At 42.6% G+C, this 72,089-nt stretch overlaps 1 protein-coding gene across 1 annotated transcript; it reads left to right on the top strand.

Moving 5' to 3' along the window:
* The first annotated feature begins 50,352 nt into the window (after positions 1 to 50,352).
* LOC121995445 (UPF0481 protein At3g47200-like) lies at positions 50,353 to 54,829 on the top strand. Its single transcript, XM_042549183.1, has 3 exons — positions 50,353 to 51,714; positions 54,139 to 54,389; positions 54,437 to 54,829. The coding sequence occupies exons 1-3, from the start codon at positions 50,364 to 50,366 to the stop codon at positions 54,827 to 54,829; spliced, it is 1,995 nt and encodes a 664-aa protein (XP_042405117.1). The 5' UTR covers positions 50,353 to 50,363.
* Positions 54,830 to 72,089: the final 17,260 nt, after the last annotated feature.

Raw genomic sequence — 72,089 nt, 5'->3', positions numbered from 1 at the left:
TTAAGGTATATTAGAACAGACGCATGATATCATGATGGAAAAAATTTAAAATTATTAAAATTTGAGCTAATTAAATTTATATAGGAAAATAAATAAATTAATAATAATTGATAATTAATAATAAAATAAATTTATATAATTTTATGAAATTTTTATAAATTTTATAGCAGTCCTTTTATACTTTATGGGAATAAATGGGATAATGGAAAGCCTATTTGGAAATACCCTATTTAACATGGGAGTTATTGAAATAAACATAGGTTTTCATTGATCACCTGCGAGGCTGCGACACACTCGCTGCGACGCAGACCGGCACACCCGCGATAGAGGCCTACAGCTTGAGCGACTGACCGTGCCACCCTCTGCCCGGTGCAACCTCTGCTGGTGCCACTCCTTCGCTAATGCGACCGACCGACGTTGGCATCACATCCATGTCCTTTCCCGATCGCTAGTGCATCCTCTACCGGTGCCACTCCTCTGCCCACGCAATAGGCCAACGCGGCGTAAAGACGTTCCTCTCCTCTTCGTGTCTCTTCCTACCCATGCGCACGCAGTGTTTCCGTTGCGTTTAGGATCAGCGCCACCCAATCATCGGCACTACTCTTTCGTCATCCGAGCAAGACAATGCCGACACTGCACCGTTCCCTCACTGACCACCTGCTGTCCATCACAAGCAGCCGACGTTGACCGCCATCCAACGCCATGGCCACGGCTGCCGAAGAAGAAGGCAAAGGGTAATGATTTATTATTGCTTGATTAGTTTTGATTAATATTGCGAATTAGCTTCAGGTTAATTATTAAGAGATTAATTAATATTATCTTGTTGAGTAAATGAGATAAATTATAATTTATGTAGTTATGGGTTGAATAATTGATATCAATCAGTTAAATGAGATTTCTTATTAAGCTACTAATTTGTTTAAGAATTTATGAATTAATTAAGAGTTAATTGGTTTATTAAGTTGTTGATTTGTAATTAAGTTAGATAAATTAATTAATTATACGATTGTTTTGGATTATGTAACCCAACGGGATGTATCTAAAGTTAATTGATTAATTAAGATGTTATTATATAATTAATAGAATTAACTAATTAATTAAACAATTAATCTATGGTTAATTGAATCATTATTGATTAGAAGTTGATTAATTAGGATTAATTAATTAAATAATTAATAGATTGGTTAATTATTAATTAAGAGTATGAGATGATTAATCAAGGTTATTTGATTAATTTAAATGATAAGCTAGATAGTTAATTAGGTTAGTTTAAATGGCTGATTAATGGATGGATTAGATGTTTAATAATTAATTAGATAATTAATTGATTAATTAAGGTTACTTGATTAAATTATAATTCAATTGATGGAAGGATTAATAGATTAATATAGGAATTAAACAATAGGTTGATAATTAGGATTATTGTTTTACTTAAATTGGCTTCGTTTCTAATACTTGAGGATTTAAGCTCTAGGCAGACTCTTTGACTAGAAGGCAGTCAACACGTTATACGGTTGAGGTGGGTAGTTTTTGCTTATCTTGTTTAGATCTTTGATCTTAGTGTATGATTATATCTATTTATATATTGATTATGTAGTATTTATTTGCTTATCTTGATTCTATTCATATTGTTGCTTGAGCAATTGATACTTACGTTACTTGACCTTAGAGATGATCCATTTTACATCTATGCAATCTCATTATTCTTCATGCTTAATTTTTTTTATATGTGTATAATATTACCATACCATAGTATAGGATGTTGAATATCCTGCTAGACCCTTGGTTGATAATTTTAGCTTGTGCTTATTGTTAGTCAAATCATATTATAGTATTGTTATTTAGGTTCATGTCAATACGTACACTATTGAGGTTAGACCGAGGTATGATTATAGAGTGTTATATTAGATATGATTATTCATTTTCTACTTATTATTACTTTGTTATATCATGACGATCATTGTCTCCCATTCATGGGTGAGAGAATCATTAGTAACCGTTGTTATATCTTATCGACCATTGTCTCCCATTTGTGGTTAAAAGAGTCATCGACCATCATGATACATACTACCCTGGGACTATCCATGATAGAGCGTTTCTCTTACAATCTGTAGCTAAATAGCTACATCTCCTATTTGCCCACTAGACCGGATAATGGTAGCATGAGTTTGCCTACAGATAGTAACATTTATATATTTTAACTGCCCACTAGACTAGATAGTGGTAGCGTGATTCAGCTCGCAGTTAATAGTTAAGGAGCTAGATAGCTAGCTAATCCTATCTACCCACTAAACCAGATAGTGGCAACATGAGTTTGTCTGCTGACAGCGACCTTGACTGCTCACTATACTAGATAGTGGTAGCATGAGTTTACGCGCAGTCAAGACTTGATATATGTTTCTTATATGTTTGTTATGTATTGAGTTTGTGTAAGTGGTTTTTGGATGTACTGTATATACTCCTGATTTATTGGCTATATATGGTAGAGCAGGTCAGTGAAGGATTATGTTGTTAGGTTATGGTTTGTTTAGTAGATGATTTTATGTCAGTACTCTTACTTTTGTAGTAAGTATTATTGCCTGAGATCGCAACCTTTACTCTCCTTACACTATATTGTCATTCACTATCTTTTATACCCACTAAGTTATTGTACTCACCACCCTTTGCTTTTTCTTTGACTTTAAGGTTAGCAGATAGAGGATGTGTTATGTCTCTTAGAGGTCCTGACTGTCAGTCATACTCGAGTTTGGATTTCTGTCTGAGTTGTTTTATTTTTCTATTTCGCTACCATTATTTATTATTTCCTTTCCTTCGTTGAATTGATAAGGTTTTGTTATAACAGTATAATTGTTATCTTGTGTAGAATAGTATATTCACGTGTTCAACATACACACACACACATTGGTATTTAAAAGTTAGCATGTTTTTATTTTGCATCTATGTTTTTGATGAAAAGGTAAATATGTATCATCAAAATGCACAAACATATAAAAGTAATCCTGGAACCCCTTATCAGATCTGGAAGGGGAACCATGGTCATGTACATATGCTCACTCATATGCCATCTATCTATGTCTCCTCTACACATGCTGGCTACAAGCTCATCCTCAGTACCAGATACTGAAGCTGAGGTATCATCCAGCACTGCATGCTATCTCTGTCCATTCTACTCATGTGTCTGCATCAACATCGATGTCCACACTATATCCTGTGTCTCTTATAAGCAGGTGTCCCGCATCTCTTCCATGCCTCTCACATAGTCACATCTCCCATGTGTTTGTGAGTCTCCAATGTAAAATACGATAACAAATAATAATGGAATAATAGGGTTTAAAAGGCAAATAGCCTTAACAAATTTTTTTTAGAATTTTTAGAAATTTTTCTGGAATTAATCAAAGCTCATACGGTGAATTTAGAGGGGATGCACTTATGGGCTCGAGAAAAGCCTGTTTGGAATACCTGGAGGTGGGAGTTGATTGAGGAATGGATCTAGGGTTTAATTTCAAAATCCCTAAGTTATAAAAGAAAATCTTCCCGTGCCCTAACTCCCCACACAGCGTCGAACTCCCTCTTCCCGTACCCTAACTCCCCACACAGCGTCGAACTCCCTCTTCCCGAGCCTTCACCGCGCGAGCACCAGCTAGCCTCCCTCGTCCCCGAGCCCTCACATTCGCCGACCTCTTCTCCCTCGAACCACTGCCGCCTGCTCTCCTCACGCGAGCATCACAGCAGCTGCCGAGTGCCACAGCCCGATGCCACCGGCCGCCACTTGTAGTGCCACTCCAACCAGTGAGACGCCGGTGCAACTAGCAATCGTCGCCGTTGGCCAGGAGAGAGATCTATTATCACTGAGTCTCTCCCTCTCACGCGTTCACGCTGCATCGCCCCGACCAATCGCCGCTGCCCTTCCCTCTCGAGATGCCCTAATCGCGTCGTCCCCGTCAAGCCATCGAGCATCGATTCTGCCGGTCATTGTGGGAGCAGCCGTCGACCCTTCTTCGGTCACGAGCAGGAAACCAGTGTTTTCCCCAAGAATCTTTGCCACCCTTTCTTCTTTCGATCCAGTTGCTGACCCTCCACCGCCATCGCCTAACCTAAATCTACCAACGTCGTTCCTCTGTTCCAGCCACCACAGTAGGTCGTTTCCATTGTTGTCGTTTGCTTCTACCGGTAGCTCATCTCACCAGTCGCCACCATCCTCATCAGTTGTGCCTAGCCAAGCCAATCATGGTCACTTCGTCAGTGTCGTGAGCCATATCAGTCGTTACTGATCAGCGACCAGCTGTTGGAAGAGGAGCCGAAGGGTAATTAATCCTTTAACCTAAGCTTTGTTGTCCTGTGTTAGCATTGATTAGGAGTTGGAATGCAGTTGTAATATGTTGATTGGGTTGACTGTTATTAGGGTGTCGAGAGGATAGTTTCCTTGCAAAGGGATTTCTAAAAGTTTACTTGAAACCCCATTCAATTACTGCTTTGGGGGAAGTTCATGATTAGTAACCTTAATCTAGAAAGTTTATGGTATGCTATGGTTAATTGAGGATTTAATTTAATCTAACCACTTTAATGAGTTAAACTAGGGTTGGGTTAGATCTGAGTTGATCAATAAAGGAGATTAATCAAGGTGAATTGATGAATTTGGGTTGGCTACTTATTTTAAGATGTGATTTAACTATTTGTAACATGTAATTAGCTAAATAACCCATATGGACGCAGGATGTTGATTTTGAGATGTGCATTTTAACACGGGATTTTGTTCAGCATGAGCTATATAAAGGCGGGTACTTCTTACTTGACTCTTTAGTTCTTTGAACTTGGTGCATGAATTATTTTGGATAAGAAACTATTTTTACCTTGACTCCACTCTTATTTTTCCTGCAGTTAATACTTCCACGCGATCTTTGAGACATTCATTTCCATATCTATATAGTCTTTCGTTATTGTCCATGATAGGTAGCATATACTAGATACCATGGTTGTATGCTTTGACTGTTGTTTATTTATGTACCGTATTGAGCATGCTGGCTTCATGTAGCATATCTTTCTGCTTATATTTGTATGATGATTGTTACATTTGGTACATCATATCATTGCATGCATGTCAACGACAAATTCTCCCTTATGGTCAAGAGAGTCGTTGGGTCGCACACTCGGCCACTTGAGAGAGTGGTAGCTGGAGCAGTAGCCGCTTGTCTTGTCTTGCTTCCTCTCAATCACTCATAGGTAGTGATAGCTGGAGTTGTGACCAGTAGGGACCCCGTCGCAGACGTAGCTAGTTAGCTATTGTGCAACTGTCCCCTCGACCACTCGAGAGAGTGGTAGTTGGAGTGGTGTACAGTGTTAGGATCCTTCGTACGGAGGCTAGAGAGGGGGGGTGTGAATAGCCGACCCCAAATCGTCGTTTCTTTCTACAAAACGTGTTAGCGCAGCGGAAAATACAAAGAAACGAAAGAGAAGAAAACCAAACCTTAACACAAGGATGTAACGAGGTTCGGAGATTAGGGCTCCTACTCCTCGGCGTGTCCGTGAGGTGGACGAGTCCAGTCAATCCGTCGGTGGATGAGCCCCCGGAGAACCGGCTAATACAATATACTCCTTGTGGGTGGAGAAACCTCGCCACAAACGTTTGCAACAGCAAACAAAGAGTACAAGAACAGTAAGAAAAGCAATACAATATGAATACAATAGCACTCTACCAATTGCTTGCTTTCTTGTCGACGACTGGAGGTGAAGCAGCAACTTCACAACCCAAAAGCAGCAGCTGGTCGATGACTTGAAGCTCACGCGAAGCTTCGGAGGCGAGCTCAATCAAAGCTCAGTCGAAGCTGAAACTACAGCAGCAGAACAGAAGTTCTAAGGAGGAAAGAGAAGAGTGTTTTGCACAAAAGATGCCCTCGTCTCCTTATACCTGCGAAGAAGAAACAGCGAAGAAACTAGCCGTTGTGTCGCAACGGCTAGAACCCTGATCGGTCTGTGGACCGATCAGGCAACATCCTGATCGGTCTGCAGACCGATCAGGGAAGAAGCCTTCGCTTCTGTTCTGTCCCTGATCGGTCCGTAGACCGATCAGGCTTCTCTTCTCTGCTAGTTTGCCACTGATCTCCTTCTGATCGGTCTCCAGACCGATCAGATAACCATCAGTAGCATACTGATCAGTCACTGATCGGTCACCAGACCGATCAAATGAGGCATGTATCATTGGATCGGTCTGCAGCCCGATCCAAACTTCTCAGCCCTAAACCTAAGGCTTCCACACCAACATCCGGTCAACCTTGACCTGTTGGTACATCATGCCTAGCATCCGGTCACTCCCTTGACCTGCTAGCACTCCCCGCTAAGTGTCCGGTCAATCCCTTTGACCCACTTAGACTTTTCCACACCAGATGTCCGATCATCCCTGATCCATCTGGATTCTCCACTTCGTGCCAAGTATCCGATCACTCCCTTGACCTACTTGGACTTTCCAACACCAGAAGTCCGATCATCCCTGATCCATCTGGATTTTCCCTTGCCTGGCTTCACTCACCAGGACTTTCACCTGGCTTCACTCACCAGGATTTCCACACTGCCTAACATCCCAGTTAGGACTTTCTCACTGCCTGACTTCACTCACCAGGACTTTCCACTTGCCTAACATCCCAGTTAGGACTTTCCCTCGTGCCAAGCTCCCTGCTTGGACTTCTCCGTGCCAAGTCTCCATACTTGGACTTTTCCCGTGCCAAGTCTCCATACTTGGACTTTTCGCGTGCCAAGCTCCCTGCTTGGACTTTTCCAGTGCCAAGTCTCCATACTTGGACTTTTTCAGTGCCAAGCTCCCTGCTTGGACTTTTCCGTTGCCAAGTCTCCATACTTGGACTTTTTCCCGAATCAGGTCAACTAGGTCAACCTTGACCTACGGTTGCACCAATAATCTCCCAAACATCTATTCTTGTCCCATATCAAGAATACAACTCTTTTCTCGTCAAACATCGTCAAACATCAAAACACAACTCGAGTCAGGTCAACTCGAGTCAGGTCAACCAAGTCAACCTTGACCTAAGGTTGCACCAACATACAGTCTGTCACTGACCCGACCTCTTGACCAAACATGGGTTATGGTGCAGAGAGGTGGGCGGGAGTGACCATCCGTGCATACGCTGTTGGTTTTATACTTGTTGTGGTTGCTGCTGCTTACATATGTTGTTATTGCTTACTTACCGATATTGTTCCCTTATGCTGATATGCTTACTTATATTAAGATGTACTCTCATTGTTGGTGTTTAGACATTGGTTTATTTATTGGAAATGTGTATATACCTTACATATTACCTCTGTAGTTATGAGCAGTACTGTAGCATATTAGTATTACTCCTAACCTTCTATTACTATCCTAGGATATGATTTCAGGTATGAGCATTTATCTATGAGTTTATTTTAGTATATGCTATTCCTCTTTTAAGACTGTATACTTTATTTTAGTATATGCTATTCCTCTTATAAGACTGTATATTGTTGGCTCACTCTTTATTTAAATGTTATGTTCATGCACTATCTTTCTTATACCCGCTAAGTCCCAGCACTCACCACCCCACAAGTTGGTTTTTCTTTCGCTAGGTAGTAGGTAGGTGAGTCATGGATGCTTGGAGAGATGCTGCCTGCCAGTCCTACATTATATCCGAGGAATGATTTTGGTTTTATTTCTCTTTACTTGCATTTCGTATTCGTTGGATTTGGTGCTGTGAGAACTAACTATATTTCGATACTTGTTTTGTGGACTTTGTATCTGCGAAGTTTTGTGGATTTTGCATTTGTGGGTTTTCTTTCCGTTATTTCGCTGTGTTTTCAGTGCAGCCGTGTGAGCTGTTAGTGATACAAATTGTGTGGGTATTGTTATTTTGTTCCAGCTGAGTAGGTCGTATTATATAAACTGCGTGGTTATGTATGTTCCAACAGTGTGGGTTGATGAATATGTTATTATGTTGTTTGTGTATATATTTATTGCTTCATATTCTCACCAGTACAGGGGAGATGCTGCCGGATTTTTGTCTAGTAGGGACTCCTCTGGGGGCGTGACATGACTCCAAGCCGTCTCGATCCATCTCCTCTTGTGTCATCGGCCAAGGCCCCATGAAGTCACTTTGAGCAATTGACCAGTTATCAATGGATTTGGCGAGCCTTTACCGCGAGCCGTTTGCTGTTGGCTAGATAGGTCTTTATGGTAGACATATGCACTCTCTTGGCTTTTTGGCAAAGTCCTAGCTATAAATGGATTTGGTGTTATCCTTATCGCGAGCCATTTACTGTGGACTAAATATGACTTTATGGTGGACCTATTCATCCTTTTGGGAGTTTTAGCAAATCCCCAGCCATAAACGGTTTTGACATATCTTTACCACTAACCATTTGCTGTAGAATAGATACATCTTTCTAAGGTGGATCTATGCACCTGCGCATCATTAATGTTTAATTTACTTGATCTGAGTTCGCTATCATATTTCTCATATTGTTACTAGGGGTACCATCTAGTTTGGTGGATAATTATACCCTCAGGGAGTGACAATATTAATTTTGTACATGACTATTCATGATACGCCTATTTATACCTTATTTATGAGAAGTCGTATTCTCTAGATGTGTTTAAAATTTTCAAAGCTGAAGTTGTAAATCAACTAGGTAAGAAAATTAAGGTTTTTGGATTTGACTAGGATAGTGAATACTATAGTTGATATGACAGATCATAATCTTTTGTGAATTACTTTACTGAATGTGAAATTATATCTCAGTATATCATTCCTAACACTCCCATTTAGAATCATATACCTGAGCGGCAAAATCGAACCTAAAAGATATGATAAAAATATAATGTTTTTTTCTATCAGAGTTTTTATGGATTAGGAATCCAGTTTACTCAAATTCATTTTAGTCTTCAGCCCTGGCACACTATCCTTATTAATAACTTCAACCTATCCATTAGCTTGAGGATAGACCACTAAGGTAAATACTTGCTCAATTTTCAGCTCTCCACACCAATCTTGAAGTTTATTTCCTTGGAATTGATGATCATCATCACTAATGAGGTGTTGAGATACTAGAAAAAGTTGATAATAGATCCATGGGTGATTTTTATCCGTGGCATTGCTTTAATCTATTTTAAAAAGTAATTCACAACTAATATCAAAAATTTCTTTTGAAGAGGATGAAAATACTAATTCACTCTCCTTAACAATAGGTCTAGAGATTTTTTTGATTCATCATGCTAGTGCTCTATATTTAGATACAACTACATTTATTTTAGTAAAAAGTGTTTTAGATGCTCGTGGTTCTAAGTTAATGTTAGATAAAAAAGATTTTGATCATAATTTTTCTTATGACGGGTCAGGGCATGGCGATACTTGTGATATTTTTACTTGGGTTGGGACGTATTTTATTTGATAATTTTTTGGATGTTAAATACCATTAATTAGATGGTTTACTTTTTATTGGCATTGAGGCAGTCGGCATGGGTTCGGTTTCATTATATTGACGACGCTGATTATGATAAAATCAAATTTGGATACGTGTGGCCAAGCACTCATGGGATTCCTATAGTTGTGCACTCCTAGTTGCCTCTATATTAATTGTTCTGTCCAAAGTTAACATACAGTCAGAGGGCTCGTCTCGGTGTTGGCCCCCTCTGATGCTTAAATGAGATTCTTGAGAGAGGAAATGTATAAAATTAGTAGAATAGAGAAGATGATCTTGCGCAATTAGCATACCTTGTCTTTTAATTACCGCACTTCTTTTATAGTGCTTACCACGTAATGGCGTCCACTATAACATTAATATTCTCCTTCTACAATGACCGTCGATCACCATTATTATCCTCTCGTTTACTTGGCAACACTTCATTATTACTGAATATTAACGCTCATCATTATTGGTCGTTCTTATTACATATGATCTTCTTCCAAAATTTTTCTCCTACACCCTGCTAATGTTGTACATCATTCGATTTCGAGCCGAATTCTTGAGTCCTTGTCAATTCATCTTAAGATCAATACAGAGGAAATAAATCATGGATGATTATTAACCTTTAAAATAAGACTAATATATAAGAGAGATATTTACTTCGATTTATCAATATTCAAACTCCAGATCTTGTAATGATAATATTTCATATAGTAACTACTGGATCATTCTGAAGGGACATATTTTTCCATCTCCAACACCTATAGAAAGTGAAGGAACTTTTTATAATCCATTCTTACAGTGAACTTTGGACACACACAAATAAAACTATAAATAAAGCAAGTAAATCAAAAAGTAGCAAAGACAAAAGACAGACTATGAACATTTGTTAATTAATAGTCTTTTTATTACTCCTCCAACTCTGTTTATTGGTTAGCAAATAGTCTTGTGTAAATATGGTCTACTGTCCCGCTCATTTCAATTTTAATGACGATTCTAATCCATTAAATCATCATGTAATAAAATAATCATTTAAACGTAAAAAAAGTATTTATTATTTTAGTCTATTAAAACTTAGTTGATTATTCTTGTAGAAGTTTCAAGAGATGAAGCATAATAATATTTTTTTTTTAAAACTCATATTAATTTTTTCTAAACAGAGACTATGAGAAGCAATTTATTTCCGTTTTTATATTACCTAAGTTGACGGGACAGTAAGTCAGGTCTTAATTTATTAAAAAATCAAAACTATATTACTACATAATCAACTCACATCGCTTGTATTATCATCAACTTCCATCACTTTTATATGCTTAACGTCTTTTTTTTTCTCATCAGAATTTAAATTTCACTCAGATGATTATTTATGATACTTAGATCATCCGTCAAGATCCATTTGTATTGGATTGAATTGTTCATTTCTAGAAATAATCACATTATAAAAATTAAATATCTAGATTAAAAAAAAAACTTACTGTTGCGGTGATAAGGACAACCCCATCCCGCGGAGGATAGCTGTCACGATAGAGGCCAAAGTCAAGGTAATCAAGGCTCAGATGACATCAGCCGGTCGGGAGAGCACGCTCGACCGAGAGGGTCCCGATTCGACCCCACCTCCGACGTAGGTAATATGTCGAACAACCGACACCCAACAGGGGAGGGAGTCGACAATGTGCAGAAACTGGTCCGAGCGGAGCAGGACTCAACGACAGCAGAGGGGAACTCCGGCCGAGCGGCCACCCCGCTTGACCAAGCACCGGGATCAGCTATTAATAGACAGGAGTTTGGTCGAGCAGCTACCCCACTTGGCCAGCCGGTCAAACTCGCCATTGGCACACTGGCTCTTCAACTGAGCGGACGTGACGTAGGGAACAGCGAGGTGACCGGCCGAACGGGCTAGGTGATCGGCCGAGCGGCAAGCCCGCTCGGCCTAGCAGCACATACTCGCGTATCTAGAGACATCCTTTTAGGAGTTAGTACTGCCGCTGACAGGTGGCATGGTCAGACAGAAGATCGTATAGCAGAAGCTTGCACTGTCATGTCAGAGATATGCTCGACTTGTTAGGGTACTGTGTCAGAGACACTTTACCAATAAGTCTTTTTAGGGAAACTTCGAGACGTGTGCCCACCTAGGGAAATGTGCACACGCGCTACATGAGCTCTATATAAAGGGAGGTCCAAGTATCGGCGAAGGTATGCGATATTCACTGTTGCTGATACTATTCTCATTTTTGCTCCACTTGCTTTCATCTTCATCACCAGGGGAGCCCTTCCCTGGCTCGGCACTAACGTAGTTTGTGTTGTAGGTCATAGCGGAATCCACAGCTAGTCGGCAGGAGCGCCACATCCCCAGCATTCCGTCTCTTCAACTTTCAGACAGGATCATTTTTTGCGTCGTCTGTGGGAACGTAGCTTGCATCCGAGCCGAGAAGATGGAAGACACTGGACGACTCACCACTGTGACGTGTAGGATCGAAAAGAATTTAGATATTTCCACAATAGCATGATATTGTCCACTTTGGGCCTAGACCCTCATGGCTTTGCTCTTGAGTTCTCTCCAAAAGGTCTCATGCCAATGGAGATATCTTTTCTCTTATAAATTCATGATCTTTTCCATGTGTTTTCAATATGGGACTATATTTGTAACCTTGCAACCCCAACAATCCCCCCTCAAACAAAGGACCATAGGCTTCTCATATCCGATCATCGACCCACCAGGTCTTCCTGCCCCTTAGTCCACCCGACCTATTAGGACTTCCTTGCCTAACCACAACTAAGACTTCCTGCCTGGTGTCTAATCCTCTTGATCTGAACATAGGAGCCCTCACTTTCTTTATTCGAGGTCAATATTGTACCCACATGGCTCAATCAGACCATAGCTCTTGTGCACAGTCGGCGGTTAAACCTTCTGGCAATCCGGGCTCTGATACCAATTGTAGGATCGAAAAGAATTTAGATATCTCCACAATAGTATGATATTGTCCACTTTGGGCCTAAGCCCTCATGGTTTTGCTCTTGGGTTCTCCCCAAAAGGCCTCATGCCAATGGAGATATCTTTTCTCTTATAAACTCATGATCTTTTCCATGTGTTTTCAATATGGGACTATGTTTGCAATCTTGCAATCCCAACATGACGCTCACCCAAGAAGAGCTCGACATGCTCATACAAGCCTAAGCAGCAAAAATGATCGAGCAGCAACAACAATAAGTGTTAGCCAATCAGGAAGCACCGTAGCCTGCGACATCGGTAGCTGGAGGGTGAGCGGGGCATGAAGACTGAGCGGCACAACTCTTCGTATGGGGACAGAATAGAAGGTCGACTAGCACGTCAGGGGAAGCACCACCTGTGCCAATCCCCTTCCATCGCACCTTATTCCAAACCCCATCGGAAATCGCCCAGGTGAACCACGAACGAGGATCATCTTCAGATGATGCGCCCGTTTGGGATGCAAGGAAAGGCAAGGCTCCCCGAGGTGACGCGTCGCCCGAATGGATCAACTTATAGTTCGCCTTAGAGATCTTGAGTGATCCTCTGCCGAGCCACTATACTTCGCTGGCGATCGGAGAGTACAACAGGTCGACTGATCCAGATGATCATCTAGATAAGTTCGACAACACGACCACCCTTCTCCAATATACAGATGGAGTGAAGTGCCGAGTCCTCCTCACCACCCTCGCCGGATCAACACAAAGGTGGTTCATAAGACTATCGGACGGACATATACGCAGCTTCAAAGACTTTCGAGCTGCTTTCTTGCATCAATTCGCCAGTAGCTGACGCTATCAGAAGACAAACGTCAGCCTTTTCCCATGAAGCAAGGATCAAAGGAAACACTCCAAGTCTACATCCAACGCTTCAATAAGGTGGCCATGGACATTCCATCAGTCTCATCCGAGACGATGATGAACGCCTTCACTCAGGGGCTCATCGAAGGAAAATTCTTCTGATTAGTCATCAGGAAGCCGCCTAAGGACTTCAACCACCTACTCAAGAAGGCCAACGAGTACATAAATGTGGAAGAGACCCAGATGGCAAGGAAGAAGGAAGCACCGGCCGATCCCACACTGGCACCTGAACGGCGTCCAACGAGTAGCCACCAGCCACAAAAGGGGCCAAGGGCAGAGGGAGCACGACCACATCAAGAGGTCAGGACATATGTCGTACAACATGTGTCCCCTGGTCGGCAGAATACGTCCAAAGGCAAGGTATGGACGTTAATGTTTTATTCTTTTCATCAATCGGCGACGCATAACAAGTGCGATTTCCGCGGCCTAACGCCGATCGCAATTTGACCGGATCCCAAAGGATACCGTCGCCGATCCCCTTCGCCTGAGCAAAGATATAGATATCACTCAAATGCGCAACGGGGGGGGGGGGGGGGGGCGAAAGAAGGACGCCCGAGCGGCGTCATCAGCATTAGCAGAGTGATAATATTGATCCCTCCTGAGTCGCCGTCGAGCGGGGTAGATCATCCGCTTGGGAAGCAGAAAACAAAGGCAATACCTCTCAAGGAGAAATAGGCATGATTGCTGGTGGGTCGATTGACGGTGATTCAAACAGAGCCAGGAAGTCGCACACTCAGCGGCTCGAGATCCACGTTGTTGGATGTAGCAGGGAAAAGGCCAAAGGGCCGGAGATCAATTTCAGTCCTAGAGACTTAGAGGGAGTGGAAATTCCTCATGATGACGCTTTGATCATCCGAGCGGTGATCACCAACTATACTATCCACCGGACTTTAGTTGACATGGGGAGTTCGGTAAATATTATCTTCAAGAAAACGTTCGATCAGCTACAGATTGATCGAGGTGAGCTGCTCCCCATGGCAACCACGCTCTATCGATTCATAAACAACGAAGTTTTGTTGATCGGCCAAGCGAGATTGGCTATCTCGCTGGGAGAAGAGTCGTTGAGGAAGACCAGGACCACCAACTTTATAGTGGTGAACGCACTGTCGGCCTATAACGTCATCCTAGGTCGACCGGTCCTCAATGAGTTCCGAATGGTAGTGTCAACTTACTGCTAGAAGATCAAATTCCCGGTCGACGACTAGGTGGGGGAAGTTAGGGGCGACCAGCTGATTGCTCAGCGATGTTACATCAAGATGGTCAAGTCCGAGGCTAAAACCATTCGGAAGAACCCGCGGCTGGAGGTAAATGCTATCACTGAAAAGTCTCTCACCCTAGTATATGAAGAAAAGGAGGAGGTCCAGATCCACCCCAGCCAAACGGAAGCAACCACCTTCATTGCGGCCGACCTGGAGGTGAAGAAGAAGGTAGAGTTGATCGCCTGCCTTAAGCAAAATCATGATGTGTTCGCCTGGTTGACACATGAGGTGCCCGATGTCTCCCCAGGTGTGGCTTAGCATAAGCTCCATGTTCGACCGGACGCTCGTCCAGTGAAGCAAAGGAAGAGAGATTTTAGCGCTGAGCAAAATCTGATCATTCGAACAGAGATAGAAAAACTGCTGGAGGTCGGCCATATACGTGAAGTTCAGTTCCCGAGTTGGCTCGCCAACGTCATGCTGGTCTCTCCAAGCCGGGCAACAAATGGCGGGTCTGCATTGACTTCCGTGATTTAAACAAGGTGTGTACAAAAGACTTCTATCCAATACCTCGGATCGACCAGATGGTGGACTCTACGGCGGGGTGTGAGCTAATCTGCATGTTTAACGCCTACCAAGGGTATCACTAAGTGCTACTCGCCCGAGAAGACCAGGAGAAGGTCAGCTTCATTACGACCAACGGAACGTACTGCTACAACGTCATGTCATTCGGACTCAAGAACACTGGAGCCACCTACCAGAGGCTGATGAACAAGGTGTTTCGACGACAGATCGATCGTAATATAGAGGTATACGTCAACAACATATTAATTAAATCCCTCCGAGTGGCTGACCTATGCACAGATATTGAAGAAACTTGCCGAAAGCTACGACCTTATGGGATAAAACTGAACCCCAGCAAGTGCCTGTTCGGCGTGAAGAGTGATCGCTTTCTAGGCTACATCGTCATCGAGCGGGGTATCGAGGCCAACCCAAACAAAGTATAGGCACTACAAGATATTCCCTCTCCTCGTAATTTGAAGGAAGCTCAACGGCTAACCGATCAGATCACGACGTTGTCCAGATTCATATCCAAGTCGTTCGACCGGAGCTTGTCATTCTTTAAGATACTGCGTCGAGCTACCAAATTCCAATGGAACGCGGAGTGTGATCGGGTATTAGAAGAGCTCAAGGAATATCTAAATTCCCTGCCTGTATTGGCCAAGCTGATTGTTGACGAGCCACTTTAGATTTATCTTTCATCCAATAATCATGCAGTTGGATCGACCCTAGTCAGGTAGAACGGCCAAGAGCAGCAACCTGTGTACTTTTTGAGCCATATATTAAAAGATGTTGAATCCCGCTACACCGGTCTTGAAAAGTTGTCTTATACATTAGTGCTCGCAGCACGGAGACTTCACCCGTACTTCCTTACTCATTCAATAATTGTGATGACCAACAACGCCTTGGGAAGAGTCCTCCTCAATCCCGAGCCATCCAGACGGCTGATTAAGTGGACAACTGAGCTTAGTGAGTTCGACATTCAATATTAACCCTGAATGGCAATCAAAGCGCGGGCCTTGGCGGATTTCATCGTAGAAGTCCAGAGTATCGAGCCAGAGGCGACATGGAAGATATATGTGGACAGCTTGTCCACTCGGCAAGGCAACGGAATCGGCATATTGCTCATCTCACCACGGGAAAACTAGATGCAGCTGGCTGTTCGGTTGGATTACAGAGCCACTAACAACGACGTAGAGTATGAGACACTAATAGCCGGCCTGCAAGCAGCCCGGTATGTGGGAGCCGCTAAAGTCCTCATCCACTCAGACTCCCATCTTGCCACTTAGCAACTATCTGGGATGTTCGAGATAAGCAACGCCCGACTCTGGCTCTATGCAGAAGCCTTCAAGAAGCTGAAGACCAATTTTCAAGAAGTCATTATTCAAAAGATACCCCGATCAGAGAACCAAGCGGCGGATGAGCTAGCGAAGTTGGCCAGTTTGTTGACGCCGATCGTTATAGGGCAACCGATTGAACAGGTCTTGCTTGTGGCACATATCGACCGAATGGAAGGAAAAACCTTCCCTAACAACTGGAGAACGACCCTAATAGAGTTCTTACGGTCGGGAGTTGCACCTGCTGATCCATAAGAAACTCGCTTGCTGAAGAAGAGGGTCGGACGGTTCACCCTAGTGGGGGATCAACTTTACAAGAGTACCAGGCCCCTCCTCAAGTGCGTCGGATCGAAAGATGCAGAATATATTCTGCGGGAAGTACACTAAGGCTCATGCAGAGGTCATCCGAGCGGTCGGTCGTTGGCCCGAAAGATACTTTTAGCTAGATATTTCTGGTCGACCCTCTAAGAAGATGCCTCTCGGACGATCGCCACCTGCCTGTCTACTCAAAAGTACCACAACCTCGTGCATCAGTCGATCAAAAAAATGAAGGCGCCCGTAGTGTCCTGCCCGTTCGACCAATGGGACATGGATATTTTGGGGCCCTTCCATATGGCAACCGATCAACGGAGATTTCTGCTAGTCGCGGTGGACTACTTCTCGAAATGGGAGGAAGTTGAGCCGTTTGAGAGAATAAGTAGATGGTCCTAAAGTTCATCTAGCAGAACATTGTATGTCGGTTCGGCATCCTGCACCGGCTCGTATCAGATAAGGGGAGACAATTCGCTGGTCAGAGGCTCAGAGAATGGTGCGAAGGCTATGACATACAGTAAGCCTTCACCTCTGTGGCCTACCCTCAGAGCAACGGGCAAGCAGAGATCGCCAATTGGGAAATCCTTCGAGTACTACGCGCTCGGCTTGGCCACGTTGAAGGCAGTTGAGTCGACGAGCTCCCAAGCATGCTATAGGCTCTCCGCATGACCCCAAAGGAAGGGACCGGTATGACTCCTTTCCACCTGATATATGGAGGTGAAGCAGTTGTCCCCGTAGAAGTTGGAGTAGAGTCTGATCGGGTGAAATACTATGATGGAGACAACGCTGATCGGAGGCTCATAGAGCTCGATTTGGTGGACGAGGCACGGGATAAAGCAGCCGTTCGGCTAACCGCATACTGGCAATAGATGAAATAGAATTATAACCGAAGGGTGATCCAGAGATCCTTCTAGGTCAGCGACCTCGTCTAGAAGAAGGTGAAGCCGGTTGGCGATGTTACCAAACTTGAAGCCCCATGGGCGGGACCCTTCAAGGTTGTACAAAAACTCCGTTCGAGTGCCTATTACTTGGAGGATGAGGATAGGAGGTAGCTCGAACAGTCATGGAGCGCCAATCACCTGTAGTCGTATGAAGCGCCAATCTCTTTGAGTGCAGGATAAGAATAAAAATAAGGGTTTCTAACCATTGAGCCAAATGGAACATCAAATCGTCGAGCGGCGATGTTAAACCCTTGTCTCCATCAACGGTCGAGCGGTGACCTTAAACTCTTGTCTCCATCAACGGTCGAGCTGTGACCTTAAACCCTTGTCTCCACCGATGGTCGAGCGGCAACCTTAAATACTTGTCTCCATCATTGGTCGAGCGGCGACCTTAAATGCGGGTCTACCTCAACGGTCGAGCAACGACCTTAAACGCGAGTCTACCTCAACGGTCGAGCAGCGACCTAAAACTCGGGACTATACTAAATCGTCGAGCAATGACGTTAAACCCTTGTCTCCATTAACAGTCGAGCGACGACCTTAAACCCTTATTCTCCATCAACAGTTGAGCGGCGACCTTAAACCCTTGTCTCCACCAACGGTTGAGCGGTGACCCTAAAGGCTTGTCTCCATCAGCGGTCGAGCGACGACCTTAAATGCGGATCTGCCTCAACAGTTGAGCAGCAACCTTAAACGCAGGTCTACCTTAACAGTCGAGCGGTGACCTGAAACTCGGGACTAAACTAAATCGTCAAGCGATGATGTTAAATGCGTATCTACACCAACAATTGAGCAGCGATCTTAAACGTGTGTCTACACCAACGGTCTGTAGGACCGTGATCGTTCGATAGAGGGGGGGGTGAATATCGATTCGAAAAGTTGAGTTAAAATACGCAGCAGAAAAGTAAATGAATACAGTTGTTTTTACTTCGTTCGGAGCCTGTGACGACTCCTACTCGAAAGCCCGTGGTCCTTGACCACTTTCGTTGGGCAATCACTATCAATTCGAATATAGTTACAAAATAAGTACAGGAAATGCTAGTGAAAAAATACCGACAAGGAAATTAACTAAAACCCGAAGGAGCACTTTGTTGGAACTTGTTGGCGTCGCAAGAACGTAGAGCAGCAGGACCAGCAGTAGAGGAGTTCTCAGATGTCTTTCTGAAGCTCCTGCCTGGGGCTTCTTTTATATGTTGCTCCGGGCGCCTGGATTCCTTCCGGGCGCCTGGAATGTGACGTAGTTGCTCAAACCGAGATGCTCCACGTGGCGACGACTTGGCTGGATATAATTTGCCTTCCGGGCGCCCGGATCCCCTCCGGGTGCCCGGACCACCTTGTTCCAGAAAACTCCCTTTTCCTGCAAAACAAAGTTAGTCCGAGGCAATATATATCCTGCAAAATAGATTGTTAGCACATTTTATAATAGTATGAATTAGCACAAATAGTATGACTTAGATTCCATCTTTCCGAGACTAGAATCTAGTCACGATCTCGACTTAGATATCCGAAATGGATCTAAGCCGGATCGACGCCTAATGTTCCCTTCCTGGGAACGCGTCCTCGCAGTCACTCCCCTCCAGTGACTTACCTCACTTACCTGTCAGACGTCCGGTCAGCCCGTCGACCCGTCTGGACTTCTCGCCAAGCGTCCGATCAGCCCGTCGACCCGGTTAGACTTCTCGCCAAGCGTCCGGTCAGTCCGTCGACCCGCTTGGACTTCTCGCCAGCTATCCGGTCAGCCCGTCGACCTAGCTGGACTTCTCTTGCACACTCGATCAAAGTGTCAGACAACAACAAAACTAACTTAACCTATTTGTCATTCATCAAAACCTAGGTTAGACCGTCAGTGCTACCCGCACCAACACGGTCGAGCGGTGACTTTAAACTCCTGTCTCCATCAACGATCGAGCGATGACCTTAAATGTGTGTTTTTATCAACGGTCAAGTGGCGACCTTAAACCCTCTCCTCGACGGAACGGGTAAGTATTATCCAAGTCTTTGAAGTATGTGGCCTGTTCGGAGATATGCTTCGAAATACTTCGATCGGAAGCTTGCAGAATCATAATGGAGCTCTGAATATAAACGAGGCCGAGCAACTAGATAGGCTAATCATGGATGATCAGAGTAACGAGGACACGAGTTCTTGCAGTGCTCAAAAGAGTTGGAATAAAACTTGTCCAAGCGAACGAGTGAAAAATTAAAAAGATCTTGCCGAATGGGAGATAGTGCATTAATACTTGTGATGATTACAAAAAAGAAGGAAGTACAAGTTCACACAAGAGCTCTCGACCTCACTCCAGATAATCCAGGACGTCATCAGGTAGTGACGTGGTGAGCTTGTCCCGGCTAATGATGTCGCTGGTTAGAGCAGCCGGTAGATGACCTCCCTCCCGAAGCTAGTCGATCATCTCGTCAATCGCTAGATAGAATAGCTAAAGTGCCCAATTAGCGACCATGTCATTGAAGGCATCCGAACGGATGTAGGCTTGCTTCATGGCATCAAACCTATTCACCTCGACATCTTGGTAAATCCTCAAGGCTGATTGGGAACCCTCTGTTTCGTCCTTGGCGGCGACCAACTCTTTATCTTTAGCGGTGAGTTGACCTCGAAGAGCAGTCTCCTTAGTTGATCGGTTGTTCCGCTCGATCACCAGAAAATCTTCAGTCTCCTTGAGTTTCTAGGCGAGAGCCCAGGCCTCCTTATTCTTCAAATCGAGGTCTTCGATGGCTCGGTTCTTCCTCGTGTTGTCCGACTCGATCTTGTTATTGAAGGTGGTGACTTGCTTGTTGAGCCGAGCAAGCATGACGTCCTGGTCTGCGGTTTTTACCCGATCGACCTCAAGAAGCTTATTGCTAGATCGACCCTTAGTTTGGCCACTTCTAGCAGATCGACGGAGGATTGGCCACTCGAAGCTTTCAGCTTCTTGACCTCTTCTCCCAAAAAAGTAAGCCTTTGGCACATGGTCAGACACTCTACTCAATACCGCGGACAAGCAAGAAAAGGTTAGTGTCGATCAGAGGTAAAGTAGGAAAGTACACTAAAGGGAACACTTACCCCAATGGACATCTAAGTATGGCTGTTCGTGAGCGCGCTTGGAGGCATCATCGCTGCACGGGCTTTGACATCCTCCTAGAACTTGGCGAGTGGCCTCTGGATGATGATCTGATGCTCGGGGGGCTCGAGACTCGATGCACGGCTTGCTATATTCTTCAGTAGGCAAATGGAGGATCGCCATGATATGATGCTGGCCACTCGGGGTCGATTGAGCTGAGGTCGCTCGACCGGATGGGTGAGACACGGATGTCGGACTTCTTAACCTTCGAGGGCTTCAATGGTGGCATGAAGGCTACTGGCGGTGCAGCGATGGTCCCCTGCGGCAGACCAGATAGGGAGGGAGTCCTATCTGACGACTCAGGAGCGATGGACTCTTGGACCAGAGCAGGGGTCAACGTCTTGACTTGCTCGGTGGACCACACCCCCGAGGTGGCAGAATATGGTGAAGGCTCTGCTCGACACCTCTTACTACTGATCAGTGGCTCGGCCGAGGAGACTGAGCCAGAAGCCCCTTCGACTTCAATGACCAGGAGCCTCTTGAACGGAGGCTAGGAGCCACCGGCCGCTCCACCACTTACTAGGATGGGTGTCGCTCCACTCACGTCTTGGGGCTCCTCTTATGAGCCAATAGGCTGCAAGCCATGGCTCGTTAGTTCCTCCATAGCAGCCACATTGATCGCGACATCTGCGAGCTTTGCCTAGCCAGCCAGAAGCACGCGTAGCATGACTTCGACTGCAAGAGGGAAAGAGAAATTAGTTAGACTCAAAGGAAAAGGTGAAGCAGTTTCGTACCTAGGCTGGTCGACAACTGTGTGCAGATCAGACTCAGGCCGAAGATGTAGAGGGCACCCTCCAACAGCAATTTGTAGATGTTGTAGTTCTGACCGGCTAGCATGGAGGTTGAGTTCAGATAGTCCGATCATCTTTTATACTGCTTCAAGAGAGGCTGAGGCACCACTTCAAACTACCAGCTGGTCGGAAAGTCTGGCCGCTTGGGAAGGCGCATGAAAAAGTACTCTTTCTAGTGCTTATTGGAGGTCGACATCTTAGAAAAGAAAACTAAACTGACTTGAGACTAGAAGAGAAAAGTCCCCGGATCGAACAATTTAGGGTAATAAAAATAATGAAAGATCCGGGGGTAAGAGGAATGTCGTGCAGACGGAATAGGACAATGACTCCGCACAACATCCGAAAGGAGATCGACACTAGTTGAGGAAGGGATATATGGAAATATTTACAAACAGCGGGAATGAACAGGTGGATCAGAAACCGCAGACCGGCGGTAAATTGATCTCTGAAGAAACAAATGCAGCCGGTCGGAGAGTTTGGTCGATCAAATGGAGAAGGCAAAACGTGTAGTGTTTGAAACCACTTATTTAATTGAGAGAAGTTATTGGATTAAATTATAATTTAATTAAAATATAGATTTATTTAATTAAGGAGATTTATTAGATTAATTAAAATTTAATTAGATTTCAAATTTATTCACTTGATTTAATTAAGAATTTATTTACATAAATTGATTTAATTAATTAAGTTCACTTACAATTAGAAAATTTGGATTAGTTAATTATATTAAGAAAATAGAAAAATACAAATATATAAAAACTTAGTATTTATATAATTTATGTGTATAAAAATGAAATATAAATATTATATATATTATATACATAATACAAATTATAGAGTATAAATTTAATGTAACGTGTATATAATAGTTAAGAAACTATAATTCATGAATTATAAAGGGATAAAACTTAGTAGATAGGAATTATAGGACTTAGCATTTATAAAGGGATAAAACTTAGTAGATAGGAATTATAGGACTTAGCATTTATAAAGGGATAAAATTATACAAATTTATATGTCTATAAATTTTTATAGATTATTCATGTAATTAATATAAAAAATATAAATAATATATTATATGATATAAAATGTATAATATAAATTATAAAGCATAAATAAAATTTAGTAAGGAAAATATAGGTTATGGAACCTGTAAAATTTTATAAAAATAATATATTATATAATATAAAATGTTTAATATAGATTATAAAGTATAAATAAAATTAAATAAGGAAGGTATAAGATATAGAACGTGCAAAATTATATATATATATATATATATATATATATATATATATATAGAAAGTTGTTATCCTGCGTGACGTTACAGTGCGCAACTGTACGCGTCGCGCAGGATATCAACTGTTTTTTATTTTTTTTATTTTTTTAATTTATGAATTAAAAAATAATTAAAATATTTTTTTAAGATTTTATTTCTAGGGTTCAGGCTTTGGGTTATAGTGTTAAAGCTATTTTCTTTTTTAGATTTTATCTCTAGGGTTCAGACTTCCTAATTAGGTTATAGTGTTTGGTTTTAAAAAAAAATTAAAATAAAATTAATTTAAGTAGTTATTGAGTATTGTAATATGTTGAGGAGATATATTAATGTATTAGAAATTTATATAAGGAAATGTTAATTTTTTTAATTGATTTTTTTAATTTAAAATATTAAAAAAATAAAAAAAATGAGTGATCTCCTGCGCACGTACAGTCGCACACTGTGCGAGCGCACAGGAGATCACACCTATATATATATACATATATATATATATATATATATATATATATATATATATATATACTAAGTAAAATATATATGGAATTATATAACCATGCATATATGTTTCTATTTAGACTTAGTATTAAGTTTTATAAAAATAATATATAGGACTTAGCATTTATAAAATTGGTAGGAATTATAAATTAAGACCAAGTCCTAAGTTCCCTCTTTTATTTAAACCCTCACCTAGAATTCCACATTGTCTTCTTGTTTCCACCGACCCTAAACCCTCACCTCACCCAACTCCATCGGTTTTAGAGCTCCAAAAGAAGACAACTAAAGAAGGGGTTAGCAGCTAAGATTTAAAGGCATGTTCTAACCATGTTATTGTTTTATTTAGTGATCCGGCAGTAAGAATGGGGGACCCACTTCCTGAAGGGTCCCAGCCCGAGGACAGATGGAGGGCTGACTAAGCGGGTAAGGGCCGCGTCGAGCAGTTGAGCGGGTCCAAGCGGAGCCAGATATAACCCAGCCATCGGCTTGGGTTTCCGACGCCAAGGCGGGTGTCTGCCCGGCTGGAACCGAAGGGCCGAGCGGGTGTCTGCCCGGCTGGAACCGAAGGGCCGAGCGGGTGGTCCGTTCGGCCAGGATAAGGGCGAGGATACAAAGGTTAGCCGAACGGCCTATTCGTTCGGCTCGGGATATGGGATGTCAGCAAAGGCATGTCTATTGATTATGCCGTACACAAGATTTCATGATAGAGGATCTTGCCGTCACATCATGGAGAGGTTGATACAGTAGCGGTATGGCCTTATGGATGCCCTTCTGACAGACCCATACCTGGGCATGGTCGAAAGCAGGTGATTGCTTTGATTGGCGTGCCCAGGCTCCTTCGAGAGGTCTATATAAGGTCTCCATTTCTTCACCGGAGGTACACGAGTCTTCTGTTTCTAAGCCACCTCTTTGTTATTCCTCGCCTGACCTGAGCGTTGGAGGGCCGTCGCCGGGACACCCCTCCCGGCTCCGTTTTGTTGCAGGTTCGCCGGAGCACTCGAGGATCTAGCAGGGAGCGACACATCCCCAGCGTTCGTTGACCCCTGGTTCGGACAGGATCAATTTGGCGCCGTCTGTGGGAACGCACCTGCATCTGAGCAGAGGCAATGGACGAGGCTGGAAGAATACATACTGTGGCACTCTCACAAGAAGAGTTGGATGCTCTGGTCGAGATAAGGGCCGCCAAACTTGTGGAGCAAAAACAGAAAGCATCTGCCGAGCAGCCGGAGCAGCAAGCAACATCAGCATCTGGTGGCCGAACGGAAGCACCACCTGCCACCGCCGCATTTCATCGGGCTCTGTTCCGCACCCCTGAAGCCTTACCAACTCACAGAGATAGAGGATCTTCTTCAGACGAAATGCCTAAGCGAGATGACAGAAAGGGGAAAGCCCCCCGAGCGGACGCGTCGCCCGAGCGGATCAATCGCCAATTTTCAAAGGCCATTCTACGAGACCCTCTGCCCAAGCACTACACGCCCCCGACGATCGGTGAGTATAATGGGACAACCGACCCGGATGATCACCTGGGTAAGTTTGATAACACGGCAACCCTCCATCAATACACAGATGGAGTAAAGTGCCGAGTTTTTCTCACCACTCTCTCGGGATCGGCTCAACGGTGGTTCCGGAGGCTGCCGGACGGATCCATCACAAGCTTCAAGGACTTCCGAACGGCCTTCCTCCACCACTTCGCCAGCAGTCAAAAACAAGCGTAAGTCTGTTCGCCATCAAGCAAGAGGCCCGGGAATCGCTTCGAGCTTACATCCAGCGATTCAACCAAGTGGCGATGGACATTCCAACGGCCACTTCGGAAACTATGATGAATGCCTTCACACAAGGCCTAGTGGATGGAGATTTCTTCCGATCGCTCATCCGAAAGCCGCCCCGGGATTATGATCACATGCTACATCGGGCTAACGAGTACATAAACGTGGAAGAAGCACAGGCGGCCAGGAAAAAAGAAACTCCCGCCGAGCGGCCTACTCCAGCCGAGCGGAAACAGCACGCCGCTCATCAGCCGCCTAGAGGACCAAGGGCTGAAGCAATCCGATCTTCCCATGTCCGGTCCCATGTGCAGGAGGTAGCCGCCGCCCGGCCCAAACCGAAGAAGAGGTGGACCCCGATGTTCTGCTCCTTCCACCGGACGGATACGCACAACACCAGGGATTGTCGAAGTCTTCCCTTCGTGGCTCATCCTGTGCCACGGAGTGCTGGACAGCGATCTCCCTCAGTCGATCGGCGACAGAGAATTCAGGAAGCCGATCGGACGCGAGTTGATAGGCCACGGCAACAGACTCCCGATCGGCATCGCTCTCCCAGGCGAGAGAATCGCCGAGCGTCCAGAGAACGGTCCCGACCATCCGCTCGGGAAGAGGAAAATAAAAGCAACACTTCCTGAGGCGAGATAAATGTCATCGCTGGCAGGCCGACCGGGGGAGACTCCAATCGAGCTAGAAAGGCGAGCATTCGGCAGCTCCAAATCCATGCCGTCGGTTGCAGCAGAGAGCGAGCAAGCAGACCTGAAATCAGTTTCGGGCCCGGGGACTTGGAAGGAGTTGAAGTGCCTCACGACGACGCTCTGCTCATCAATGCGGTAATAGCCAACTACACTATTCACCGCGTATTTGTTGACACAGGGAGCTCAGTCAACATCATATTCAAGAGGGCGTTCGATCAGCTGCAAATTGATCGAGCCGAGCTGCTACCTATGACGACTCCGCTCTACGAGTTCACGGGTAACGAAGTTCAGCCGGTCGGCCAGATCCGGCTGGCTACCTCGCTGGGAGAAGAGCCGCTCAGGAGGACGAGAACAACAAACTTCGTGGTGGTTGACTCTCCCTCGTCCTACAACGTCATTTTGGGGCGACCGGCACTCAGCGAATTCCGGGCAGTCGTCTCAACTTTTCATCAAAAGATCAAATTTCCCGTGGAGGACCATGTGGGAGAGGTACGAGGAGATCAGCTAGCAGCTCGGCGATGTTACATCGAGATGGTCCGAGCAGAGGCCAATTCTGCTCGGAAAACGCCCCGGATCGAGGTAAACGCCATCACCGAAAAGCCACCCTCTTTAATTTATGAAGAAAAAGAGGAAGTGCAGATTCATCCGACCCGATCGGAAGCCACGACTTTTGTTGCCTCTGATCTGGAGGAGAAGCAGAAGGAGGAGCTGATCCAATGCCTCCGACAAAATCATGATGTATTCGTCTGGTCGACACATGAATTGCCCGGAATTTCACCGAGCATAGCGCAGCATGAGTTGCATGTCCGACCGGACGCACGGCCAGTAAAGCAACGAAAAAGGGACTTCAGCGCCGAGCAAAATTCCATCATCCGGGAGGAGGTCGAGAAGCTTCTGGAGGCCGGCCATATACGAGAAGTACAGTTTCCGAGTTGGTTGGCTAACGTAGTGTTAGTCTCCAAGCCGGGCGGCAAGTGGAGAGTCTGCATTGATTTTCGGGACTTGAACAAAGCATGCCCCAAGGACTTTTATCCTCTGCCCCGGATAGATCAGCTGGTGGACTCTACGGCCGGCTGCGAATTAATTTGTATGCTCGACGCCTACCAAGGCTATCATCAAGAAAAAGTAAGCTTCGTAACGGCCGACGGCACATATTGCTACAATGTGATGCCGTTCGGATTGAAAAATGCCGGGGCCACCTATCAACCCTTGATGAACAAAGTGTTCAAAGAGCAGATCGGGCGGAATCTGGAAGTTTATGTGGACGACATTCTTATCAAAACCGCCTGAGCGGCCGATCTCTTCAAGGACATGGAAGAAACCTTCCGAACGCTACGCAAATATGGAGTCAAGCTAAATCCCCAGAAGTGCCTGTTCGGAGCAAAAGGAGGGCGTTTCTTGGGGTATATAGTGACCGAGCGGGGAATTGAAGCTAATCCCAGCAAGGTGAAAGCTCTACAAGACATGCCGCCTCCAAGAAATACAAGGGAAGTGCAGCGTTTGACCGGTCGGATAACCGCATTGTCCCGATTCATCTCCAAAACTGCCGACCGGAGCCTCCCTTTCTTCAAAATTTTGCACAAGGCAACTAAATTTCACTGGGACGAGGAATGCGACCGAGCATTCGAGGAATTGAAGACATATCTTAATTCTCTGCCTATACTAGCCAAGCCGATCGGGGGTGAGTCACTTTATATTTATCTGTCGTCAACTGAGCATGCTGTAGGCTCAGCACTTGTGAGGGCGAGCGGTGAAGAGCAGCCGGTGTATTTTCTGAGCCACATTTTAAAAGATGCTGAATCTCGTTACACTGGGCTCGAGAAGTTGGCCTTTGCTTTGGTTCTAGCCGCTCGGCGCCTCCGACCATATTTCTTGGCTCACACCATCATTGTCCGGACGAACAGTCCACTAGGAAGAGTACTGTTGAATCCAGAAGCGTCCGGACGGCTCATCAAATGGACGACAGAACTAAGTGAATTTGACATCCAATACCAGCCCCGCTCGGCGATCAAAGCGCAATCCTTGGCTGATTTTGTGACCGAAGTGCAAAAGCCAGAGCCGGAAGCTCTGTGGAGAATATATGTGGATGGGTCTTCCACTCGGCTCGGAAGTGGGATTGGAATATTACTGCTCTCGCCTCAAGAAGAAAAGATGCACTTATCCGTCCGGCTGGATTACAAAGCTACCAACAATGAAGCAGAGTATGAGGCCCTCATAGCCGGATTACAGGCAACACGGCATGTGGGAGCCGGTCGGGTGACACTTTATTCAGATTCACAGTTGGCCTCTCAGCAACTGTCTGGCACCTTTGAAATCAACAGCGCTCGGCTTAAACTCTACGCTGAGGCCTTTGAAAAACTCAAAGCTAATTTCCGCGAGGTTCTTATTCAGAAGATTCCCCGAACGGAGAACCAGGCAGCCGATGAGTTGGCCAAACTAGCAAGTTCTATAACGCCGGTCATTATCCCGAAGCCAATTGAACAAGTATCTTTGGTGGCACATGTTGACCGGATGGAAGGCCTCATGTTTCCGGACGACTGGAGGGCACCCATCATGGAGTTTTTGCGCTCGGGCACCACTCCTGCCGATCGGGATGAAGCCCAGCTGCTCAGGAGGAGGGCCGGTCGGTTCACACTCATCGGTGATCAGCTCTACAAGAAGGCTTTCTCTCGCCCGCTGTTGAAGTGTGTGAGCTCGGAAGACTCGGCTTACATCCTCCAAGAGGTACATCAAGGATCGTGCGGAGGACATCCGGGCGGACGATCACTAGCCAAGAAGATTTTGCTAGCTGGATACTTTTGGCCGACCTTACAAATGGACGCCGCTCGGACAGTATCTACGTGCCTTTCATGCCAGAAGTATCACAACTTCTCGCACCGACCGGCAGAGGAGATGAAGACATCAACTGTTTCATGTCCTTTCGATCAATGGGGAATGGATATTGTGGGTCCATTTCCGATGGCGACCGGGCAGAGGAAATTTTTGCTGGTGGCGGTCGATTATTTTTCCAAGTGGGTGGAGGCCGAGCCACTAGCCAGGATCACCGAGCAGATGGTCAAAAAATTCATCTGGCAACACATCATCTGTAGGTTCGGTATCCCTCGCCGATTGGTTTCCGACAATGGGCGGCAATTCACAGGGAAGGTGCTAGAAGATTGGTGCAAAAGCTACGGCATCGAGCAACACTTCACGTCCGTGGCTTACCCCCAAAGCAACGGTCAAGCCGAAGTAGCCAACCGGGAAATTCTCCGTATTCTGCGCGCTCGGCTCGACCACGTGGGAGGAAGTTGGCCGGATGAAGTACCGGGCGTTTTATGGGCCATCTGGACGACTCCTAAGGAAGCAACGGGCGTCACACCTTTTCATCTGGTGTACGGCGGCGAAGCAGTCATTCTGGTTGAAGTCGGCGTCGAGTCCATCCGGGTCCAATTGTACGATGAAGGCAACGCCGAGCGGAGGAACATGGAGCTGGATTTGGTTGATGAGGAGCGGGCCAAGGCATCCGTTCGGCTGATGGCGTACCGTCAACGAATGAAGCAAAACTACAACCGTCGCGTCATTCCCCTATCATTCCAGGTCGGCGACCTTGTCTGGAAGAAAGTCAAACCGGTCGGCGACGTCGGCAAGCTTGAAGCTCCGTGGGCAGGCCCCTTCAAAATCATCGAAAAGCTCCGCTCGGGCGCATATTATTTGGAGGATGAGGACGGCCGACAGCTAGATAGACCGTGGAGCGCGAACCACCTCCAGCCTTACCGGGCGGGGTGAAAGGTGTGCCAATGTAAATCATCCTGTGTACTTTTTTCGACTGAATACTTGAAATGCAGAAATAAAAAATCAAGAGAACAAATATAAGGCATCGTCAACGAGGAACGAAGGCCCCGCGCCGTTAGGCCGGAGGTAAATGGGTCGAGCCAAGCGCTCGAGGATCGAAGACCCAGTACCTTCCGGACGGAGGTAAATTATCCGAGCCAAAATGTTCGACGAAGCAGACCCTGAGCCGTTCGGCCAGGAGTACGTTCTCCGAGCTGGGTGGAAGGGGCATATGGATTATCCGAGCCAAGCGCCCGAATAGCGAAGGCCTCCCAGCCGATTAGATTCGCAAGCAAATGACCCGTGCTGTTCGGCCGGGCATAAAGACTGTTCAAGCGCGAGATAAGTTATGAAGGCCAAGGTCGCTCGACCTGGTAAGGAGTTAGCCTTGAAGGCCGTCTAGCCCAGACGTTAAATCGAAGAGCCGCGCCGACCGGCTATAAATATCCGTGCCGTCGAGCACCGACGTTAAAGATCGAGAGACGAGCCGGCGTCTATAAACTCTCCGAGCGGAAGACCGTCTAGCCCAGACGTTAAACCGAAGAGCCGCGCCGACCGGCTATAAATATCCGTGCCGTCGAGCACCGACGTTAAAGATCGAGAGACGAGCCGGCGTCTATAAACTCTCCGAGCGGAAGACCGTCTAGCCCAGACGTTAAACCGAAGAGCCGCGCCGACCGACTATAAATATCCGTGCCGTCGAGCACCGACGTTAAAGATTGAGAGACGAGCCGGCGTCTATAAACTCTCCGAGCGGAAGACCGTCTAGCCCAGACGTTAAACCGTAGAGCCGCGCCGACCGGCTATAAATATCCGTGCCGTCGAGCACCGACGTTAAAAATCGAGAGCCGCGCCGACCGGCTATAAATAACCGCGCCGTCGAGCACCGACGTTAAATATCGAGAGACGAGCCGGCGTCTATAAACGTCCGAGCGGAAAGCCGTCGAGATCCGACGTTAAAGATCGAGAGTCGAACCCGCGACTGTGAGCTTACTGGACGAAACTAAGGACGCCAAATAACGAGCGTTCGCAAGTACTAAATTGATTAAGTCCGATCGGCCATCAGTTTGCCAATACTTTGCATTCACTGAAGGCAAACAGCATAGCCAAGCGCTAAACGATTTCGAGGAAAACAAGTCAACTGATTAACCCGATCGGTCGTTTAGTGGGGAACACGTCGAGCTTAACTGACTCTACGAATAAGCACCAAACAGACAAAAGACGGCAATGAAGGGCAAGCAAAAATAGAGGCAAAAGAAGACAATTACGCCGATCGGCTCATGCAAAAATTTTACATCAGCAGATGAAATACAGAGTACTGGGAAGAACTCGCTTCACTCCGGGTCCTCAAAATTAAAAAAGACGTCCGGGATATCGTCAATCATAGCTGCCAGATCTGAAGAGGGAATGCTCAGGTTAGCAGGAAGGTGCCCCCCCCTTCTTCAAGTACGTCATGGTGACCTTGACCGCCTCGGCGAAAGTGGAGGAGACGTTGCCACCGAACTTTTCGCCGAACCGCTCCGAGCGGAGGTATTCTTGGCGCGCTGCTGCTAGGCGACTCGGCTCCCCTTCCTTGTACTTTCTGAAAGCCGCTCGGGAGGCAATTAGTGAATCTTGGAGGACTTTCTGGTCCACCTCCACTTTAGTGCGTTCAGCGGAGCGCCCATCCCGTTCGGCAGCTAGTTGGGCTTCCAGATTCTTAGATTGCTGATCTAGGGCTCGGACTTCAACTTTCATCTTGTCCAGATCAGCAATCGCCCGCTTCTTCCGGCTACTGGCGCGCTTCACGTCTGCGTCGCGTTTCTTCACCAGGCCTTCAAGTCGAGCCACCTCTGTAGCCAGGTCGGCGGCCTTCTTCTGTTCGGCCTCACGGGCTTGTTTCTCCCGCTCAGCTGATGGACCCCCCGAGACTTGGAGTTTTTCCATGAGATCCTCCAGCTCGGCCAGCCGATGGCTAGTGGCGATTTGCTCGGCCCAATGTTGTAAGGGAAATAATAAAATCAGAAACCAAACAGTAGCAGGGCACGAGAAGAAAAATGAACCTACCTGAGTGGCCTGCTGCATGTGGTTATCACCAAGCTGCTTGGGCGTCATGAGGGCCACCCTAATCTGAGCGTCCTCAAAAAGCTTGGCGAGCGGACCCCTCAAGGTTATCTCATGAACGGGGCTTGAAGGTCGATCGGCAGACAATAAATATTCCTCCGATGGGAATCGAAGGGTAGTCTTGATGGTCGGGTGGCCGGCCGGCACTTCCTCAGCCGCAGTCGCCTGGCCCGAGGACTCCCCTATGGTTGATGTTTCGCCCAACCGTCGTAAGCGACGACGAGTCCGAGGAGGAGAGCCAGAGGGTTGTGCGGTGGGCGAGGCCACCGAGGTCCCGATCTGCGACGGCGTGCGATCTGGCGAAGCGACCTCGATCGGCGCCTGTGGTTCGCCCTCTTGGGTCGGCGGAAGGCTGGGGTCTCTTCGACGTTTCCGCCGAACTTCCCGTGGTGAATCCCCGGCCTGGGGGACTCCCAGCTCGGCTGGGGCAGAGGAAACAGGATCCGCCTCAACCTCTGTTGAAGCGGATGGAGTAGCTTCTGTTTCAGGGGCGGACTGCGTCCCCCCCTCTCCTGTAGCTGCCGGGCGGCTGGGGATTAGACCCCGCTCGGCGAGTTCTTTTTTGGTAGCCGCCTCAATTTCCACGGCTTTCAATTTCAGATGATCAGTAGCCTTGGAGCGCCACATGACTTCAGCTGCAGTAGAAAAAATTAAAATCAGTTAGACAAAAAAAGGCGAAGTGAGTAAAGAGTCCTTACTCATGCGGTAGGGAAGATTGGCCCGAACGGGAGATAATCCAAAAATGTACAACACCCCCTTGAGAAGAAACTGGTCGATTTTGTACCGCTGACCGGACAACCAGTTTGCCGCATGAAGGTAGGCTGGATTGCTTCTGAATTTGCCGAGCTCCGGCTGGGTCGGCACAGCGGTCTGCCATTTGGTTCTGAATGCTGGCCGCTCGGGAAGTCGTATATAGAAGAAGAACTCCTTCCAGTGCTTGTTGGAGGTCGACATATTATCAAAAAATTTGAAGCCTATTCTACTTTGGAAAATAAAGGTGCCCAATTCGGATTGTTTGGGGTAGAAGAAGAAGTGGAATATTTTGGGGTCAAGTGGAATACTATGCAGCCTAAAGAGGACGACCACCCCACTCAGCAGCCTAAAGGAATTCGGCACAAGTTGGCCGAGCGGGATGCGGAAATAATTACAAACTTCCAAAATAAATGGATGGGTAGGAAATCTAAGGCCGCCCTGGAATTGGTCTAGAAAAAAGCAAATGGTACCGATCGGCGGGTTATGGGGCCGATCGGTCAGGTCGGCTATAACTATTTCATGGTCGTCCGGGATCCCGTACGTCCGAACAAGACGCCGAGCGCCCTCCTCGTCAAATTTACTTTCCATACTCATATACCATGGACCGTGAACATGGGTAGCGGGTTCGGAAGAGCTCGCCATCTCCAAGAGACAAATGGATAGCAGCGAAAGAGAGGTGAAACGATTAGGAAAGACCTGGTAAGCGAGGAAAGAAGGCTCACTAAGAAGGAGATGGGCGGAGAAGATCGCCGGTGAGATGGTAGCCGCCGAAAAACGGGAACTGGATCACCGGAGGCCGCAGCAGCAGAGGAGTCAGGAGGACAAAGCACGAGCAAAGATGCGGCGGAGGAGGAGGACTAAGGCTTTATACGGCCGAAGTCGATTGGCCTCCACCGTCCGATCCAGGTCACGGGAAACAAGGACGCCATCGGGCCGTCCATTTCAAAACAATCGGCGTCCCATCGTACGGATCATCACCGCCACGCGAGAAGAGCCACGTGGCGCTCTGTCACCAGGCGCAATTAATGCGCCCATACCGCGCATGCTTCGACTTAATGAAAAGGATTTGCGTGATTTTCGAGAAGATATAGACAAGCAAACATCTACGTTGAGCGCCAAGACATTCAAAACGAAGAGCCGAGCGGCTGAATTTGGCATAAGGGTCGAACGGCTCAAGGGATATTATAAGCGACGGTAAGGCGACGACCGCCCGCTCGGACACATAGTCCAGTCAGTCGGACTCACTGCCTCCTTCGACTAGACTTGAAGGGGAGGCAAGTGATCCGGCGGTAAGAATGGGGGACCCACTTCCTGAAGGGTCCCAGCCTGAGGACAGATGGAGGGCTGACTAAGCGGGTAAGGGCCGCATCGAGCAGTTGAGCGGGTCCAAGCGGAGCCAGATATAACCCAGCCATCGGCTTGGGTTTCCGACGCCAAGGCGGGTGTCTGCCCGGCTGGAACCGAAGGGCCGAGCGGGTGTCTGCCCGGCTGGAACCGAAGGGCCGAGCGGGTGGTCCGTTCGGCCAGGATAAGGGCGAGGATACAAAGGTTAGCCGAACGGCCTATTCGTTCGGCTCGGGATATGGGATGTCAGCAAAGGCATGTCTATTGATTATGCCGTACACAAGATTTCATGATAGAGGATCTTGTCGTCACATCATGGAGAGGTTGATACAGTAGCGGTATGGCCTTATGGATGCCCTTCTGACAGACCCATACCTGGGCATGGTCGAAAGCAGGTAATTGCTTTGATTGGCGTGCCCAGGCTCCTTCGAGAGGTCTATACAAGGTCTCCATTTCTTCACCGGAGGTACACGAGTCTTCTGTTTCTAAGCCACCTCTTTGTTATTCCTCGCCTGACTTGAGCGTTGGAGGGCCGTCGCCGGGACACCCCTCCCGGCTCGGTTTTGTTGCAGGTTCACCGGAGCACTCGAGGATCTAGTAGGGAGCGCCACATCCCCAGCGTTCGTTGACCCCTGGTTCGGACAGGATCATTTAGCTTCTATGTCTTGTGAAGTTTCAAATTTTATAGTTTGTTAGGTTTAGTTCTGTTGTGGTGTAAATTAACCTCAATGGGTGAATGAATTTTATTTCGGTGTCTTCTGTTAAAATGTATAAAATTTAGTTATCTTTCATTACCAATTTACAGAACTCTTTTCGAATCAAAGATGAATTTCATATGATTTTTATACCATTGATTGACGAATTTGGAATTATATTGTGACCTTGCTACTTTTGGTTCTGTTGTGGTGTAAATTAGCCTCAATGGGTGAACGAATTTCACTTTAGTGCCTTCTGTCAAAATGTAGGAAATTTAGTTAGCGTTCATTACCAATTTACAGAACCCTTTTCGGATCAAAGATGAATTTCATATAGTTTTTATACCACTGACTAACGAATCTGAAATTATTCTGTGACCCTGCTGCTTTTGGTTCTATTGTGGGGTAAATTAGCCTTAATGAGTAAATGAATTTCACTTTAGTATCTTCTGTTGAAATGTAGTAAATTTAGTTATCTTTCATTACCAATTTACAGAACCCTTTTCGGATCAAAGATGAATTTCATATGATTTTTATACCACTAACTGACGAATCTAAAATTATGTTGTGACCTTGCTGCTTTTGGTTCTGTTGTGGTGAGTTTTAAATTCTATTTAGGGGATCTTATTCATTATGATGTTATGGTACCATTGTTCCATATTTTTCCCATATATTGTTTTATTGTAGTTTTTCAAGCTCATGTATGTTTAGGTACCCTACATAAGTTACAATTTTGGTTGTATGTATGTGTTAAGGAGATGATACCATGTTAACTTTTATAGATTTGTAGGGTTTGGATTGTATAAGACCTCATGCTCTTTTATTACTTAGAAGTTGATACCATGCTAGCTCCTATAAATTTTGATACCATAAAGTTGAACCCAAGTTTATGATTACTTTATGCCATGTGTAGGTTCGGATCTTAGGGGTTAAGTTGCCATGAAACTAACTATCTTGTGCTTAAGATATATGTAAATTTTTGGAATTTGGTTTTGTTATACCTTTGTTTATTTTTGCTTCTTATCATGCTAACTAATGAGTCACATGTTAATGTTAAGTAATTAGGATGTTGGATCTAGTTATGCCCATATTTCTTCTTTCTCTTCATCATGTTAACTTAATGAATCATATGTTAATTCTATGTATTTCAGACTTTTGGAGTTTAATATATGCACTTAATTATGTTTTGATAACTTAGTATGCTAGATTATTTCGTTGTTTTAGGGACATTTATGTTATGAAATTGATGATAATATGCATGTGTAATGTGGTCCCAATGTGTAATTGATATCATATGAAGTTATAAGTAGTTCTCTTTATGAAGATAGTTTAAGAACCATGCATGTATATATGCGATGTATGATATGAAAGAGTTATATGGATAAGTAGAGGAATATGTGCATGTGTGGTGACAATACAGGATTGCTGCCTCGAAATGAGCTCCGGGGAGGGTCCTTCCATAAATGAATGATGGTGCAACACCTTGGTTTTGCCTAGTGTGAGTTGTACCATAAGTCATAGGTGACAATACGAGATTGGTGCCTCGGGATGAGCTCCAGGGAGGGCCTTTCCAAAAATGAATGATGGTGCAACGCATTGGTTTCGACTAGTTTGAGTTGTACCATAAGTCATAGGTGACAATACGAGATTGATGCCTCAGGATGAGCTCCAGGGAGGGTCTTTCCAAAAATGAATGATGGTGCAACGCATTGGTTTTGACTAGTGTGAGTTGCACTATAAGTCATATGCTTGATGCACAACTAATTACGTGATCATGGATCAAATGAAGTATGTTCGTCCCTTATTAAGTTATGCATATGTTTTCCTTTCTGTAAAGTAAGTTTATGCTCCATGCTTCCTAATTTTGTTCTTGCTTATGTTATGCTTTTGTTAGGTTTTAGATCTTTGCATTGCCAATGCTTAAGATTATATTTTGCTATGCTCATGTTATGCTTTATCTATATAATTATTTTTGTGGGGTGAAAAGTATGATAACATATATGTTTGGCAAGAGTATGTTCATAATTATGCTCTCCTTATGTTTATACAAAACAAATTAGCTAGAGGATGAATTAGTTAGCATCGGTTCTCTGATGGGATGCATGGATATAAGAACTAATTAATGCATAATATGATTTAAATGTGTTGAGTCACTCGACTCACAGATTTTTACTATTTCAGGTAATGAGACGAATGAGGCAGGAGGTGTTGACAAGTGGGCCAGTTCAAGACAACGGTAGTACAACCCGAAGATCTTCTAGCTTAGTTTCCGCATCAGTTAGATGTTTTCTTTTATAAAATAAATTCTGGAACTATATGACCAGTACCTAATGTGGCTAGTAGTTAAATGTTTTAAGAACTATCTAGTGGAGCAATCCCAATAGTCCGTGGGACCATGTGTTTTGTTGTTTGGGTAAAGAATTTAAGTTAGGTTCACCCTTGTATTTGATATGTGTATGTGAGTGTGCAGGTTTGCAAGATACATATATGACTTAGGTTGACGGCTTTGGGTCCGGTGAAGGATGGAGCATCTGAGGGACTGTGGACAAGGTAGCAAGGACAAGGGCTGAGGGAAGCGACTTGGAGGCATACACGAAGGATGGTATTGGGGATGAGCCGCGGGCTTGAATGCATCCGAGGGATGAGAGCCAAAGGAAGTAGGCTTGAAGGCAAGAGGTCGAGGCTGCGAAGGAAGCATCAAATGAGTCGTAAGGGTGAGGGTCCGAGTGCTGAGAGATTGTAGTCGGGTACCAGTTGACTGATGGTTCCATCAGTCGACTGGTATAGTTGACTGGGAGCGAACAGAATGCTTCTGTTTGCTCGACCAGTGTGGAGCAGTCGACTGGTACTTTTACCAGTTGACTGGTATCGAGTCGTTGGGATATAACGGTCGAATCTCTACAGAGAACAATGGACTGATGGTTTTGACAGTCGACTAGTAGGCGGAGTTTTCTAACCCGCGACCTATATAACCAAGCCTTGGAAGCTTGGTTGAGGTTGACGAAATAGAGGTGGTTAACCCCTATTAGTAGTCTACCTGTACCATAGCGTCAAAAGAGTTCTTGTGAGAGTTGTGGTGAGGTTTCTCCACCCACAAGGAGGTTTGAGCTAGTCGGAGTTTGCTGGGGAGTCATCCACAGATGGATCGGGATCGTCCACCTTACGGACAGTCGTGGAGTAGGAGCCTTATCTCCGAACCATGTAAATCGACATGTGTTGGTTTGCTTTCTCTTTCTTGTTCTTTATATTTGTATTTAGCTTTCGTATTTGTGCTTGTATTGTTTATATTTCACCGCACAACTAACAAATACGTAGGAAGCGATCAATTTGGGAGTGTCATCTATCCAACCCCCCTTCTAGCTGGTCATCTGATCCCCTACAAGTGGTATCAGAGTGAGGCCGCTCTCCATTGGACTAACTGCCAAGGAAGCAAAGATGACCGACTTGATAGAACTGCTGAAGTTTGAAGGAGGAAGCTTATGAGACATCACCTTTTGGATGGTGAAGATGAAGAACTTCCTCGAGATGGATTGGGACACAATGATGGTCATCGAGGAACCATTTGAAGTCCCAAAGAACAAGAAAGGGAAGAAACTCCAACCGCGTCATTGGACGAAGGAGCAAACCTCACGATCAAAGACAAATGATAAGGTAATATCTATTTTGATTGATATTTTACCTAATGACGTGATAAACCGTGTAGGTAAATGCAAGAATGCCCATGATTTGTGGAACAAGATAAAGAAGGTTCAATGGGAAGAACCTATGCCTATACAAGAAAAAGAAGAGCCCAAGGAAATGAGTTCAATTGCTAAAGAAGAGGAGGTGGAGCAACCGGAAGTTGAGCCATGCTCAACATCCGAGGAGGAGAAGGAAGATGAAGCATCATCAACCTCCTCAAAGGTTGAAGAAGAACCCAAGATGGATGAAGAAGAGGTCTTGAAAGTGGTCAACCTAGCAAGCACCTCCACCGAAGTGAAGTCAAAGGACCATATCACTTTCTTTGGGTGTAATGAGAAGGGACACTATAAGAGTAGGTGTCCATTGGGTAAGAAGAAAGTAACTCATAAACCCAATCAAGTTATTTTAAATACTAACATGGGTTGCAAGAAGGAAGAAGTCCAAAAGAAGAAGATGCGCATTGTATGCTTCACATGTGGAGAGAAGGGTCACTGTCACACCAAATGCCCAAGAAAGGGGAAATCAAGAAGTTGGCGTATCTAAAGAAATGGGAGAAGAAAAGGAGCTCAAGTCAAGGGGGGAGCTTCAAGGGTAAGGAAGGTATACCCTAATTTGAAATGCAATTCAAATTTTCATTTTCCCATGCCTGCTAGGAGAAATGATTTTGTTAATTATAGTATGCACATGCGAAATTTTGGATTCAAATATCATGATAGGAATATGGTTAATGTAGATCAAAACCCTAGGAAATTTATTCATGATAAATCTAGAAATGATATACCTAAGGAGAACCTAGGCAAAAATCCCAAGAAGAGGAGACACATGCCTAGAAAAATAGGTAGGTCTAGGAATGTCCATTGTGGACATGTTGACTCTAGGTTTAGGAACCTAGAAAGGGAGAATCAAGCTTTAAAGGCAAAGCTTGATCGTTTGGAGAAAACCCTAGATAGATTCAATGTTGGATCTAAAGGTTTAAGTATGGTATTGGGTAGTCAAAGACCTAACAATGATAGATTGGGTCTAGGATATCGATCTAATGTCTCCAATGCTAAGGGAAAGTCTTATGCTAGGGTTGCATATGACTATAGCAAGGAGAAGCTAATAAATGACAAGATAAAGCTGTTGGACCCCGTGGTTATTTTGATGTGATCAACCAAATTGGTTAGGTCCTGCTTTGTGTTTGATCTCTGTGTCTGAGTGTGCAGGAGCTTAGGAGCGCAGGAAGTCGAGCGGAAGATGCAGCTGGCGAAAAGGACGGCACGGGAAGGGAGCCGAAGGGCTCGATGCGTTCGAAGGATGAGAGAGCTACGGAAGAGTACACTGGTGGGCTAGAAGAACGTGCACGGCGTTCGAGGGACATTAAGTTGGGGAGGAAGGTTGCTCAAGGAGAAGGTCAGAAATTGGGTTCGGGTGAGTCCAATTTCGGTTGGCCAAAATCACCCAAAAGAACGGAGCTTCAGAATTCAAAGAGAAGGAAGAAGTGAGCTGGAGTTCAAGCTCAAGGTGCCTTCATTGGGCATTGAAGGCACCTTCAATGCTAGTTGAAGGCGCCTCGGACCTGGCCAAACTGGTCGTTTAGCTTTTGGATAAAGTTTTATCCACACACTCGTTGGAGGCACCTTGGACTTCTATTGGAGGCGCCTTAGACCTTCGAGATAGATTTTCCAGAGGCTATATAAAGGCCCCGGAGTTAGGAATTAGCATTCAATTCAGTATTTAACTCTGTAATCAATTCCTAGCAGCTTGTGAGCTTTCTCAGTGTGTAAAAAGGCTTCTCCGCCTACAGTAAAGGAGACTTAGTATGCGCTTTTAATCGCCCTGGATTAACAACCTTCTTGGTTGTAATCAAGTTAACTCCCGATTCTCTAGTTTAATTCTATTTCCTTTTTGTTTTACTCTTATTATAGTTACTTTTATTTTGAGTTGAATATTCCGAGGAGGTATACTTTATTTTTTCAGGCAATTCACCTCCCTCTTGCCGGCCTCCGCTGCACCAACAATTGGTATCAGAGTCAGACCGTCTCAGAAGGACTAATCGCCGACTGAAGCATGAAGATCAAGAAGATGGCCGGAACAAGCATTCATCCTCCAAAGTTCGACGGAGACTTCGCGACGTGGAAACGCTGGATGGAGGTATTTTTTAAAACCGACTTCGATATTTTACTAACTATAAAATATGGTTTTGAAGTTCCGAAAGACAAAGAAGAGCATCAGTGGAGCAAGAAGGAGCAAGCCGATTTTGTCGCCAACGGAAAGGCAGAGTTCCACCTGCTTAGTGTGCTGCCACCACAAGAGGTAAGTCGGATCGGAAGCTACGACTCCGTGAAAGACCTCTGGAAAAAATTCCTGGAGCTTCACGAAGGTACATCCGAAGCGAAGCTTGCAAGACGCAATATCCTCCGAACTCAACTTACGAACATCCGGATGAACGAAGGAGAGAAGGTAGCGCAACTCCAAGCAAGGATTAAGGAGCTAATAACTCAACTAAGCAACCTTGGAGAAGAAGTAACGAACCGGGACTCGATACGGTACGCGCTCAACACCTTCCCCAGAACTCCAGAATGGGCGTCCTTAGTAGATGCATACTACATCTCTAAGGACTTCGAGGTAAGTACTTTAGAAAATTTGTTTTCTACTTTTGAACTTCACGAATCTCGAGTTACAGAGCCCAATGGAGTCGAGAAGACTAGTTAGAACATTTCCCTAAAGGGAAGAATAAACGGTTCTGACTCCGAAGCCTCGATCGATGAATCCGAAGCTGCATTAATGGTAAGACGATTTAATAAGTTTTTTAAATCTAACAAATTTAGATCGCAGTCGAGTAAACATCACCAAAAAAAAAGAACGGTTCGTTGCTACAACTGCAACGAAGAAGGACACATCAAGGATGACTGCCCAAAGTTAAAGAAAAAGGAGAAAGAGAAGGTAAAGACAAAGTACAAGAAACCATAATCCTCCAAGCACAAGAACCTGAAGGCTACTTGGTTAGATTCGTCTTCTTCCGAATCAAACGTCGAAACCTTCTCAGGGTTAGTGCTAATAGCTAACCATCAGCTGGAAGAAGAGTCAAGCTCAGAGATGAGCATAGATGAAGGGGGAGGAACATCAGAAGAGGAAAGCTACAGTGAAGGGGGAGCATCACCAAGTCAGGTAAGTAAGGTACGTGCTCTAACCCCTACTCAGTCGTTTAAGATTATCAAGTCTCTTTCAAAAGATTTATTTAAATTAGTAAAAGAGAATACTGACTTAGATAGAATCTTAGATAAATTAAAATCAGAGAATAATAATTTAAAATTAGAAATTGAAAAATTGAAATCTGATGCATGTTTAAAAACAAATATTTTTCAGAAATCAAAACTTAAGATTTAAACATCATCAAGGTCAACTTAGAAAAATTCCCAAGAACTATGTACCCCCTAAGTATTTGACTAATCCAGTAGGAAGGAACCTCTATTGGGTTCCGAAATCTGTGCTAAATTATTTTTTTTATTAAGGCTTTCAGAAGAACAATTAAACGTTAAAATTTCTTTATGAAGCTTTGTCTAAGGAAGTGGTTGTTGCTCCAATAACCAAAAAGGCCTAGTGCCTCGCTACGACCTGGAAGATGAAATATTGCAATAAAATGTTTAATTAGCTTTTTGAAAAAACATTAAACTAGAATTATATAATGCTTTGAAAGTTTTTTTAAAAATATTTTTAGAATATTCTAAAAATTCATTTTGACTTAAAAATTATCTTAAAAAAATATTCTAAAAATTCAGTTTACTTAGAATTTTTTTTAGAACACTCTAAAAATTCATTTTTGCTTAGAAATTTTTTTTGAAAAATTCATCTTGCTCAGAAATTTATTTTAACTCAAGAATTTGCTAAATATCTTTTAAATATCATATTATCTTATTATTACCCCGTTTTTGCTGTGATCAAAGGGGGAGAGATAAGTACAAGTGTAGGGGGAGAAATTTTTTTTTTCAAAACTTTGAGTTTTAAAATATTTTTGAAAAAATACTGTTTAAACTCTTAATTAAATAGTTACAATTTTATTTATTACAAATTTATGCTTAACATGTTAGTTTAGTAATTTTCTTTAAAAATTACTATTTGTCTATTTTTACATTAACTTGAACTTGGGTTGATGCACATCAAAAAGGGGGAGATTGTTGGACTCTGTGGTTATTTTGATGTGATCAACCAAGTTGATTAGGCCCTGCTTTGTGTTTGATCCCTGTGTCTGAGTGTGCAGGAGCTTAGGAGCGTAGGAAGTCGAGCGGAAGACGCAGTTGGCGAGAAGGACGACACGGGAAGGGAGTCGACAGGCTCGGTGTGTCCGAAGGACAAGAGAGCTGCGGAAGAGTACACCGGTGGGCGAGAAGAACGTGTGCGGCATTCGAGGGATGTTAAGCCGGGGAGGAAGGCTGCTCGAGGAGAAGGTCAGAAATTGGGTTCGGGTGAGCCTTATTTCGGTTGGTCGGAATCACCCAAAAGAACGGAACTTCGGAAGTAAAAGCGAAGGAAGAAGTGAGCTGGAGTTCAAGCTTAAGGCGCCTTCATTGGGCATTGAAGGCGCCTTCACCTTGAAGGCGCCTTCAATGCCAGTTGAAGGCGCCTCGGACCTGGCCAAACTGGCCATTTAGCTTTCGGATAAAGTTTTACCCACACACTCGTTGGAGGCACCTTGGACTTCTATTGGAGGCGCCTTAGACCTTCGAGATAAATTTTTCAGAGGCTATATAAAGGCCCCTGGAGCTAGGAATTAGCATTCAATTCAGTATTCAACTCTGTAATCAATTCCTAGCAGCTTATGAGCTTTCTCAGTGTGTAAAAAGACTTCTCCACCTACAGTAAAGGAGACTTTCTTAGTACGCACTTTTCATTGCCCTGGATTAACAATCTTCTTGGTTGTAACCAGGTTAACTCCCGAGTCTCTGGTTTAATTCTGTTTCCTTTTTGTTTTACTCTTATTATAGTTGCTTTTATTTTGAGTTGAATATTCCGAGGAGGGTATACTTTATTTTTTCAGGCAATTCACCCCCCTCTTGCCGGCCTCCGCTGCACCAACAAAAGCCATTTAAAGGTAAGGAAAAATTAACTAAGGACAAGGTGTCCAAGGTTAAAAAGGTTAGGTTTGTAGGCCAAGTGTCACCAGAGGTGCACCAATGTGACCTAGCCATTGTGGATGAGTCACCTAGGGGCGTGGCTAAGGCTAAGAGCTCTAGGGGGAGCTCAAAGAGTCAAGTTGGGATCCATCGCAAATGGATCTCAAGTGGATTCTACTTGGGAGTCTAGATGGGTCATGGAATGTGCCAAGTAATTTAAAGACGGACTCAAATCTCAAACCTAGGAATTTGGCACAAATGGACTATGTTTCATGCTTAGAAATATGACGTTGGAGGTCATATAGCATGATAATTGGTTTTGGATATATAGATGTCATATGAACCAATGTTAGGGATGCATTGTGGGTTAGTATGAGTAAATATATCAAGAGGAAGCCAAAACTAGGACTTTAGGTCAAGGTTCAATTGAACCATTTAGCTAGTTTTGGATTTTATGTCAATCTTGGGATTGGTGATAGATACATTTTTAAATATATTTTTCCCAAGTAGACATGGGTAAAACATACCTCTCCATAAAATTTGAGGATTTTTGGATATCTGTGAAATTATTGGCGCATTTCTGAATTTGGGTTCAAAATGATGTTTGGGCTGAAAATAATGTGCCAGTCGACTGGTATAGTTACTAGTCGACTGGTAATAGTGAATATCGAACACAAAATGATTTTATGTGTTATTTCGATAAGGTCAATCGACTGGTGCAGTCGATTGATGCTAGTCTAAATTTGTTTCAGCAATGGTTAGTGATCGGGTCAGCTCGTGTAGGTGTATAAGATCTATGGGGGATGAATACACAAGTTTAGGGTCAATTTAGATGACAAGTTTTCAACAATTGGGATATTGTTGAAGAACTTTTTGGATGTTAGGCAAAGGGGGAGAAGTAAGGTTTAGTTGGGAAAACCTAACAATACCTTTGCGGTGGTGGAAATCCTAGCTCAGGACTTAAGTGTAGGGGGAGTCTTATGATAGGTTCTTAAATAGCCCTGTGATAAAATCCTAGCTTAATAGGGAGCATAGGTGTAGGGGGAGCCTTGGGATAGGTTCCAATGCATGTTGCATTATTTTTGTTTTGACAGTGTAAGTCCAAGTGTGTATCCTTAGCAACATAAGTCCATTCGGCGATGTAAATCAAAGTGTGTAGCCTTGGCAATGTAAGTGCATTCGGCGGTGTAAGTCCAAGTGTGTAACCTTGGTAACGTAAGTCCATTCGGTGGTGTAAGTCCAAGTGTGTAGCCTTGGCATCATAAGTCCATTATTTTTAGCATGTTGTTTTGTTATTTGTTTTTTCTAACTTAAACGTATTGTCAAACATCAAAAAGGGGGAGATTGTTGGAGCAATCCTAATGGTCCGTGGGACCATGTGCTTTGGTGTTTGGGCAAAGGGTTTAAGTTAGGTTCACCCTTGTATTTGATATGTGTATGTGAGTGTGCAAGTTTGTAGGATACACATATGACTTAGGTTGATGGCTTCGGGTCCGGTGAAGGATGGAGCATCCGAGGGATCATGGATAAGGCAGCAAGGACAAGGGTCGAGGGAAGCGACTTCGAGACATACGCGAAGGATGACATTGGGGATTAGTCGCAGGCTTGAATGCATCCGAGGGACGAGAGCCAAAGGAAGTAGGCTTGAAGGCAAAAGGTCGAGGTTGTGAATGAAGAGTCAAATGAGTTGTAAGGGTGAGGGTTCGAATGCTGAGAGATTGTACTCGGGTACCAGTCGACTGGTAGTTCCATCAATCGACTGGTGTAGTCGACTGGGCAGTCGATTGGGAGCGAACAGAATGCTTCTGTTTGCTCGACCAGTGTGAAGCAGTCAACTGGTACTTTTACCAGTCAACTGGTATCGAGCCGTTGGGATATAACGGTCGAATCTCTACAGAGGACAGTGGACTGATGGTTTTGACAGTCGACTAGTAGGCGGGGTTTTCTAACCCGCGACCTATATAACCAAGCCTTGGAAGCTTGGTTGAGGTCGACGAAATAGAGGTGGTTAACCCCTATTAGTAGTCTACTTGTGCCCTAGCGTCAAAAGAGTTCTTGTGAGAGTTGTGGTGAGGTTTCTCCACCCACAAGGAGGTTTGAGCTAGTCGGAGTTTGCCGAGGAGTCATCCACAGACGAATCGGGATCGTCCACCTTACGGACAGTCGTGGAGTAGGAGCCTTATCTCCAAACCACATAAATCGGCATGTGTTGGTTTGCTTGCTCTTTCTTGTTCTTTATATTTGTATTTACCTTTCATATTTGTGTTTTTATTGTTTGTATTCCGCTGTGCAACTAACAAATATGTAGGCAGTGATCAATTTGGGGATGTCGTCTATCCAACTCTCCTTCTAGCCAGTTATCCGATCCCCTACACTGTCCAAGTATCTCAGTTAAATTGAGAGTATGCCATGGTTGTAAGTGCATTTATGATTCAGGGCATTCGTAAAAAAAAAATGGGTCGTTTCATCTGATGATCGGAAGGAATTTTGAATACATCTCTCAAGATCTCAGCGTCGCCTTCATCGAACCTAGACTCCATGGATGTATACCAGAGTCCAGGGACAGAGGCAAACGACTACAGAGAACTTGCCATCGCAAAAATAGACGAAAAGGGGATGTTGAGGAGAATAAAGACGATCGAAAGAGGAAAAAGTTACTGGAGTATCACCGGAACACAAGAAGAGAGGCCGGAGTATCACCGGAACACAAGAAGAGAGGCCGAAAAGCTCAAAAACAGGCACGATGGGAAGAAAGCTTACTGGAGAGAGGTCACCGGAGAAGAAGCGCGGAGGATCACCGGAGAATGTGGATCACACAGAAGCAGAGAGATGGTCGTCGTGGGTGCTCGAGGAAGACGAAATGTAGAGGAGGAGAGTACACAGTGAGCTTATAAGCCTCAGGCTCGGCCGACCAGAGCCATCCGATCTAGGTCATGAAAACCTAGGCGAAGATCGGGCCATTGATTTTGAACCGCTAAATGTCCCGTCGTTAGCGGATATTCACCTGTCACATCAAGCGTGCGGCGACAGCAAGCGAGACACGTGGTACCTCACCATGAGTCGACATTTAATGAGAGCAATTAACAGGCATGGAGGCGCGCTCAGCCTTAATGTGGAGATTTACATGATTTCCCAGAAATCTAGGTGACGTAAGCACCGACCGCTTTCATCCAGAGAAGCCAAAGGAAAAAATTTCCAAGTACAAATGCTCATTGTGCCGATCGGCTTAAGGGAGCAGACCTACAGCCGATCGATAATCTTCAACAGACTGACCGACAAGGAACAGTCAGGCTGCCAGACCACGTTATTCCAAGTACAGATGCTCGTTGTGTCGATCGACTTAAGGGAGCAGACCTACGGCCGATCGACAATCTTCAACAAACCGACCGACAAGGAATGGTCACACAGCAGGCCGCCAGGCCACGTTATTCCGATCAGTGTCCAGGGAAGGTCAACAGTCGATCGGGAGAAAAGCTTCACAGACAATTTTGTCCAATCAATCGGACTTGTAGCCTCCTTGGACTAGACTTAAGGGGGAAGCATGTGATGTGGTGATAAAGACGAGCCCACCCCGCGGAGGATAGCTATCACGGTGGGGGCCAAAGTCAAGACGATCAAAGCTCAGATGACATCGGCCTGTCGGTTGAGCACGCCCGACCACGAGCGCGGGGGGAGGGGGGGTCCAGGTCCGACCCCACCTCCGACGCAGATAATATGCCGAACAGCCGACACCCAGCAGGGGAAGGAGTCGACTGTCACGCCCCAGAGGAGTCCCTGCTAGACAAAAATCCGGCAGCATCTCCCCTGTACCGGTGACAATATGAAGCATACATACATACATCACAATATATAAACATAAACAACATATTCATCAACCCACACGACTGGAACATACATAAAATAGAAACAACATAACTATGAAATGTATCAATTATATATATATATATATGTCATAGTTTTCATAGACTACAATTGCTATACAGATAAACGACATCTGTAACAAAAGTGCAAAATGTAAATACAGCAAAACAAAGTAAAACAAACCAGAAAATCAGCACGTCGAGATCTCTGAGCAACTCTATGAAAGTCCAAAATCAACTATAATATCAAAAGGATCCCTGTGTCTACAAAACTGGAGACCAAGGAATGTAGAAAGTTAGCCAAATGGCTAAGTGGATACTCAAGAAAGATGTGCATGAATTTAATCTTATTGAAGAAGTCAAGGAAGTAGAATAAATCACAATCTTTTGTTACAACTTTAGGATTATTCTTAAAGTTATACATTTATACATATATATGTATCATCATTTTCTCATTATCTATAATCAGGTAAGATTTTTATATTAGAGTTTAGGATCTTCACCTTATCATCACTTGTCATCATTAATAAAATCAATTCTTCAATCTTATTATTTAATCACTCAATTATAAGTTATCATGGTAAGATCAACATGTATATCAATAGTCTGAATCTGATAAATCAATTAAAAAGTGAATCACTGGAGCCAATATCATCAAAGTGAAATATCATATGGATAGGCTAAAAGCCTCCTAAGAGTATAAAACTGTTGCATACGTCATCTGACGTACGGGCTATCAGCCCTCACCGGTGGAAGACATAATAAACACTGACCGAGGGCTACATCACGCCAACACGCCTCGGGTGTACGGTCAGGACTCTGGACCGCGATCACCGCGCTACCACAATAACATGTGGGCGATCCAGTACTCTAATATAGAGCTCTGGTATAAAGCTAGGCTCATAGTCTTCACTTTTTAATTCTTCATTTACTATCTTTATTATTTCACCTTTATGATTATATTCATCCATTTATCATGATTATTTTCTTTTCATATTGAATGGTCAATTAAGGTAATATTTTCATATCAAGTCTATTAATTTATCATTATAGGGTCCACAAATAAAAAGCTACAAGTATCAACAGATAGAGTATCAAAAGCATGAAATATGAAAGGTCAAGCAAGTCAAAAGAGATAAGGTATCAACAGAAGAGTAATTCAGAATATTTCTTTAATTTTAAAAACAACCCTTCCCATATCAATCCCAATATGAACCCACATATGAACAAGAAATAATATCACTTATTTACCCTCCAATGATTTAATTATTTAATACCCATGTCACTATTTAAGTATCATTTTAATTCCCATTTTTGAAAACAATGATACAACATATACATAATACAATTTATATATTTATTCATGCACAAGGAAATATACAAGAGTAGATGTATCCACCTTATGTACAGCAAAATCCACGGGTGTCGGCAGGTCACCGCGCTCCACTCGAGCTCGTATCTACAAAATATAATAACTCGAATAATTAAAATGATAATAAACTCATGATACAAAAATCTAAACATGATTTACGACTCGAAGCCACTAGATCATTATTTTTTATCTTGCTATCTCGTACCACTTCACATTCCTAAATGAAATCTCTGTTCTAATCTAGATAACCCTCCTAACTATACATCAATTAACCCAAAACATAAAGTATACCTTCTAAGGATTTTTCTGTGACTACTAGAAATAAGGGCAGCAATTAAGGTTCTTTGTCGGCAACTCCGGCAAGTTGCGGCAAGCTCCGGCGAACTCCGACGATGCTGCCAATAAAAGGACAGCAGTTAGGGCTGCTGTTGGAGGAAACAAAAGGCAGCAAAAATGCTGCTGTTGGTGGGGAAAAAGGAGAGAGCAACTAGGGTTTTGTTTCCCCTCTTTTCCCGGTGGTTTGGCGAGCTCCGACGAACTCCGAGGAGCTCCAACAATGCTGCTGAGAAGCAGAGAAGAGGAAGCAAAGAAGAAAACAGTGCTCTGCCCTTGCTGGTGGAGGAGAAGAGGTGCGGGAGGAGAAAACAAGGGTTGCTTGAGAAGAAGAACGGGAGAAAATCTGTCGTTCGTCGCCGCTAGAGAAGAAAACAAAGAAGAAGAGAGGGGGAAGGATTTGAGGCGTCGATCGGGAAGAGAAGAAAAAGAGGGGGGGGGGGGGGTATGGGAGAGGCTTGTGCACGTGGATGGCATGGGTGGATTTGATTTTTTTTTTTTTTTTCAAATACTTAACATCGACAATGTGCAGAAACCAGTCCGAGCGAAGCAGGACTCAATGACAACAGAGGGGAACTCCGGCCGAGCGACCACCCCTCTCGACCAGTACTGGGATCAGCTATTAACAGATGGGACTTTGGCCGAGCGGCTACCCCGCTCCCCGCTCGGCCAGGCGGTCTGACTCGCCATTGGTATATTGGCTCTCCAGCCGAGCGGATGTGACGCAGGGAACAATAAGGTGACTGGCCGAGCGGCAAGCCCACTCGACTTAGCAGCACATACTCACGTATCTAGAGACATCACTTTGAGAGTTAGTGTCGTTGACAGACGGCATTGTCAGACAGAAGATCGTACGGTGGGACCTTCCACTGTCATGTCAGAGCTATGCTCGGCTTGTTAAGGTACTGTGTCAGCGACACTTTACCGACTAATCTTTTCAGGAAAACTTCGAGATGCGTGCCCGCCTAGGGAAGCGTGCACGTGCGCTACATAAGCTCTATATAAAGGGGGTCTAAGTATCGACAGAGATATGCGATATTCACTGTTGCTGCTACTGTTCTCGTTTATGCTCCACTTGCTTTATCTTCATCGCCGGTGATTGACTTGAGCGTTAGAGGGTCAACATCAAAGACCTCTTTCGTGGCTCAGTACTAATGTAATTTATATTATAGATCATAACAAAGTCCACAACTAATCAACAAAAATATCACATCCTCCATATTCTGTCTCTTCGACTTTCGAACAGCATCACTAACATTACTCTTAAAAGAGAAGCTTGTGGCTCGTCAATCATTTATTGAAAATTAGTCTATTGTTTTCTAAAAATCGAAGCATAATAAATTTTTGTTATTTTTAAATGACTTCATCTCAAATTTTCTAAACAATTTTCCATTTCGCTTTTTAAATTACCTAAGTCCGCTGGACAGTGAGTCCGCGCAGATATTTAAATAAATGAAATAGAGTATACGACGCAGAACTTGGTACTTTAAAGCAAATCTTGGATAATCGTCTAAATCTAATTCTAGTTGAAAGTAATCTCGGAGAAGCTTTGCAGATCGAGGTCGGAATGGGCTCTGCAGTGCTCACTGGCTGGGAGAGCGTCGGGCTCCCTTTGGACGAAGCATGGATCGTCTCCCTCGAGCAGAAGCTCTCCGAGACAGACTGGGAGCCATGGCTCACAGACCCCGCCTCCATCTTCCGAGTCCCCCACCACATCCGCGACGACGACGCCAAGCTCTACGACCCCAAGGTCGTCTCCCTCGGCCCCTATCACCGCGACGCCGACCGCCTCCTCCCCATGAACCGTCTCAAGTGGCACAGCCTCAAGAAGTTCCTCGGCCGCAGCACCTGCTACGCCCTCTTCGACTACCTTCGCCTCATCAAGGTCTCCGAGCGCCGCGCCCGCGCTGCCTACGCCGACGACCTTGCCTCCATCTCTAGCAACGACTTCGCCCAGATGATGCTCCTCGACGGTTGCTTCGTCGTCGAGACCATCCTCCTCTGGAAGATCGGCGTCGGCTGCCGGCTCGAGGCCGCGCAGAACCCCATCGCGAGCACGTCTTGGAGTCTCCCCGTGGTGGCGCGCGACATGCTGATGCTGGAGAACCAGATCCCCTTCTTCCTCCTCCAGCTCCTCTTCGATTACGCCTTCCCTCGCCAGCTCGATTTCGCCGAGTGCGCCGTAGAGTTCTTCGCCGCGTTCGCCGACATGGAGCTGGAGTTGCCTCCCGACGGCGCCAGAAAAGGTAGCTTTTGCCATCTCCTCCACCTCTTCCACTCCTGCATCAACCCGAGGAAGGACGCCGGCGAAGCAAAGTCGAGGACGAAGCTTTTCTCGCAAGCTAACAAGTCGCGGACGACCCGGGTGAAGTCAATCCCCAGCGCAACGCGTCTGAGCAAGTCCGGCGTCAAGTTCACTAGGAAGCGGACCAGGAACATGCTCGACATCACGTTCCACAACGGCAAGATGCAGATCCCGCAGCTGGCCGTCAACGGCCACTTCGACACTCTGTTCCGGAACCTGATCGCGTTCGAGCAGGGTTACAAGTGCGTGAGCCGGTACGTGACGAGCTACGCGTCGCTGATGGACTGCATCATCGACACGCCGGAGGACGTGACGCTGTTGCAGAAGGGCGAGATCATCGTCAACGGGCTTGGGAACAACCAGGACGTGGCGGCGCTGTTCAACAAGCTCTGTTCCGGGGCGGCGATCGATGACGGCAAAGGGAATCTGGCCTCTGTCTTCGAGGATGCGAACAGGCACTACAAGAGGAACTGTAATCATTGCATGTCGATCTTGAGGCGCGACTACTTCGGGAATCCGTGGTCAGTGATCGCGTTGATGGCGGCGATTTTGCTCTTCATTCTCACGTCGATGCAGCGGTGTACACGGTGCTGGCCTACTATAAATAGCGTAGGTAATAAAGGGCGATAGATTTGTTACATTAACTCTAATCTTAATCTTCTTTATCTTCTACAAGCGCCCCTGGACATGATACCGTGGTAGGACATCCAGATTATTTTTCAGACATCTATGATTCAAACCCCAGTTATAAGAAAATTTTCATAGGATCGAACTGATCATTCCAGAGATAATCAATGATGAGACTAATTAGAATTATCAATTTTTTTTTATTTTTTTATCTTCTACGAGCAGCATTATTGACTAAATCAACTGCATGCACAGGCGACTACAAGCAGTTCGGATCCTCTGTCCCGAAATCTCTTTGTCCCCATGTCCCACTGCCGATCGGACGGTCCAAATCACATTTCAAGGCATCATGGCATCTTTAAGATGTGTGCAGTATCTTTGTGATGTACCATGATGCCTTGAGATGTGATCTGGACCGTCCGATCGACAGTGGGACATGGAGACAGAGAAGTTTCGGGACAGAGGATCCTAACTAGACTACAAGAGGTGGTGTTACGGACGTGGGGAAGTAGATATATGTGGAGAGGAAATAGAGTAAAACCTTGGAGTTTGAAACAAAGCAAAGTGGTAACATCTCGATCGCAGGGTGAGGATTGTAAGTGTTCGTATAGATAATTAGATGCTCTTCGAAGCCCAGAGCTTGCTAGCAATGCTGAGAGAGAATTTAATTTATACAACATGTGGGTATTAGGTTCTCTTCTGTTCATATTAAATGGACCCTAATTTCTACTGCAGAATAAGATTACGCCAAACAAACAATCGATGTTGAATGTATCTTATTTTACTACGGATACTTGAGGCGAAACGGCAGAATCTTTTTTAATAGAATGCTTGATCTTAGAATGCTGGCCTGATCGACCGTCTAAGCATTTCTCAATTTACCTTAATCGTAAGTAGAAAATTTTAGTCTGTGTAAAGATTGAAAATTATATTCAATGGATTACATCATTGACTTAGATTATTTTTAAGATTAGTCTGTGCAATTAACTTTAAACTTCACTTAAAATTATAAGCCAAGAGGATTGTCAATCCAACACGTGTTAAATAATATTTGAGTACACACACTACGAATACCAAGCTAGTCTGCAACAAACTCAAAAAAGGTTTACTAAAACTAAAAACTAAAAAGAGGTTTGGGAAACTAATCATTATTCCACGGATTAGAAGAACAAATTCACTCGTTTTGATTAGATCAGACGTGTGAATTCTCTCAATTTCCTCTCATCATCAACGAAAAACAAATCTTAACTACCCTGCCTTCTTCATCTCGACTTCCTCTTACCTTTCGCGAATCTTCTTCCCAATAATTTCATGTTTTATTTGCAATAGAATTTGGGAAATGCCATGATTCGCAGTAGGCAGCAAATCATCCTAAAAATCTAGTTGAAATTAATCTTGGAGAAAGCTTGGGGTTCGAGATTGGAACGAGCTATGTAGTGATCACAGTGTGGGAACGCTGTGTCGGATTTTATCTCACTATTCTCTAGGTTTACAAGTTGTTTGTAATACACATATTTATACTATTAGGGAACAAACTCATTAAATGATCTAATTAAAGTTAATTGCAGTTTTTATTATTGGAGGTGGGTTTACATGGGTAAAACCTATTAACCCATTTCATTATTAGTGATCAGCTGATAATAGAATTGGGTTTATTGCAATATATAGGCGTGGTCTCCGCATGATCAAGTAATTCAAGATCTCCCAACTACCCATTGGTAAGGAGAGTACGGTGTCGTCGCTCAAATCCCTATGGAAGATCCATCCCTATTGCTTCTTTGCAAGATCACTGGATTATATGGACGACACAAGGACGATGACAATTCCTCTATATTCAGATTCATCGTCTATTTTCAGTAAATCAATTTTGTTACTCTGTAATTTTTGATAATATTAGATCTTGAGCATGTTTCACTACAACAAAAATATTAAAAGACAACATCACAAAAACAACGGTTTTAAGAGTAACTGTTACAAATTTTGTCAAAGACAATGGTTGTTGACAAAACTGTTGTCTTTAAACTCCCATTAAATATAAAAGATAACGATTTTGTGAAAACTATTGTCATTGAGTGATTTCTTTTTAAAACAACAACACTTTTTACAATGATTTTTTTAAATCGTTGTCTTTAAGTGCTTTTTTAGAGGCTACGATAACAGTTTTTGATAAAACCGTTATCTTTGACTTTAGTCGTTCGTCATTTTCCCTCTTCACGATTTTGTTTTCCCTCTCTCCGAAAAGCACCCTAATTTATTTTTCAAATACAAATAGAGAACACAATTTACCATCACTACCACCTCCACCCCCTCAAGCTCACCGATGTACAAGAGGCAACCAGTTTTTGCTGCGGCTGTCGGAGAGCCTGATCCGGCAAAGCCTACAAGTGTGACACGTGCGACTTTCTCTTAGACACCACCTACGCACGGCTGCCCCAAAAGCTCCGCCACCCTGCCCACCCCACCCACCTCCTCACCCTCCGCTTCCTCCCCAACTACGCCAGCAGCAGATTCCTTTGCGACGCCTGCGGCCACGACGGCGACTCGTTCTGCTACAGCTGCTCCCAATGCGATTTCGACCTCCACCTCCCCTGCACCGCTGCCCTCGGAAGCTCCGCCATAAGTCCCACCCCCACCCTCTCGACCTCGTCACCGACAACAAGGGCCCTACGACTGTTGCCATTAAGCACCACGTCTGCGATCTCTATTAGGGTGAAGTCGACGCCGCATCTCAGTGGTTCTATCTCTGCAGAGCCTATGACTTCGGTGGCCATATCGTCTGCTTCGTGTCCGACGACGTCCACGCGCCGAATAAGATTGCCAAAGGATCACAAACAGAGCATGTGAATATGGGGCAGCAACTGTTGGATCTCCAGCTGCAAGTGCAGGCGAGCATGATGACCGCCGACATCATGGTACAAGGAGCCAGAGCCGTGGCCAATCTAGCTCTAGACTCGGGACCTTATCAGTGCAGCTACTACGACTCTGGGCCACTTCCGAGCCAATACGCTGCCATGGCCAACTCCATGGTCATGAACAATTTGGCTTTGTTATCCATCAACAACACTACAAATTCTAGAGCTGCAACAGAACCCCAGTCATAAGTGTATGCATCTTTGCACAAACATCGTTATTTCTAGATTTATTGCATCTGATATTTACTAGCTTCTTCTTGCATTCTATTTGTATTTTTGATCGGAGGAATCTTCTAATGAAATTAACTATCAATCTTACAGATCGTACCCTCGAGAAGCCGAGTGCGCCTCATTAGAAATTCTAATTCCATGTTCTCCTCTTATTCCCGTGGCAGATGTGGCTATTGGCAGCCCTGGATACCTGCGACTAGTCCAACTCAAGGTATGCAAAAATACAAGGTATGTTTGCTGCACCTCCGCTGAAGTCCCTGCTGCCGCACCCAGCTCCACCTTCCTCCTCCGCCCCTTCGCCTGCGCCTTCAGTTTTTATCGCCATGTCGAGTGTCGCCGTCGAGCTTCAGGCTATTCGCATTGCCGCTAAGGTAGCACCAGCAGCCAAGTTCCGTCCATCCGTTCTTTTTGACCATAGGACCACTTCCGACATCGATCTTCGTAGTATTGAAGACACTTGAATATCTGGTTGCTTGCAGTTCCACCCTGCATTGAAGACATTTGAATATCTCATTCGACGTTATCTAATGTCTCTTTTAGTATGTCTCTTTTAGTGTACCCATTTACTTAATTGATTATTACGAGTTTATCAAATTTGATCTCTTTTATTCGGTTGGAATTGCAGAGTGTAAGAAGAAGAATAGAGAGAACAAAAAATAATATGAGAGTAATAAAATTTATTGTGTATTGATATTTGTACTAAGGACAATATAATATATAATGTTTAAAAAGTATTTGGTTAATTAATTAATTAATAAATAATAGAATTATTCTAAGAATAATTCTGAAAATAATTATAATGAATAATCGAAGTACTAATATGATTTGATTTGGTAATTTGATCCAGTGAATTTTGATAATTATGTTTTATCTCTTTTACCCCCCCCCCCCCCTCCGACAAACTCAACGGGAGATCTCTGACGTTGAATTTGCTTGCTAACTTGTTCAAACATTGTCTAGATAGTGGCTTAGTAAAGATGTCAATGATTTGATCTTCAGTAGAAATATAAGAGATGGATAACTGCTGAGTTGTCATACGTTTACGAACAAAATAAAAACCAATTTCCACATGTTTTGTACAAGCATGAAAGATTGGATTTGCTGTAAGATATGTTGCTCCAATATTATCGCTCCAAATTTTTGGTGCAATATTTGATGCAAGATGAAGTTTAGAGAGAAGTGATTAAAGCCAAATAATTTCTGACATTGTATTTGCTATAGCTTTATATTCTGCCTCAGTGCTTGAATGAGATACCGTAGGTTGCTTTTACGAATTCCATGAAATAAGATTTCGTCCAACAGATATTACATACCTACTAGTAGAGTGTCTATCTTCAGGAGAACTTGCCCAATTCACATCACTATATGCATGTAAATCTTGAGACGATTGGAGATATAAAAGAAGATCATGTAGAATAGTACCTTTGAGATAGCGAAGTATTCTTTTTGCATTATCCCAATTTTGTTCAGTTGAAGCATACATGAATTGACAAGCACGATTTACCGCCAAAGTAATATCAGGGCGTGTGATAGTGACATATTATAAGGCCCCAACAATGCTTCGATAAATCTGTGGATCAGATAGAGCAGAAGAGGATGAAGTTAGAGAGTTGTTTATAGCAATTGGTGTAGAGACCGGACGTGCTTCATCCATTTTAGCTCTTTGAAGAAGTCCAGTAATGTATTTACTCTGAGAGAGAAGATAGTCATCCTCATGTGGAATAAACTCAATACCAAGAAAAAAATGTGCAATACCCAAATCTCGAGTAGGAAATTCTTGATTGAGAAGACTTAATAAAGTTGTAATACCCTTGTGATCATTGTCGGTTATCAGAATGTCATCCACATAAATAAGAAAAAATATCATATTTTCATCATTATATTTGTGAAATACAGACGAGTCAGTCTTTGATCCATAAAATCCTTGAGCTTGTAACCAATTAGATAGTCGATAAAACCATGCACGAGGAGCTTGTTGAAGACCATATAAGGATTTCTTGAGTTGGCAAACATGAGATGGAAATTGTGGATGAATGAACCTAGGTGGTTGCTCCATAATTAAATACAGTTTCCTCAAGATGACCATGGAGAAATGCATTTGAAATATTCAATTGTTGTACAAGCCAATTAGAACTAACAACTATTGATAATAATAGTCTGACGGATGTAATTTTGATGACTGGGCTAAAAATGTCATTAAAGTCAATACTTGGTTGTTGACTAAATCCTGTAGCTACAAGTCGAGCTTTGTATCTTTCAAGAGAACCATCAGCTCGATGCTTAAGACGGAATATCCATTTAGAGCCCACAACATTCATTGAGGGAGTGAGCGGAACTAGAGTTCATGTTCCATTGTGAAGAAGTGCATCAAATTCTGTAACCATTGCACTACGCCAGTTTGGATCCTTGTTTGCTTGTGTAAAATAGGTTGGTTCAATAGATTTTGAAGAGACCACTAGAGCTGGTGGAAGGGGATATTGAGTTACATTTGGTGGGCAACGCTCATAAATATCACTAATGGGAAGCATGCGACGAGGAGCATTATCATCTGAATCACTCGTTGATGATGGTGAGGAAGTAGGCTGACATGGTGATGTAGATGACGGACTTGCATTATCTGAGCATATTATCTTCGATCGGCGAGGCTTCTAAGATTGGAGCAGCAACCTGAGGTGATTCTGATAGTATATGAGAGTTATTAGAGAGCTCCGGAGCAGGATCTAGGATGCCATCACTTCTGATAATATTAGGTGGTATTAAAAAGATGCCACTTGTATCTGGAGGAGAGATTGAAGAAGCTACCGAAAAAGGGAATAGAGACTCATCAAAAGTAACATGTCGTGAAATATAAATTTATCTTGTTGGTATATGCAAGCAACGATAACCATAGTGCAAATTGCTATAACCTAAAAAAACACATTGTAGTGAACGAGAGTCAAGTTTGTGTTTAGAATAGGGGCGTAACCATGGATAACATGCGCAACCAAAAATTTGAAGGAAAGTGTAATCAGGGGTTTGATTATAAAGTTTTTCAAAAGGACATTTATGATTGAACAATGGAGTAGGAAGTCAATTTATGAGATATACTGCAGTGCTAATAGCTTCATCCCAAAATTTGCGCGGAACCGATGCATGATGAAGAAGAGCTAAGACAGTTTCAACTATATGTTTATGTTTTCTTTCAACAGAGCCATTTTGTTCTGGAGTGTAAGGACAAGAAACTTGATGAACAATTCTACAAGTGACAAAATGACGATGGAGAGTTTGATATTCGCCTCCCCAATCAGAATGAAAATAGAGTATTTTACGATTAAAAGATCGTTCAACTTGAATTTGAAAATTACAGAATATATCAAATAATTCAGATTTCCTTCTCATAAGATAGAGTCAAGTATATTTACTAAAATGATCAATGAATATAACATAATATTGGAAACCTTGATTAGACAAATAGGTGCAGGACCCCAAACATCATAATGAATTATTTCAAGTGGAAAATTAGAAACATGATCAGATGAAGAGAAAGTTAGCTTATGAATTTTAGATTCCATGCAGGCCCTACATGAATAAGATGGAGAGGAGGTAATAGAAATAGGTAAACCATACCTATTGATGATTGACTGAACAATACGAAAGGAAGGATGACCAAGTCGAGCATGCTAAGCTGATTTATTTATGCGTTCACCAACAAAAGCTTTGATTGAAGAACTCTGAAGACAATAGATGCCATTTTTGATTCTCTCATAAAACACAATAGCATTTGTTCCTCTATCTTTTATAAGATAATGATTACGATGAAACTCAAAAATGACATTATTATCAAGACAAAATTGGCGTGTAGAAAGTAAATTTTTAGTGATAGATGGAACATGAAAGACATTACGCATGTGAAAAGTTCGATTAGATAAATGAACATATGTGTTTCCAAGATTAGCAATTTGCAAACCTAAATCATTGTCTACTTGCACCGTATCTAAGCCATAATATGACATTACGCCTGTAAGGATATTATAATCTCATGTGACATGATGATTTGCTCCAGTGTCAATATACCAATCAGTGGATGAAAACTCTGAGGTTTTACCACAAGTAGGCACAGACGAAAGAACTTTAGGATATACTTGTGAAATAGATGGTTGTCTTGAGGATGTAGGACCACCAATGAAATTTGAATCAAATGGACTAGGACATTGAATACCAAAATGTCCAATTCCAAGACAAATTTGACATTTTACCCTAAACTAATCAAGTCTTTTAGGGCATATATTTTCAGTATGACCAACGATGTGACAAATCTGACATCGGTCTGAACTTTGCTTTTAGCCTCTTTGATGTCGTCGAGTATTTGACATCTAAAGTAAAAAAATAACTTGTCCGGTGGTAGTGGAGAAAAAAAACCATAGAGACTGAAAAAAATAGAGATTAAGGAAGAGGAAAGAGAAGCAAAGGGGTTGACATCGGAAGAAAATAAGTATTTTTCGTTTGTTCTGAAAAATAGAAAAGAATAAGAAAATTAAAACACATAGGAGAAAAGAAGAGGCTTGAGGGAAAAATTTAAAATTTGCTGTTTATATGATCTCCGTCTCAAGAAATTGAGGGAAGATAAAAAAAAATGTACTAATATGATTCTAAGAATAATTATAATTCTCAAAAAGTACTTAGTCAATTAACTAATTTAAGAATAATTCTGAGAATAATTATAACAGAATTATTAGAATAATCCAAGCACTAATATGATTTAATTTGATAATTTGATCCGGTCAATTTTAATAATTCTATTTTATCTCTTTTACAGAGTTCATGTTTACAATATTGACGAACTTATTCTTTGTGCACTACCTTTCCATGACACAACCATGTTCGTTCGCATTGTTCAATTGCTGGAGTTAGGGTACATATTGCATCTTTTGTTTCCCTATTGATGCTTGTTTTATCCTATGCAATTTGAGTATTTTTTGGGGAACCTTTATTTCAGAAATAGCAAATGGATGTTTCTTGAAGGAGTAAGGTAGTTCCTCTTTGTCAAGAAAAGTTATTGTGCAACAGTGCATTCGTGATAAGGGACATTTGGAGAATCTGTGCAACTATGTTTGTGCTTTATTGCTTGGACTGTTGATTTCTATACCTTCGAGTATTAGATTAGTCTTTCATTGATTTCCATACCTTGTATTCTTGCAGGCATCTCCAACAAAAGAGTTTCAACCCCGGATACCTTTTTGTATGTTATCATACTTGCACTTATTTTTTTAATTAATCAATTTATGTTCACTTCTTTGGTTTATCTTCTGTTGTATTTTGATCATAAATGTTAGTTTACATAATTAAAGTTATATATGGATAAATTATCTATAAATATTATTTTCGGATTGAAGCACATGGCTTACCTTTGACTCGAGATGTATTGACTTCACTTCCTCCGGTATTAGAAATACATAGTGGATATGTGAGTACATATTTTAATTTTATTAAGTATTTATTTTAGTCAATAAAACTCTCATATGTTTATTCTTTTTGATGTACAAAGGAGCATAAGATTATTTAATCCAAACAAGGAAAAGAAAAGGAAAAAACATGCTACATGGGAAGTAATAAAGGTATCATGTCTATTGTTGTAGTTTGCAGGACTCATTTTTAATAGATTTTTTTTTGACAATTTTGCGAAATTTATGCATTAACTACTTGTTTTGTGCATAATTGTCATTGGATTTTGACTGTCATCGGTCCTTATGTGGAAGTGATTTATTTATTCGATTCACTTAATCATCGCAATCGTCATGAGGACTGAAAATATATAGTGAATATGTGAGTACATATTTTTTTAATTAAGCATTTAATATATTGCTCATATGTTAAATTTTGTTGTATGAAGGAGCTTGAAATTGTTCAATTCGAACCAGGAAAGGAAAGGGAAAAAGAAACCTACGTGGGAAGTCGTAAAGGTTTCTATATTATATATACACACATATGTCTAGTTGTGATTAATTAAAAAATATTTAAATGTGCATTATTTGTTGACAATTTTTTATACCAAAACTATTATTTTTTGCTCTTATCTATTTGTGAAAGCTTGTAGAAGTGAGTATTAACAATGCAATAGCGAAATAGATAATCTTGTTATGGAAGTGCTAATATCATCTGATTTTGCAGCATGAGAAGTACAAAAAATAAGATTGTGGGTGTTGTCCTCGATTTTTTTGTGAGGGATAGCCATGTTTACTAGTGGGTACATCCGATATTCCTCACAATGGATCTGTAAAGATCTACTACTCTAAATGTGAAGATATTTACCTTCCAAGATGCAAATGCCAGAGTAGTATCATTCATCTTGTTTTCCATTCCATTTGTCTTTTTTCTAGTAGAATTTACAGAAAACTACTCTCTATTTATTGACTCACCTATTATGAGAGAATTAATATTTAGGCTTTCAAAAACTATCCACAAGCAAATTGCTATCTGGTTGTATCCTTAGTTACTGTGAGCTTTCCTTCAATAAGTTTGTGATGCATTTGAAATTAATTTCAGGTATGATTTGAGGAAGTGCATAAAAGTGTACATTATGTTTTCCTTATGTTAAATATTTAAGGACATAGGACTTTAAAAAAAAACCAGAATTGTGTGATTGAGAAAAGAACTGCTTATAGTGCTTCCAGAAACATTGAATAATACATGACTGAAAATACTGCGCTCATATTTTTTGTACTAGACATAAGAACTGCTTGCATGATAAAGTTGGTTATGAATTGGATGTACTAGACATAAGACTTAAATGTTGGTGCAGGAAGCATCCGACGATCGAACCGATGTTTTGATTATGGCAAAGGGTTCAAGTTAAGTTATTTTGTGATCTGATATGTGTGAATAAGTTTGCAGAAAGTCCTAACCGCGGTTAGGCAGGTAGAAAACCCTAAGGGACGGTAACCTTAAGTCCTAGGGGGTGGTAACCCTAGGTAGAGGAAATCCTAAGGGGCGGTAACCTTAGGTCCTAGGGGGTCGTAACCCTAGGTGGTTGAAATCCTAAGGGGGTAACCTTAGGCCCTAGTGGGTGGTAACCCTAGGTGGCGAAAACCCCTAGGGGGTGGTAACCCTAAGTCCTAGGGGTGGTAACCCTAGGCAGAAAGTCTAGTCAGTCTGGAGGACTGGACTGGCATCAGGTATGCTCCCCCGAGATGAGTAGGTGAGGACGCGTTCCCAGAAGAGGGAACAGTAGGCGTTGGTTCGACCTAGGGTTTCCGGTTGGAAATCCAAAGTCAAAACCGGACAACCCTTGACTGTCAAACTTTCACATTATGATGTTTATTATGTGTGCTAACTTTGTTTTGCAGGATATGTAGTTGGTTTGTGGACTAACATGTTTGCAGGGACAAAGGAGCAAGATTAGTCTCGGATGAATAGAACCCGAGACGCCCTCATGGAGCTTGAGGCGTCTCGGCTGCAAGGAAGATGCAGCGCATGCTGCAGGACTGGAGGCGCCTCGGACAGATCTGGAGGCGCCTCGGACAGGCTTGGAGGCGCTTCAAAGGGTGATGGAGGTGCCTTCAACCGGATAAGTTGCGACCAGTTCTATTCTAATCCGCGCGGCTGACTCGGCAAGTTGGAAGCGTCTCGGACAGGCTTGGAGGCGCCTTCAGTAGGTTATATAAGAGGTCTCGAATAGTAGCTTTGAAAAACATCTTCTTCCAAGCGATCTTTCTGTAACCAACTGCTAACGAGAAGTTCCGACGAAGCTACAACTTGACGCCGACGACCCAGAGCTCAGAATTAGCCATTTCTCTTGTCATTGGTATATTTAATTATTGTATTTAATTGTACTTTAAATTGTGACACTTTAATGATATTATAGTTGTTGTCCATCGAAAGCGATCAACGATTGCGGGCCTTGGAGTAAGAGTCGCCTAAGACTCCGAACCAAGTAAATCTTGGTGTCCTTGTCTTCTGTGTTATTGTTTCTTTTATTATTTCTATTGTGCTTAATTCTCGATCATTTTACGAATATGAAACACGTGAAAACCACGAGCGCTATTCCCCCCCCCCCCCCCCCCCCCCCCCCTCCCCTCCCCTCTAGCGCGGGCTTGATCCAACATTAAAGTTGGTCCATTAGATATGTTTTTGTATAGGCTTCTTTATATAGTAGCATTCTATAATTTCTTTTTATTTTTGTAGATTTGTCTGGTAGGGAGAGTACCTTGAAAAAGTTATTTTGTTGGATGATAGATAATATAGATGGTGAAGCTACCAAATATTTTGTCTTGATTTTGTTTGCAAACTGTATTGCATGTGTATTATGGCATCTGGTAGAATTTGCATTTTGGTACTCCACACTCAATCAAAATTTGATACAATAGCATGTTCCAATTTTCATGTACTAGGAGAAAATTACTTAGCATATTAGTTTCTTTGTTATATCCTATGAAACGCTCAGTCCTTATTCAGTCAGAAGCTGCATTTTTCTGATATTTTTGATACATATACTTGCTTGGTTTTTCATGCAATATTATATTCTGGTTTAATACACACACAGAGATTGCTCATTTATCAAATCATTGCACATTTCTTTAACTCTGATAAGACATTGACGGTGCATGCATTGGCACAAAGTTTCTGATGACATTCCCTTCAGCAAAACCATTAGTAAACTTAGTGTGTTTCCCTGCATGCTATTTTAAGTTTTCTAATGTAATTGTGTTGAACTCTCTGAAACAGGGAGTGAAGAGTTACTCTGTAAAATTGATGAGGACTACACATTAAGGACTGGATTTATTATGGAACTGATGATCAATAATGTTGGAAAACGTTAACATGGAAGAATCAACAAGTGAGAAAGAGGAGTCCAATAAAATCCTACAAGTTGAAGATTGTGATGAGACTTGGGTTGACAATAATTAAGTGCAATCCTACATGACATGAACCACCATCACAAGTTTCTAGTATTTTGGCTATTGTTCATTAGTTATAAATGAAGTTTATTTGTATTGGGATAAATTTTATTTGAATATGAGACATGTTTCTTATTTTGTGATTGTAATTCTTTTATAAATAACATTTTGAATCACATTGATGTGGAGAATATTCTTTCTTTTATTATTATGATTTTTTATTATATATTTATATTGAAATATGATATATTGGTATTAAAAGATAATAGTTTAAAAGTCAACGGTTTAAAACTGTTATTGTTGTCTATCACCCTCAAAGAGAACGGTTAAAAATCGTTGTCGTAGCCCCAAAAACTGTTGTAACTGGCAATGATATTAAAAGTGCTCTAAACAACAACGATTTTAAACCATTGTCTTTTCATTCAAAGACAACGGTTTTAAACCATTGCAAAACCGTTGTTGTTTCATTCAAAGATAATGGTTTAAAACCGTTGTCGTAGCCCCCACTTTTAACAACACAGTCAGTTACAACAGTTTTAAAGGGCATACGACAACGGATAAAATCTATTGTCTTTTAATATTTTTGTTGTAGTGTTTTCTTTTATTTAAGTTGGTATGACTTTAGAATTCATGTTTAAAAAATAATCCATTAATTGGTATGAGAGCCACTAGTCATTTTATCAATCTTATAGCATTAAAGTTATGGTTTTCGGCAATTGTCGATGTTTTGTGATAGATTTTGATCTTCTAGAGAAAAATATTATTTAATTGTCAAAATATAGATAAGAAAACCTAGGAAGAACACAAAGAACAATAGTAATCATCATAGTTTTTAGGGATAACTGTCATGTTTAATCCGAAATATTAGGTCTGCATTGACATTAGTTGATTGCTATGCTTTAGCAATGGACTGATACATCTAGAAATCATGAACAAAATATTTTGCAATCAATTTGGAGCTTGAATATTGCTACTAGTCGATTGCTATTAAGTAGTAATCGACTGTTGGCGTAAACTCGAGTACAAAAGGTTTCATAATCAATTGGGGCACTCGATTGATTGTATCAATCAATTGTCATACAGTGCTAATCGATTGCTATGACTAGAGTTGCATACAGAAGGTCTATGAATCGACTGGTGAATTCGACTATGTTCAGCAATCAATTGATGTCTAACATCAATCGAATGTTGGTCCCAAGGTCAGATATAATGGAGTTTTTAATTGATTAGTCAATTCGATTGTAGACATTAATCGATTGTTGTTTTTATCAATTGACTGGTGACCATTAAGTTGAGAATGGAATGGTTTTTAATCGATTGGTGGGTTTGACGCATAGCCATCAATCAATTATTATTTTTACCAGTCGATTGTTGACCATAGAGTTGAGCACAAACTGTTTTGTAATCTATTGTAGTACTCGATTAGTTATTATCAATCCATTGTCATTAAGTATCAATATACTACTATGGCTAAACCTAAGCACAAAAGGTTTTTTCAGTCGATTATATTTCCTAGGACTTTCTTGATTCTATTTATACATATATTATTAAATTGAACTAATGTCATCACCATAGTGAAAAATATTAGATAAATTTAGTGCATTTTATGCTGATATATATATCTACTAAAAGTAACTAGCCTAAAGAAAAATTATATGTTGGCTGAAAGAAAGATATATTATGTGGTTAATTAAGATCATTCTGAGGTATGGATTCAGACATACACATTTAGCTCATATAAAGTGTCGAATTATATGCATAATGTGTCAGCCTAAAGGAAGGCACATTTTGTGACCACTTAAAGTTTGAGCTATAACTAAAGAGTATCGTTAACAAATTACATTCTAGTCCAAAGACAAGATGTAATGTTGTATCTGATATCTTATTAAGAGATCATTTATATACACATATTATATTGCTCTATCTATCTATCTATATTTTGGGCTTTGATGTGAGCTTACAAATTCTCTTTTCTAATGCCAATACAAGCCAAATAAACAACATCCCTATACTCACCGGATCTAATTTTGCCCAATGGAAGGAATACATTATGTAGTCTTGGATTATATGGACGTAAACTATGCATTGATACAAGATAGCTTTACACCTTTGAATAGTGCCATCACTACAAAATAGAGGAATAACTTTGAAAAGTGAGCGCGATCTAACCATATGAGTCTAAGCATCATGAAACCTTTAATTGCAAAACCATTTAGAGCCTTAATCACTGAAGGGGAAAATGCTAGGACTTTCTTAAAACATCTGGCAAATCATTTCACTTCAAATGAAAAAGTGGAGACAACTACAGTATTATCAAAGCTTGTCTCAATGCAATATAATGGAAAGAGAAGTATAAGGGAATATATAATGGAGATGTCTAATCATACCTAATCAGAACTTATAAACCATACAACAGTATTGGAGTGGCTAAACCCATTTCCAATCCAGTCTACTATCAAACTCATTCCCATTCTCATTCCTGCACTTAAACCAAATGCCAACTAAAACTAGAGATGCCTGAGAATATGCTAGTGCATTTTATTTTAATGTCTCTCTCTACACAATTTACTCCTTTTAAAATAAATTTTAATACTTAAAGGAGCAGTTAATATTAAATGAGCTTATAGTTCAGTGTATGCAAGATGAGGAGAGATTGAGGTGTGAGACATTTGAGAGTGCTCACCTAGTAGCTGTTGGAACCCCAAAGTTATTTTGATGTGATTAATACGTTAAGAGAGGTCCTGTTGTATTTTTAACCTTGTGTCTAAATGTGCAAGAGCTTAGGAGCATAGAGAGTCGAGCAAAATACGCAGCTAGCGAGAAGGACGGTATGGGAGAGAGTCGACGAGCTCGGTGCATCTGACGTACGAGGTGCTGTGGAAGAGTATGTTGGCGGGCGAGAAGGAGGCGCGCAACGTTTCCGAGGGACGAGAAGCCGGAGCGGAAGGTTGCTCGTGAAGGCCGATATTGGGTTCGGGTGAGCCTTATTTATGTTGGCTGAAATCACCCCAAGCGAGCGAAGCCGGAGCGGAAGACCCGGACCGAGGCGAGCAGCACCGGAGCAAAGGGCCCAGACCAAAAGTCAACGTTGTTGACTATAGTGGTTCGGGCGCCCGGAACCATTCCGGGCGCTCGGAGTTGAGTTTTGATCGGATCGTGGTCAAACACGATTCGTTGCGAAGGGGATAAAATTTTATCCCCTCCCAGGCACCTGAAACCCTTTCAGGCGCTCCGACCAAGGCTATAAATATAGCCTTGGTCCAAGAAGCTCAATCAACTCAAGCAATTAGCATTTCCAACACTTGTACACTTTCTTTAGAGTTTAGATTCTATTGTTCTGTGCGTCATTCCTGTAAGAGGCTTCTCCGCCTGAAGGAGATATTAGTGCGACACATTCATTGGATTAACAATCTCTCCGGTTGTAACCAAGTCAAATCCGGTGACTCTTCTTTTATTATTTTCTGTTTATTTAATTTATGCAAGTGTTAGTTTAAGAAGTTCGAGAAGGGTAGTCTTCTTTTACTTTTGCAGGGTTATCCAACCCCCCCCCCCCCTCCCCTTCTAGCCGGCCAACGTGGTCCAACAAATGGTATCAGAGAAAGGAGGCCTCAGGAGGACTAACCGTCGAACGAAGCACCGAATCAATAGTCGGACCAAACATCTACTCGTCGAAATTCGAAGGGGAATTCGCTAGCTGGAAAAAGTGAATGCAGGTATTTTTTTAAAGCCGATTTCGATTTATAATTAATAATGGAGTTCGGTTTTACAGCACCAAAAGGTAAAGAAAAATACCAATGGATGAAAAAAGAGTAGGTCGACTAAGTGGCAAATGGCAAGGCAGAATTCCATCTGCTGAGCGTTCTTCCGCCACAAGAAGTCAACCAGATCGGCAACTACGACTCAACAAAGGAACTGTGGGAAAATTTCCTTGAGCTACACGAAGGAACATTTGAAGCCAAGCTCGTAAGACGAGATTTACTTCGTAACCAGCTAACCAACCTGTGACTTGAAGAAAATGAAATAGTCACACTCAAAGATTAAGGAAATCATCACCAAACTTTTAAATCTCGGAGAAAAGGTAAGTAACCGAGATTCGTTAAGGTATGCACTCAATTCATTTCCTAGAAATTCAAAATGGGCATCACTAGTAGATGTCTTTTATATTTCAAAAGACTTAGAAAAAAATTATATTAGAAGAATTATTTTCCACATTTAAAGTGCATGAATCAAGATGTGTAGATACGAAGGAGCCCAAGCAAAATATCGCCCTCAAAGTATCAAGAGACGAACCTGAGTCAGAGTCTTCCTCGACGACGAGGAAATGGTTATGATGGTAGCGCTTTAAGAAGTTATGTAATTTTATAAAAACTAACAATCCGTAGGGTAGAAAGAAAATGACGATCCGCTGCTACTACTGCAACAAAGAAGGGCACGTCAAGGACAACTGCCTCAAGCTAAAGAACAAGGACAAAGGCAAGAAGTCTATCCAAACAAGTAAGCGCAAGGTCTTAAAGGCGACGTGGGATGATACGTCGTCTGAATCGGAAGTGAGGCCTTCTCCGGACTTGAATTAATGGCAAGTCATCAAGACGAGGACTACGATTCAAGCTTGTCAGAAATGAGCATCGAGAGCATCAATGAAGGGAGAGCTACTTCGAAAGAAAGCAGCAGCTCATGGGGAGACACGAATAACGAGCTCGACAAGGTAAGTCAGGTACAATCTCTTTCTCCCGATAAACTCTTTAAGTTTGTTAAATTTTTAACTAAAGACTGCTGTATGTTAGAAAAGAAAATTAAAAATTTAAAAGTAATTCTAGCTAAGTCTTGCCCATTAGAAGAGTGAGACAAATTAAAGTTAAAAAATGAAAATTTGAAAAGACAAATAGATTCTTTAAAATATCATGCATGTTCCCATAATACAAATTTTAGAAAATATAATAATTTAAATTGATATTTTAGATATCACCAGGGATAAATTAGAAATATTTCAAAAAGGTATGCCCCTAAGAAATTTTTTAATTAATCCAGTAGACTGGAACCTATATTGGGTTCCAAAGTCTTATTTAACTTGAACTATTAATTAGATTTAGCACTTTCAGTGAGAAAATTAAACAGTTAATTTCTTTATGAGGCTTTGTCTAAAAAAGTGGTTGTCGCTCCAATAACTAAGAAGGTCTAGTGCATCGCCACTGGCTGGAAGTCAAAATATTGAAATAAAATATTTAATTAACTTTCTGATAAAGCATTAAAGTTAAAATTAAATAATGCTTTAGAAAGTCTTTCAATTTTTTTTGGAAATTAATAAAAAAAAGAAAAAAAATATTTTTTTTGCTTAGAAAAATTTTCTTGCTTAAGTTTTCTGCTTAGAAAATTCTCAAAAATAATTTTGATTGTAAACATTTAGAAATTTTCTTTCACTTAGAAATGTTTTCTAAAAATCATTGAAATAATTTTTAAAATTTTCTAAGTTTAAACCTTTAGATTTTCCTTGAAATCCCATTTTTTATGTGAACAAATGGGGAGAAGGAAAAGTATAAGTCTAGGGGGAGGTAGACAAATTTTTCTATCTTTTTGCACTTTATTGCAATATTAGTTATTTCATTTTTAGGTCTATTTACTCTGACTTAACTTGGGTTGCTCACATAAAAAAGGGGGAGATTGTTGGAACCCCAAGGTTGTTTTGATGTGATCAACAAGTTAAGTGAGGTCCTGTTGTGTTTTTAATCTTGTGTCTAAGTGTGCAGGAGATTAGGAGAACAGGGAGTCGAGCAAAAAATGCAACTAGCGAGAAGGACGACACGGGAGAGAGCCGACGGGCTTGGTGCATCTGAGGTATAAGGTGCTACGGAAGAGTACGCAGGCGGACGAGAACGAGGGGCGAGGCGTTTCCGAGGGATGAGAAGCCGGAGCAGAAGATTGCTCGCGAAAGTCGAAATTGGGTTCGGGTGAGCCTTATTTCGGTTGGCTGAAATCACCCAAGCGAACGGAGCCGGAGCGGAAGACCCGGACCGAGGCGAGCAGCACCGGAGCAGAGAGCCCGAACCAAAAGTCAACATTGTTGACTATAGTGGTCCGGGCGCCCGGAGTTGAGTTTTGACCGGATCATGATCAAATGCGATCCGTTGCAAAAGGGATAAAATTATATCCCCTCCCAGACGCTTGGAACCCTTTCAGGCGCCCCAATTAAGGTTATAAATATAGCTTTGGTCCAAGAAGCTCAATCAACTAAAGCAATTAGCATTTCCAATACTTGTACGTTGTCTTTAGAGTTTAGCTTCTATTGTTCTCTGCATCATTCCTGTAAGAGGTTTCTCCGCCTGAAGGAGATACTAGTGTGACACATTCCTTGGATTAATAACCTCTCCGGTTGTAACCAAGTCAAATCTGGTGCCTCTTCTTTTATTATTTTCTGTTTATTAATTTATGCAAGTGTTAGTTTAAGAAGTCCAAGAAGGGTAGTTTTCTTTTACTTTTGTAGGGTTATCCAACCCCCCTTCTAGCCGGCCAATGTGGTCCAACAGTAACATCCACTTCTCATGGTCCGAGCAAGAAGAGGAAAAGGACTAATGTTAAGAGAAAAAGTAAACAAACTGCAGATTCTAAAGTTTATTGTTATATGGAGCAAAATAAATAAGATAAGGAATTTATTTATTTTTTATACAATAAGAAATGTCATATGAAGAAAGATTGCTCCAAATATGTCAATTAGCGTGTTAAGAAAGATAAACTTCTTAACTTTGTTATTTTGGAAGTCAACTTAGTTATTGTGTCTATTGACATTTGGTAGATAAATACTGATGCTACTACTCACATAAATGTTACTATACAGAGGTGTCTTACTGTTGCTTGACAGTGAAAAGATACATTTATATGGGAAATTATAAGAAAACTAAAGTAGACTCGATAGGTATTTTTAGGCTTTATTTAGGAATTGATATCTTTCTAGATTTAGATAATACATGTATAATTGTACTATTTTTTAGATGAAACATATTTTTTTTTTGTTTTGAAAAATCTGATTATTCTTGTTTATTTAAAAATAAAATGTTTAGTATTTTCCTAAATTGAGTGTTCATTGTTTGAAGTTCTTTAATTGATAAGCTATACAAATTAACCACTTTAACTCCTAGTAACAACAAAATAGTGCATAATATAGGTATGAAACATAATTTGACTAATGAAAATTCTTCCATATTTTAGCATATGCGTTTATGACATTATCCAAACAACGCCGGAAAAGATTAATTTTATATGAAATTCTTAATTTTCTTGATATTTCATATTTTGATATTTGTATAGAACGTATTAAGGGGAAAATGACTAATAAAAAAAATAAGGGTGCAAACTGATGTCTCTTGGAACTAATACACATGATCATATGTGGACCATTCCTTAAGGTATATTAGAACAGACGCATGATATGAGGATGAAAAGAATTTAAAAACATTAAATTTTGAACTAATTAATTTTATATAGGAAAATCAATAACAATAATTGATAATTAATAAGAAAATAAATTTATATAATTTTATGGAATTTTTATAAATTTTATAAGAGTCCTTTTATACTTTATGGGAATAAATGGGATAATGGAAAGCCTATTTGTAAATACCTTATTTAACATGAGAGTTATTGACATAAACATAGGTTTTCATTGATCACCTGAGACATAGACCGGCACACTCGCGACACAGGGCTGCAGCTCGAGCGACCGATCGTGCCACCCTCTGCCTGGTGCAGCCTCTGTTGGCGCCACTCCTTCGCCAATGCGACTGACCAATGTTGGCATCACATCCATGTCCTTTCCCGATCGCTAGTGCATCCTCTGTCGATGCCACTCCTCTGCCTACGCAATAGGCCAACGCGGCGCAAAGACGTTCCTCTACTCTCCGCGTCTCTTCCTCACCCATGAGCAAGCAGTGTTTCCGCTGCGTTCAGGATCAGCGCCACCCAATCATCGGCACTACTCTTTCGTCATCCGAGCAAGACAATGCCAGCACTGCACACTTCCCTCACTGACCGTCGGTTGTCCATCACAAGCAACCAACGTTGACCGCCGTCCAACGCCAAGGCCACGGCTGCTGAAGAAGAAGGCAAAGGGTGACGATTTATTATTGCTTGATTAGTTTTGATTAATATTGCGAATTAGCTTCAGATTAATTATTAAGAGATTAATTAATTATCTTGTTGAGTAAATGAGATAAATTATTTATGTAGTTATGGGTTGAATGATTGATATCAATCAGTTAAATAAGATTTCTTATTAAGCTACTAATTACTTTAAGAATTTATGAATTAATTAAGAGTTAATTGGTTTATTAAGTTGTTGATTTGTAATTAAGTTA

This window comes from Zingiber officinale, chromosome 6A, assembly GCF_018446385.1.
Source record: "Zingiber officinale cultivar Zhangliang chromosome 6A, Zo_v1.1, whole genome shotgun sequence".
Lineage (NCBI taxonomy): Eukaryota > Viridiplantae > Streptophyta > Magnoliopsida > Zingiberales > Zingiberaceae > Zingiber > Zingiber officinale.
The sequence above is the reverse complement of the archived record's forward strand: the minus strand, read 5'-3'. Positions and strand labels throughout refer to the sequence as shown.

Bases quoted from the DNA above. Each gene is read 5' to 3' on its own strand.
- LOC121995445 (XM_042549183.1), top strand. From the start codon at position 50,364: ATGGGCTCTGCAGTGCTCACTGGCTGGGAGAGCGTCGGGCTCCCTTTG. The intron at 51,715-54,138 runs GTAATAAAGGGC...ACTTTCTCTTAG, and splicing joins GCCTACTATAAATAGCGTAG to ACACCACCTACGCACGGCTG. The intron at 54,390-54,436 runs GCCCTACGACTG...GATCTCTATTAG, and splicing joins CCTCGTCACCGACAACAAGG to GGTGAAGTCGACGCCGCATC.